This window comes from Bufo gargarizans, chromosome 3 (assembly GCF_014858855.1).
Source record: "Bufo gargarizans isolate SCDJY-AF-19 chromosome 3, ASM1485885v1, whole genome shotgun sequence".
In the NCBI taxonomy this organism is placed as follows: domain Eukaryota; kingdom Metazoa; phylum Chordata; class Amphibia; order Anura; family Bufonidae; genus Bufo; species Bufo gargarizans.
The window spans coordinates 418,548,973-418,621,061 of record NC_058082.1 but is presented as its reverse complement, the minus strand read 5'-3'; the positions used below and the strand labels follow the sequence as shown (position 1 = coordinate 418,621,061).

At 42.4% G+C, this 72,089-nt stretch overlaps 1 protein-coding gene across 1 annotated transcript; it reads left to right on the top strand.

Annotated features, from left to right (window-relative positions):
• The first annotated feature begins 26,854 nt into the window (after nucleotides 1–26,854).
• Nucleotides 26,855–64,036, top strand: LOC122933418 (uncharacterized protein C6orf132-like). Its single transcript, XM_044288396.1, has 5 exons — nucleotides 26,855–27,130; nucleotides 41,820–41,920; nucleotides 43,686–43,758; nucleotides 44,677–48,073; nucleotides 63,349–64,036. The coding sequence occupies exons 1-5, from the start codon at nucleotides 27,004–27,006 to the stop codon at nucleotides 63,440–63,442; spliced, it is 3,792 nt and encodes a 1,263-aa protein (XP_044144331.1). The 5' UTR covers nucleotides 26,855–27,003; the 3' UTR covers nucleotides 63,443–64,036.
• Nucleotides 64,037–72,089: the final 8,053 nt, after the last annotated feature.

Here is a 72,089-nt window from a genome sequence, read left to right as displayed (position 1 = left end):
TCACCCAGGATGTGAGTAAAGATGTTATTCACTTCCTGGATCTTGAGATTAAGGTGGAAGGAGGAAAAATTAAAACCTTAACCTATTTCAAGCCGACCGACCGTAATGGCTATATAGAAAGAAGCAGTTGTCACTATGAACCATGGATTTGTAACGTACCAAAAGGGCAGTTAAAACGCATTAAAAGAAATTGCACTAGTATTGATGACTATGAAAAGCAGAGTGATGTCATTGTGAATAGGTTTATAGAAAAAGGCTACGAAAAAGAAATATTATATAATCAAAGGGAGGAAGTAAAGTTTGAAAACTCCGATAGAAAGAGTAATGATCTGAGTGAACACAAAATACAGAATAAAGATAAATTCAAATTTGCATTTTCCACTACGTACTCCATTAATTGTCCCCAAATCAAGAGACTTATCTATCAAAATTGGAATGTACTAAAAAACGATTCAGTTATAGGAGACCTTATTCCCAGGGCCGGTGCTACCATAAGGCAGACCAAGCGGCCGCCTTACGCACCCTGGGGGAGGGCGGAAAAATGTGACATGGAGGGGGAGAAATGTGACATGGGGGTCTGATGGCTGACATTGGGGGCTGATGGCTGGGGATGATGTCTGACATGGGGTTCTGATCTGAGGTCTGATTAACATTGGGGTCTGATTGGGGCTGTGAGCTGAGGTCTGATTAACATTGGGGGTCTGATTGCTGGTCTGACCTGAGGTGTAATGAAAAATATTTTTTTCTTATTATCCTCCTCTAAAACTTATTCCTACTAAACCCCCGTTTATTTTTAAAAGAGCACCCACAGTTAGAAATAACATTGTATGCAGTTATGTGAAAGACGATGTCGGTATGCGAAAATTCCGTGATGCCTTTACCTGGTGCGGCTTTTGCCCATGCTGCAAAAACCGCTCCAGGGAGGAAAAGAAAAGAAGCAAAATAGAAAATATAGAGTCTACTTCCAAATCCATCTCAAAAAAAGTTAGAGGGAATATTTCATGCGAATCCATGGGTGTCATTTATGTGCTTGAGTGCCCATGTAGGCTGCAGTATGTCGGTAGAACATTGAGAAAACTGAAGGTCCGCATTGCGGAACACATTAGAAATATCAAAAAGGGTCTGGAGACCCACAGTGTTTCGATGCATTACAAAAAATTCCACCAAAAGGACCCCACTGGCCTTAAATTTTGTGGCGTGGAACTAGTGAAACGTCACTGGCGAGGGGGGAACCCGGCTACACAAATTAATAAAAGGGAGGCCGAGTGGATTTATGAACTGAACACACTGCAGCCACAGGGTCTCAATATTGAATGGGATATAAAATCTGTATGTATGGTGTAATTTATTTAAATATATGCTGTCTGGATTTTTATACAAATTTTATATGAATTTTTTAAATATTTATTATATTTATATTTTAATGATATGGAATCTTGATATGGTTTTATACAATTTCATGCAAGGAAATAATGTGTGTTATGTATTTTGAATACTTTGTATATGTTTTAAGCATGCAAATGTTTGACCTGTCACGGAACGACGGAAGTCCGTTTCTGTTCCGGGGCAAAAGGTTGCTATATATTTATGGACTTTGGCGGTGTTTGTTACCGCAGCCCCTGACGAAGCTAACAGCGAAACCCGGGTCGGGCAATCATATATGCATGTGAAAATTTGGAATATGTGAGTATAATAAAAGTTGATTACCACGAAATATAGAGGGTATTGCACCATATGTTTATGCTTCTTGTGAAGGTAATCCTGATCCGGTTTGGTGTGCACGGCTGGTGATTCAAAGGGGAGATCAAACGGCTGGCTGGAGGTGGATAGCAGGCTCACTCTATGTGAAGCACGGACCTGTGATTGACACTGCCGGCAGCTGAGTAGAAGCTCGGCTGAGTATATTTATGGTTCTTTTTTTCCAACTACTTTCATTAACTGTTAATATATAGCGCGGTTCCCGTTCCCAAACTTTCATTTTACATTGAGGAGATTGAACCCACTCCATTAAGGGCACCGCTGCTCGATCCTGTTTATTCACACCAAACATCACCTGTTATACTACTTTTATTTGGGTTCAGTTGGTGTGGATCATGGATATGGACATTTTCACTTTTCGAGACAATATGCACTTAAATGTGCAAGAAGTATTTAATGAAAAACCACGGGTACACTGTAGTAATGATATTGATGAAGTGTTCAATAACCTAGAGACACTGATGGTCAAAGAAATAAGGACCATTTGGGATGTGATTTCGTTAGAAAGATTTTTGGTGGAAGAGAAAATCCCGGAAGGTCTAAGATGGCAGCTTCCATTGAATTCTGATATGGAGACTGATTTATGTGATTGGGAAGGATTTGTAAATTCATGTGGCCTTGGTGCCATGAGGTTTATTATTGAAAGGAGAAAAAGAAAACTTACCTCCCTGTGTAATAAAATTGACGATATAAAAACTAAATTAGCACCATTTAAGGAATTACCTGAATATATTGAATTATCCCAAAAGTGTCAAAAAGAGGTTTTGAAGGTAGAGCAAGATGTAAAAAAGAAAAAACAAAGAAAGTATTTAAAGGTACTTGATGAATATAAAAATAATAAAGTGTACAAATGGAAACAAAAAAAGGAGGAAAAGACAGTTTATGTTAGTGAACCCATAAATAATGAGCACACCATACCTAAGTCTGGGAGAACCGCGATATATAATACTCAGGAACACTCTAATTCTGGTTGGGGTCAGGAACAATCTCGGGATTATAGACCGAGGTGGCAAGGTTATCGTAGGAACCAGGGATACTATAGATATGAGAGGAACGATCAATATAATGCCAATATACATCGTAGGCCTTATATCCCCTATAGACATGGGGGGAATGACCAATATAATAACAACGTATATCGTGGACCTCATACCCGATACCAACCTGGCCCCCAAGAATATTATCACTCAGGAAGACCTAGACAACAATACCGTCCGTATAATGATAATAGAGGTGGAAATGCATATGCGCAGGAGCGCAATGATAAATACCAGACAGATAATAGAGGTGGAAATACATATGTGCAGGAGCGCAATGACAGTCACCAGACAGATTATAATTACACCAGAGGAACTGGTCATAGACCAGAGGGGAAAACTTCCCCTTTAGCAAATAGGCAGTATCCAAATCAAAATACAAACATAAATGAGAAAGAAGTACTAACACACCCTAATGAAGGGAGAGGCACTAATGTTCATGCGGAAAATTTTCCTCACAAAATGGTAAAGGGAAAAACACCGCAATTGCCAGAAAAGATGGAAGAGACACCGAGAAAGAAAAAAAGAGAGGTAGGGGAAGAAGGGGGGGAAGGAGACATAATAAGTCCAGAAGCAAAGAAAGGCAGAGGGATCCTTTAGGTATCTATAATTTAAGTACTCATGTTCTGACATCTGAAGAAACATCGGTACTTAATAAGGGGCTAAAGTTTGCCCCAACATATAAAAGCAATAAATTTGAAACCTATCTGGATGTGCATCGATTTATTAGAAAGTTGAATATATGTAAATACTTGACAAAAAACCCCATAAAAACTCCTAGTGTTCAAGATACTAATATATACACTAATCTGAGAAATAAATCTACCTTTTTTCCGGACAATAAAGATAATGAGTGTATAGATGCGTTTAAACGGGGAGTATTGAAAGGATTGGACCGTCTAGATATAGGGGGTGTAAAAAAGTACAATTTAACTAAAAAAGAAAAGGAGGCCCTAAAAAGTCTAGAACAAAATAAAGAGATAATAATAAAACCGGCCGATAAGGGGGGAGGGGTAGTGGTTTTGAATAAAGTTGATTATAATATAGAAATGCAGAGAATTTTGAGCGATATCACCACATATAGAAAATTAAAATGTGATCCAATAAATGACTATAAAAAAGAACTAAAAGTCCTTTTGGATAGAGGAGTGTTGCAAAAAGTGTTAAATCAAAAGGAGTACCAATATTTAAATAACTTATATCCGAAGACTCCCACTATATATTATTTGCCTAAGGTGCACAAAAATATGGAGTGTCCCCCTGGTAGACCGATAGTCTCAGGGATTGACTCGATCACCAGTAGGTTATCGGAATATATAGACATTTTTTTACAAAAATATGTAATTTCCACACCCTCCTATTTAAGGGACACAGGACATATTTTGGATATTCTAAAAGAGTTTGATAATGTCCCTGAGAATGCCTTTCTTATGACTTTAGACGTCACCTCGTTATATACTATCATACCAAATAATATAGGTATGGATGCAGTTAAATTTTATATGGATAAGGATGACCAAATGCGTGAGGAACAAAAATTATTTATTTTGGATTGTATACAATACTGCCTTGGACATAATTATTTTTGGTATGATGACTGCCATTTCCTACAGATTTCTGGCGTGGCGATGGGTGCGAAATTCGCACCCAGTTTCGCCAATCTCTTCATGGCCTATTGGGAATACTATAATATTTGTCCCGCTATAGGAAAAGATATGGAGGGTGGCAGTCTACAACTTTGGAGAAGGTATATCGACGACTGCATTGGTATTTGGTATGGCACTGAGATGGGATTAATGAAATTCATCTCTCAGATTAATTCTAATGTGTGGAATATTCATTTCACCCAGGATGTGAGTAAAGATGTTATTCACTTCCTGGATCTTGAGATTAAGGTGGAAGGAGGAAAAATTAAAACCTTAACCTATTTCAAGCCGACCGACCGTAATGGCTATATAGAAAGAAGCAGTTGTCACTATGAACCATGGATTTGTAACGTACCAAAAGGGCAGTTAAAACGCATTAAAAGAAATTGCACTAGTATTGATGACTATGAAAAGCAGAGTGATGTCATTGTGAATAGGTTTATAGAAAAAGGCTACGAAAAAGAAATATTATATAATCAAAGGGAGGAAGTAAAGTTTGAAAACTCCGATAGAAAGAGTAATGATCTGAGTGAACACAAAATACAGAATAAAGATAAATTCAAATTTGCATTTTCCACTACGTACTCCATTAATTGTCCCCAAATCAAGAGACTTATCTATCAAAATTGGAATGTACTAAAAAACGATTCAGTTATAGGAGACCTTATTCCTACTAAACCCCCGTTTATTTTTAAAAGAGCACCCACAGTTAGAAATAACATTGTATGCAGTTATGTGAAAGACGATGTCGGTATGCGAAAATTCCGTGATGCCTTTACCTGGTGCGGCTTTTGCCCATGCTGCAAAAACCGCTCCAGGGAGGAAAAGAAAAGAAGCAAAATAGAAAATATAGAGTCTACTTCCAAATCCATCTCAAAAAAAGTTAGAGGGAATATTTCATGCGAATCCATGGGTGTCATTTATGTGCTTGAGTGCCCATGTAGGCTGCAGTATGTCGGTAGAACATTGAGAAAACTGAAGGTCCGCATTGCGGAACACATTAGAAATATCAAAAAGGGTCTGGAGACCCACAGTGTTTCGATGCATTACAAAAAATTCCACCAAAAGGACCCCACTGGCCTTAAATTTTGTGGCGTGGAACTAGTGAAACGTCACTGGCGAGGGGGGAACCCGGCTACACAAATTAATAAAAGGGAGGCCGAGTGGATTTATGAACTGAACACACTGCAGCCACAGGGTCTCAATATTGAATGGGATATAAAATCTGTATGTATGGTGTAATTTATTTAAATATATGCTGTCTGGATTTTTATACAAATTTTATATGAATTTTTTAAATATTTATTATATTTATATTTTAATGATATGGAATCTTGATATGGTTTTATACAATTTCATGCAAGGAAATAATGTGTGTTATGTATTTTGAATACTTTGTATATGTTTTAAGCATGCAAATGTTTGACCTGTCACGGAACGACGGAAGTCCGTTTCTGTTCCGGGGCAAAAGGTTGCTATATATTTATGGACTTTGGCGGTGTTTGTTACCGCAGCCCCTGACGAAGCTAACAGCGAAACCCGGGTCGGGCAATCATATATGCATGTGAAAATTTGGAATATGTGAGTATAATAAAAGTTGATTACCACGAAATATAGAGGGTATTGCACCATATGTTTATGCTTCTTGTGAAGGTAATCCTGATCCGGTTTGGTGTGCACGGCTGGTGATTCAAAGGGGAGATCAAACGGCTGGCTGGAGGTGGATAGCAGGCTCACTCTATGTGAAGCACGGACCTGTGATTGACACTGCCGGCAGCTGAGTAGAAGCTCGGCTGAGTATATTTATGGTTCTTTTTTTCCAACTACTTTCATTAACTGTTAATATATAGCGCGGTTCCCGTTCCCAAACTTTCATGATCATAAAACATGCCTAGTCAGGTTGATTACTCACCTTTACTGACATCATGTTTCCACTACTGTTTCAACATCTGCAGAACACTGTGGGATTTGTATCACCAAAATCAAACCAGAGGTAGAAGGACCTGTGAGTCTAAACATATGACCTTTACTACAACTGGGCCCGGCTAATGACATCAAGTAAGCATGTGTTATCCAAAAATCCAGAACATAGAGGTGAAAATAAAATTCTAATTTTTGCACTGTGAAGCCGCCACTTAGCAATCCCCCCTACAATATATTAACAGGATATTCCAACAGATGGCATTTCTATAGAGAATGGCTGACACATATAATAGGTTGGATCAACTTCTCAGATTCTTATCTATGTGAAGACACCTTTGTACTGCTAAACGTTGAAGCTACAGCCTCAGAAGCTAAAAGAAGGAGGAGGCAGACAGCCACGTAAGCATATGGCCAATGTGGGACTGGGACTGAACTTCAGCCTGGCTAACTTGCTGTGTGATGCTAAGAGTCAGCTTCCCACTGAACTAATACTCATGACCTACGGTAGGTCACCTATCCTAAAAGCAACCAAATGTTAAAATACCAGATAAACTACTAAAAGTCCATATTACCTCCCAAATTCTGAAAAGCCCAAGGAAGGAAAACAGCAGTGTTGCGCGTATGTGATTTTTTTTTTTTAAACTAAGCCAAGCCTCTAACTTCACCCAATACCTATCTATACGGACCCAATCCCAACAGTCCCCTTTGTGCTCCTACAGATTTGTTATGTTGCCTTTATGTCCCCATAGAGTAGCTATTCCCCTTTAGTGCTCCCTCACAACAGAATGCTCCCTTAGTGCCACCTCACAGTAGTTACTCCCCGTTAGTTCCCCTTCACAGTAGAATTCCCCTTTAGTGTCTCCAGTAGTTATAGCTCCTTAGTGCCCCACACAGTAGTTATGCCCCCTTAGTACACCCACATAATACTTATGCTCCCTTAGTGCCCCCACAAGTAATTATGCACCTTAGTGCCCCACACGGTAGTTATGCCTTCTTAGTGTCCTACACAGTAATTATGCCTTCTTAGTGCTCCGACACAGTTGTTATGCCCTCTTAGTGTATCCTTTACAGTAGTGCTGCCCCCTTAGTGCCCTCCTTACAATACATTTGCATCTGTAGTATTAATAGTAATACTTGCACCTGCTGCTGAGAAGAACACAGGCTGATGATTGGTGGAGCAGGTTGCTGAGGGCTTCCTGCATGACCGTTGCATTCAACTGTATCTACCCTAAACAAGGTGGGCCCCTATTCCTCCACCCTCTGCACACGTGGAACAGTAGACTGCACATAAAGACAGGCTGCCTACATAATCTCAACCAGCCTATGTCCATATAAAAACTGGTTATATTATTTAACAAACTACCCAGCTGATAATGTTAGATGCATTGGGTGGCTGAGGTGACTTGTAGGTACAGAGGAAGGAGAGCTGGTATCCTCTTTCAATAGGGACCAACTATCTTGAAGTCACTGCAGCGGCCCCCATAATCAATCATCCTGTAGCATCTTGTTGCTACCTGCCACTGTGTGAGCAGATATTTGCCCCCAGAATGAATTTTAATGGTGGGCCCTGGGCACCCTAGTCCGACACTGCTTGGAAGTTTTGAGGAAGAAAAAAGCGGTCGGCCCACTCCTGCACCGACTCATCTTGCTTTTGCCAGAATTGTCAGATGGGCAATCCTGCCCTGCACAGGACCTTCTCTATTTTAGTCTTTGGGAGAGGTGAAAACTAGAATGTGTGCTGGATTAGAAGTTTATGTGATTCTTTTTAACATTTACATGAGTGTTAAAAGGGACATTCCCATATTTCTCACATAAGACCATCCATCTGTACCCATGGGAATAAAGGCTGACTTTCTAAAAGTCAATAGCTGTACCAGCCATTTCCATGTGCTTGTCATTTATGTTACCTTCAGAAATTCTGTTCTTGCACATGATTATTCCAATAGGCTATTAAAGGTCCTCACTTTCAAAACATCAGCACATACATATCCAGTGACTATCATGTGATGACAATGGCTGGAAATTTCCCATCCTACCGATTGTCTAGAACTCATTTCCGACCCATTCATGTTTGGTTTGAACATTAGTGCCAAAGATAATAGCATCCAATCACAGGTTCTAATGGGCTAATATTGAACACACACTATTACTACTATATATGGTGTTTTATTTGCTACATAAATAGTCAAATCTTTTCTTTATAACTTCTTGCTACAAATTAGAAATTGTAATTTCCGAATTATCTGCTGTGGAGATGACCTAGTAATCTACCAGTGGTCAGTCCAAATCAATAACTGAATATCCTATCCAATCCACAGCACCATGTTATAGGGCAGGAGCAGCTAGACACTTATGAATTGAATCTCTGCTCTTTCTATGTTAAGGAGTCCAGTGGGCGGTCTCATGCAGTGATGGCCAGTTCGCCATGTTCGCCCGCGAACACACGCGGGCTGCCATCTTAACTCACAAGTCCGGCGGCGATGCAGAGATAAGTCCTTACCTGTGCCTGCGCCGCAAGCCGGTCTGAAACAAATGCGGTCACCGGGAGCAGGCAGTTCCTTCATTGGGATGTTCTCGGAACTGCCTGCTCCCGGTGACCACATTTGTTCCAGACCGGCTTGCGGCGCAGGCAAAGGTAAGGACTTACCTGTGCATCGCCGGACTTGTGAGTTAAGATGGCAGCCCGCATGTGGCCCAGCAGAGTTATAAGCAGTTGTGTGGTGATGCCCTGCAGACAACATATACTGTAGTATATTACACTATGGTCATTGTTTGGTTGTATAGTTTTGTCACTATATGGCTATGTTATTTAGTCTCTGTACCGGTTTTAATTTGTTAATGGAGTGTGATATTAATGAACCACAGCATGTTAGTATATATAGTGGTATTATGTGATTGGTGAAAGGCTATTTAACTGTATGTTCAGCTACCTTACATACACTTGCATTTGCTTTGTAGTCTGTAGTTTACGAGCTTCATTGTCTCTTCTCTACCCTCTGCTTAGTGAGAATCAGTTCAACTCAAAGCAGGATTGTCACAAAAGCAGTCTGAATAGACACTTCACTGATTCTACATGGGTAAGTATGCTTAAAGGGGTTGTCTCACTTCAGCAAACGGCATTTGTCATGTAGAGAAATTTAATACAAGGAACTTACTAACATATTGTGATTGTCCCTATTGTTTCATTTGCTGGCTGGATTCATTTTTCCAGCAGATTATCTACTGCTCAATTCCAGGGGTTACGTCCATCTTGTAATCCAGCAGTGGTGGCCGTGCTTGCACACTATAGGAAAAGGCCACTCTGATGGCTGGGACCGTGGGAGTGTGCATACACCAGTGCTCCTATAGTGTGTAAGCAAGGCCATCGCTGCTAGATTACAAGGTGGTCGTAACCCCTGGAAATGAGCCCTGTATAATGTGATGGAAAAATGAATCCAGCCAGCAAAGAAGGCAATATGGACAATCACTATACATAAGTGCCTTGTATTAACTTTCTCTACATGATAAATGCCGTTTGGTGAAGTGAGACAACCCCTTTAACCCCACTGCTCAATAAAGGTAAGTTTATAGAACTAATAATGATAAAAACTCTCAATTGTATAGGTATGAGCTCTGGGTATAAAATAATCTACAGTAGCCAGTGGTGAGCCCCCAATTGCACTCCTGGTTTTCGCATTAAAAATGCCAACTTCAAAGAAGATATCCACCCAAAAGTGAAATAATGCTACCTGGCTGTGGGATATGCTGCCCCTTCAGTTCTTTCTATAGGCACCTGGAGGCTGTAACTGTAGTCCAGTAAGTTGCTGCAGAGACCTGCAATGAGGTGCAGACCTTGTTATATACAGATGGACGGAGTGTTCTAGCTTCTGCATCTGCTGATCACCATTTTGTAGAACACCATGGGGGAGATTTATCATGATCTGCCTACATACGCTGGGATATGACATACTTACCAACATTTAGATTGTTAAAAATAGGGACATTGAAAACCCCACCCCTGGCACTGCCTAACCTTGCCCGGAAATGCCAATTTATGAGCAGGCACAGCAGCCCGGAGTCCGTGCGCCTCAAATGAAGTCTACACCAGCCCCTGAAGATGAAAATTGTGGCCCTTTTGCCACACACCCTTTTCAGGAAAGTGGCGAGGCCAGCGGCAAAACATCCCATTCGCAAGAAAATTTTGCACAAGCGCCGTTGAAAAAGTCACAAACATGCAGTGTGCAACTTTTCAAGCCACACAATGTGGCATATCCTAATGATAAATCTGGCCCATGCCTCTAACAAAATGAAGATCAGAAGAACACTCCACCATCCATTTAGATCTGTATATAATACAGCCTGTGGGTGGTGTGTTCTAACTTATGCAGTTCTTCAGTTTAGACCTCGGATTAAGCCCCAAGTTCAATCAGACCCCAAATCAGACTCCAAGTTCATTTAGACCTCAGATCCAACCCGAAATACATTCTGACTGTAGATCTGATCCAAGTTCACAAGTTCATTGAGACCAAAGATCTGACCCCAAGTTCATTCAGACCCCAGATCTCACCCCAAGTTTATTCAGACCCCAGATCTCACCTCAAGTTCATTCAGACCCCAGATGTTACCCCAAATTCATTTAGACCCCAGATGTGCCATATATAATTCCCATCCCATCTTCCCCTACAGGCAGACCAGATGAAAAAATACTCAACTCTCTTCCTGTGCTCTGGGCACTGTCAGCACTGCGCTCCTGTTCAGGTGCCCGCGCAGCACTGTGTCAGGTCATAGTGTGCTGCTACGTGCACTACATCCTGAAGCCTTAAACTGTCTGGACCTAGAGCAGAATGAGCATCTGGGGAAGAGAACCAGGGAGCGGTGAGTAATGCCAGTGGACCTATATTCAAGCTCCCTTGGCCTCTTGTACTAATGAGCACTTACATAATGAAAATGCTTATTAGCTAAATTATACATTTTTTCCTGGCCCTGGAGCTCATATTCTGTGCTCTTGATAGGCCCCCTACATCCTCAGTGGGCTCGGGCTGCTATCCCATGCTAGCTGTGCCTCTGAAAATAGCCGATAAAAACACAACACACTGTTGATTGCTGAGTTGCTTGGCAAATCAGTGTGGGGCAACTGGGCAGCAAATGCCTGTCAATATTGTTATAGTTATAGTGTTAGGAAATTAATAATGCTCCATAATATGGAGTATATGGGTTAAAATATTCTTAATATTAGTATATTCTTAAAATATTGCCTAGTGTCCTTAACCAATTGTATGCTGCCCTACGTAAGTGCAAAATAAAGTAGTGTGAGATAACCTTAGCCAAACAGTGGAGCTGTTCAGAACAAGATTTTAGCAAAATGCCTGTGTCAATTAAAGAAGGCGACCCAGCGTTTTGCTCAGGGTATCTCTCGTTGGTTTATGCTGCTCTTATGGCAGCAGAAAACGGGTGCTAGATTATTTTTAAAAACAAGATCAGGGAAACCACAAGGGAAACACATTATGTATGTCTTTCTTGCAGCACATAAAAGATGCTCTTCAGTTTGTTGTCTTACCTCTTAGGGTACTTTCACACTTGCGTTGTTTGATTCCGGCAGGCAGTTCCGTTGCCTGAACTGACTGCCTGATCAGGCAAACTGTATGCAAACGGATGTCATTATTTCTGACTGATCAGGCATTTTTCTGACTGATCAGGATCCTGATCAGTCAGAAAAATGCCTGATCAGTCAGAAAAATGCATTGCAATACCGGATCCGTTTTTCCAGTGTCATCAGGCAAAACGGATCCGTTTTTTTCATTTTTTTCATTTTTAAAGGTCTGCGCATGCGCAGACCGGAATGACGGATCCGGCATTCCGGTATTTTGAATGCCGGATCCGGCACTAATACATTCCTATGGAAAAAAATGCCGGATCCGGCATTCAGGCAAGTCTTCAGTTTTTTTTCGCCGGAGATAAAACCGTAGCATGCTACGGTTTTCTCTTTTGCCTGATCAGTCAAAACGACTGAACTGAAGACATCCTGATGCAAACTGAACAGATTACTCTCCATTCAGAATGCATGGGGATATGCCTGATCAGTTCTTTTCCGGTATAGAGCCCCTGTGACGGAACTCTATGCCGGAAAAGAAAAACGCAAGTGTGAAAGTACCCTTAGGCAACCACAGGAATCTGATTTCCCTTTAGCTGCCCTTTTCTGTTTGCTGATTGCTCCAGCCTTCAACATAAGCAATTCAGCTACAGAAAGTACATTTGGGATTTGAAGATAATGTAATTCTCTACTATCTGAGCCTCTGTTCCTTCAGACTGGACATTTAGCCATGTTTCTAGTGGCCTGTGTGTCAAGCCAACACGTCACACACAAAAAGCACAACTTGGTATCTGCTATACCTGTGGACTACACAATTGGCACAGACGTCTATAGCTAACCATATATCCAGAAGAGTCTGCGAATACTGTGACACAGTGAAGGGTATGGTCTGGGAGGACAGGTATTTTCCTCCCAGTGTGTGCTGCTGGGCTGATCTGCAGCCAGGTGGGGTCAAACACCAGACTGGAATTTAAGTGCCGGTCCGGGTATTGACAACACCTAGCTGTCCTTAAAAGACAGCTGGGCTGTTGTTATTGCCTTGTTTGTGAATAAACACTGAAGTTTTGTTTTACTAACTTTTTTTGCCTCTGTTCTGCGTCCGCTTACTCTGCCTATCAGAGCAAATCCCCACAATTGGTGGCTTGGAGCGGGCAAACGCAGTGAGGCTGGCCTGAAGGCTGAAAAGTTTTAGTTTTTTCCGGGCACGGGTATATGTCCTATATCAAGCCGCCAAGGTTATGACCTGTGTCCGCTGAAAAAATGGAGGCAGTCATGAAAGCCCTCATGGAGGCTAACTTGCAGCAGCAGGAGGCTAACAAGCAGCAACAGGAAACCAACCACCTGCTATTACAGCATGTGATGGCGTTACAAGCAGCAGGAGCGTCTCAGAATGTCCATGATGGCCGGACGACGTCGAGACCTATCTGGCGGTATTCGAAAAGGTGGTCGTGAGGGAGAAGTTACCCCGAGATCAGTGGGTTGAGGTCGTTGCTCCATTCCTGGCGTCTGGACCCCAGCAGGTGTTTTTTCGACTTACCAGATGGTCAAGCAGCCGACTACCCGACCGTAAAGGGTGAGATTCTGGCAAGACTGGGGCTGAATGTATTGGTTTGGGACCAGTGGGTGCATCAGTAGGAATTTAACCAGGCTGAACCCGCTAGACTGCAGTATTATGATCTGCTACACCGGTTGCAAAAATGGCTGCAGCCTGACTTACTGAGTCCCACTGCTATGCTAGACTGTCAGTTGGCTGATGTGTTCTGGAGGGCTTTGCCGTACCCTCTCCAGCACTGGATTGGCCAGCTGTCCCCTGGTAATGCCCTAGAGATGGTCGACCTGGTAGAGCGCTATGAGGCCACCAGAAATCTACAGGGGGGTTCTTTTGGGAGGGGGCCAGTTAAACCCTGGAAATCTCCATCCTCGAGCAGGCGGCTACTGCCAGCAAAACCCACTGGTACTGACGCTGGACAGTAAGTTCCTGGCCAGGTGGCAGGGGCCTTACGAGGTACTCGAGAAAGTTGGAGAGGTAAATTACAAGGTACACCAACCAGGGCGGCAAAAGCCGGAGCAGGTTTACCATGTTAATTTACCCAAACCTTGGAAAGATAGGGTGACCTGTACTGAAGACAGCCCGCAGCCGAGTTTTCTAGCGGAAGAGGTTCCGGCCCCTCTGTCTGATGTAAGGGAAGCGGTTGTCACAGTAAAAATTGCTGACAGCCTCTCTTCTAAACAGGCTCAGGAGGCCAGGGAGCTCATTAGTCGGAACGCGGATGTGTTCTCGGACCTCCCTGGAGGCACTTCCGCAATCCAGCATGACATTGTCACTGAGCCTCAGGCAAAAGTCCGGTTAAATCCAGGTAGTGCAGCTAATGCTGTGGCTAGACGTCATCGAGGAGTCAAAAAGTGAATTGGCCAGTCTGATAGTCTTACTGATAAGAATGTGGCTTAAATAAGTGTTTCTGACCTCTTAGTAAGGCCTCATGCACACGGCCGTTGTTTGGGTCTGCATCCGAGCCGCCGTTTTGGTGTGCTGTCCACATCTGTAGCTCCGTTCTGCGGCCCAGTTAAAAAAATATAACATGTCCTATTCTTGTCAGCGCTTTGCGGACAAGAATAGGCATTATATTGCCGGCGCCTGTTCCGCAAATTGCGGAAAGCAACACGGGCGGCTTCAGTTTCTTGCGGATCTGCGGTTTGCAGACCGCAAAAAATGGAACGTTTGTGTGCATGAGGCCTAAATTTGAGATAAGGGTTATTAGATGACCTGCACAAAGTTAAAGTGAAGGTAGTATTCACACAGCTAGAAAACAGTTAACCCTTTGTGACAGAATCCCTGTCAATGACAATGAAACTGTACTGAAAACTATACTAAGTGATTATGTACTAAATGCCTGGAAGAATGTCTTTTCTTTTATTCTTCCTATTCAAATGTTAAAATTGTGATATTTTTTAAATTGAAAAAAACCTAATAAAAAGATTTTTACAAGAACAGCAATATTTTTAATAAAGACCATTTAAAAAAAAAAATTTTAGCCCAAAATGAGCAAAATGCAATCATAAAAATTTTTCCTCCAAAGGTGTACATCGCCTTTAACTGAAAGTGTGTCTGCAGACTATCAGTTTCTATTTCTCTGGAGTCCCCTCATCCAGCAGAGCAGCTCAGTCTGTAGCCCTGTTCTTTGAATTCTTGACAGCTCATAAATACTCATTACATCAATTTCACACTGATATGACTATGGCTTAAATAAGTGTTTATGAGCTTCAGGATATCACACACAGATAAGGGATTCACATGAGCCGTTGGATAATGGGATTAAATGTAAACACAGAACCTGCTGTTCTGCAATTACACAGATTATACTGTTAAGCCTCATGCACATGGCCGTTGCCGGCCGTGGCCTGTATTGCAGCCAGCAAACACGAGGACACCGGCTGTGTGCTCAATGCATCACGGATGTGGACCCATTCACTTGAATGGGTCTGCAATCCGGAGCTGTAGAGCGGAACAGAGGCACGGAACCCCACAGAAGCATTACGGAGCGCTTCCGTGGTGTTTCTCTCCGTGCCTCCGCACCGAAAATAAATAGAATTTGTTCTATTTTTTTGAGGTGCGGCTGGATCACGGACCCATTCAAGTTGAATGGGTATGGATCCGTTGCGGCAGCTGCACGGATGGCGCCCGTGTATTGGAGACCGCAAAATGAGGTCCCCAGTGCACAGAGCGGCAAACAACGTCCGTGTGCAAGAGGCTTTATACTGGGTAAATGCTGGGAAAATTTTTAGCCCACAATAAGTAGAATAAAATAATAGAAATGCACCAAAAGTTGTCCATAGCCTTCAAGTCTTCAAAACTGCTAAAATAAGTAGATAGGTGAAGGGTAAAGTGTCACCGCCAGACATCTGAGAAGCTCTGACAGACGTTCTTCAGAACCTCATGCTTGAGGTTCTTTTGTTTTGCTTTTCTTTTTGTCATGTCGTTTCCCTCTCTCAGTTGTCATCTAGTTGCACTGATTGCATCCCTTTAAATCCCCTCCCATACTGCATCACTTTGCGGTTTATACAACTTCCTGGAGTGTGTGCATGCTGGATGCTACAACTGATGCTTCTACAGATAAGTCTGTTCATTTATTTGTGTTTTCCTGTTTGCTTGATCCTAGGTGACCCTGACTCCCTCCGTATTAAGTGTAGGGAGTCGGTGGTCGTGTCCCCTCACTATTATAGGGTGTTCAGGTGTCATACAGTCGAGGAACGAGAGTATGCAATTATCTACCATAGAGATTTTTGCATAGGCTGAGCAGTAAGGGAGAGAGCTAGGGCTGTTACAGGGCTTACCCTTTGGTTCCTTAGTTTTGGATCAAGTCAGTCGGATCTTCATTTGTGTCTTCTAGTTTTCTGTAACACCTTCCGTGACATAAAGCTGGTTAAACATACAGTACAGACCAAAAGTTTAGACACATCTTCTCATTCAAAGAGTTTTCTTTATTTTCATGACTATGAAAATTGTAGATTCACACTGAAGGCATCAAAACTATGAATTAACATGTGTGGAATTATACACATAACAAAAAAGTGTGAAACAACTGAAAATATGTCATATTCTAGGTTCTTCAAAGTAGCCACCTTTTGCTTTGATTACTGCTTTGCACACTCTTGGCATTCTCTTGATGAGCTTCAAGAGGTAGTCACCTGAAATGGTCTTCCAACAGTCTTGAAGGAGTTCCCAGAGATGCTTAGCACTTGTTGGCCTTTTTGCCTTTACTCAGCTCACCCCAAACCATCTTGATTGGGTTCAGGTCCGATGACTGTGTAGGCCAGGTCATCTGGCGCAGCACCCCATCACTCTCCTTCATGGTCAAATAGCCCTTACACAGCCTGGAGATGTGTTTGGGGTCATTGTCCTGTTGAAAAATAAATGATGGTTCAACTAAACGCAAACCGGATGGAATAGCATGCCGCTGCAAGATGCTGTGGTAGCCATGCTGGTTCAGTATGCCTTCAATTTTGAATAAATCCCCAACAGTGTCACCAGCAAAGCACCCCCACACCATCACACCTCCTCCTCCATTCTTCACGGTGGGAACCAGGCATGTAGAGTCCATCCGTTCACCTTTTCTGCGTCGCACAAAGACACGGTGGTTGGAACCAAAGATCTCAAATTTGGACTCATCAGACCAAAGCACAGATTTCCACTGGTCTAATGTCCATTCCTTGTGTTCTTTAGCCCAAACAAGTCTCGTCTGCTTGTTGCCTGTCCTTAGCAGTGGTTTCCTAGCAGATATTCTACCATGAAGGCCTGATTCACACAGTCTCCTCTTAACAGTTGTTCTAGAGATGTCTCTGCTGCTAGAACTCTGTGTGGCATTGACCTGGTCTCTAATCTGAGCTGCTGTTAACCTGCGATTTCTGAGGCTGGTGACTCGGATGAACTTATCCTCCGCAGCAGAGGTGACTCTTGGTCTTCCTTTCCTGGGGCTGTCCGCATGTGAGACAGTTTCTTTGTAGCGCTTGATGGTTTTTGTGACTGCTCTTAGGGACACTTTCAAAGTTTTCCCAATTTTTCGGACTGACTGACCTTCATTTCTTAAAGTAATGATGGCCACTCGTTTTTCTTTACTTAGAATTTCTATTATGGCAAGAAAAAAGCAGCTAACAGTCTATTCAGTAGGACTATCAGCTGTGTATCCACCTGACTTCTCCACAACGCAACTGATGGTCCCAACCCCATTTATAAGGCAAGAAATCCCACTTATTAAACCTGACAGGGCACACCTGTGAAGTGAAAACCATTTCAGATGACTACCTCTTGAAGCTCATCAAGAGAATGCCAAGAGTGTGGAAATCAGTAATCAAAGCAAAATGTAGCTACTTTGAAGAACCTAGAATATGACATATTTTCAGTTGTTTCACACTTTTTTATTATGCATATAATTCCATATGTGTTAATTTATAGTTTTGATGCCCTCAGTGTGAATCTACAATTTTCATAGTCAGGAAAATAAAGAAAACTCTTTGAATGAGAAGGTGTGTCCAAACTTTTGGTCTGTACTGTATGTCATTGGGTACTCATGCTTCTTTCATGACTGAGGAAGGGAAGTCATAATGACAGCTCTAGTGGTGTCCTGGTTGGACTCTAGAGCCATCCCTCATAGCACCGGGGAGGGAATGAGAAGAGTTCAGTACATAGAGCCTGCATGGACCTTGAGATCATGACACCAGGGGTATTAAAACTTCTCCACGGTACCCACCGAGGAATGTTTAAACAACTTTACCCTCACCTATATACCTCTCATCGGCTTTGAGCAGTCAAAACTGTTTACATACTTTCTTTAAACTGTCAAGCATGTTACATTTATATACTTTTTCTCACTGCTTTCTGTGGGAACTTGCTTAGGAACCTAATGATTAATCTATTTAGTAAAAAAAAAAAAGTCAGACAAGGTTGTCCCGTGCTAGAGAAAACAGTTGTTAGCACTGTTTCCTTGCAGCACTGGATTCCAGGATTGTATCTGACCCAGGGCATCATCAGCATAGACTTTGTATATTCTCCTTATGTTTGCATGGGTTTCCTCCTGGGATTCGCTTTCTTCCCATATGACCAAAAACATACTTATAGTGTTTTTGGCTTCTTATGACATTGGACATTTCCGTAGATTGTGACACCTTAGGAGACAGGGTGTAATGGCAATGGTGACAATATTTGTCTACTTCTGTGAAATGTCTTGTTTGCTATACACGCAATAGGAAATAAAAATACAAAGTCTAAGGACATCAGCCCATGGAAAGATCCATGTTTGAAAAAATTACCTGTAGGCAATATAACAACAGGCTGTCTTCTGGAATGGATTTATATTACATAATCAGTATTAGGCCTCTTTAACACAAGTTTTTTACCTCAGTTTTCCTTCAGATTGCTTTAGTGTTTTCTGAAGATCTGTTAAGTTCTTGCATTTTTTCTGCTGGGATGCAATCAGATTTTGCTGCGTTTTTTATGTGTGCAAAGAAAAACTTGTTAGTGATAATGTTCCCGATGTTTGGCCAGTGCAATTGCGTCTTTACTTACACTAGTTAATGTAACGCTGCGACTGTGGACTCACTGTGCCTACTGAATGAGTTTGGCTTGGGGCTTCTCCTGAGGGCAATGACAAGATGGACCCTTGGTTTTCATCCTTTCACCCCCGTAAGGGGATCTGGACTTTGCTGCAGGTTCCACCAAGCCACTACCCTTAGGAGCAGTCTCTGTTTAGAGTCTGCTGACCCAGGTGGGTCAAGAGACACCAGTGCAAGGCACCAAGGGAATAGGCAATAGCATGGAAAGTGGACAAGCCGAGGTCAGGAGAGACAGGGTTTGTGCAGTCCTGTGCTGAGCTATGGCAGTCAGGTCATAGCTCAGCACAGGCATCACAGGGTCAATAGGGTGATCAGGCAGAGGTCAGGACAGGCAGCACAGGGTCAATCCACTAAACAGCCAGAGCTTGGACAAGAGAGGTCAGAACCACACAATAGTACACCTTGGCAGGATAGGCAAGCTAGGAACCCATAACTGTGACACCTTCCAATAAGGAAAGACGCCTTATATACTTCAGGGAACGCTGCCATTGGTTGGGGATAGCTTAGCCTGTACACGCACTGCTCCTTTAATGGTCAGGAAGAGCATGTGTTATAGGGAGCGAGAACCAGGAGGCAGGCGGAGAAGGCTACTAGGGGTACGTCATCTGTTGGCCATGCCCACTGGAAGAAAAGAGATAACAGCATCACAGCTAGTATAATAAAAGGGCAATTTTATCTGTCTATTCGGCGCTGCATTCATTTTTCTTTATAAAGCTTGTTCCCTTAGTAACAGCCATTAGTGTATTAATAGGTTAAATAAGGTTCTGAAAATAAGACACATCTAAAGAGTTATACATTGTGTCTAATTAGCATACACTGAGAGGCACGTCTGAATACAAGATATCAATTCTCAATCTTATGGGTACAATATATACAATGAATGCAGGATATCAGAATTTCTAGGTCTCCGACTTTCTGTACCTTCAGTTAAAATAAAAAGGACAAGCCCAACGTCCTGCTCATTACTTATGAGTTATTATACTTAGGCCTCATGCACATGGCCGTGGTGTGTTTTGCGGTCCGCAAATCGCGGATCCGCAAAACACGGATGGCGTCCGTGCGCATTCCACAATTTGCAATTTCCAGACTCATTCAACCTGAATGGGTCTGTGATCCGTCTGCACCGCAAAAAAGTAGAGCATGCACTACTTTTTGGCGGTGTGGAGGCACGGAGAGAAACCTCACAGAAGCACTACGGAGTTCAGTGCCTCCATTCCACACCGGACCTTCCGGATAGCGGACCCATTCAAGTGAAAAAACATCTGGGGCCCGTATATTGCAGACCCACACTGTTTGTGATCAGCAATACGGGCACGGCCGACACACAGTGGTGTGCATGAGGCCTTAGTAACATAGTTTAGAGAAAGCTGGTCATAAATATGACACAGTTTAACCCCTAGAGGACATGGTGATCTTCCATTTTTGTTTTTTAATTTTTTACTCCCTGCCTTCTCAGAGCCATCATTTTTTTTTTTCTACTCGTATAGAGGTATGAGGGGTTGTTTTTTCCTGGACAAGTTGCACTTTCTAATGGCACCATTTTATATTGCATCTGATGTAGTTGGAAGGCGGAAAAACGTTCCAAATGAGGTAGAATTGGAAAGAAAATGCAATTGCCCCACAGTTTCATGTGTTTTGTTTTTATGGTGGTCCCTATGCAGTAAAACTGACCTGTTACCTTTATTCTCTGGGTCAGTTCAATTACAGAACTTGGGAGAAACATTTTTTTTTACTTTGCATTGTCATATTCTGACCAGTGTTCCCTCTAAGCCTTGGCAGCTGCTGAGCGGGGTCGGCTCAGAGCTGGGCACAGCGCCATCAAAGGTGGGCGATAGGAAAACCTAAGATAATTGTCACTTCAAAGAGCATACAAACCTTAGCGCCATCCCATACAATACAGTATAACCCCTGCACCATCCCGTACAATATACAGTATAGTCCTCTCTGTGATCACTGGACATTGGTCTCCATATAAAAACCATACAGGGAAAAAAAAATCTTTGATCCAGAGAACTTACATAGAAAAACTAATAACCAAGAGGCTAAACAAAACCCAGTTTCTGACCCTTATGTTAAAACATAACTTTCATTTTATTGCTCTAATACCTAAACACCTAAAGGAAAAAAATAATTTAAAAAAGCTGCTGTTTCTCTAGATGACCTTATGTTGATAGTAGTGGTAATAGAGTCTCAAGGGTCTATAAAAGCATCTACACTATTTTTACAAATCATTGAGACTCTATTAACACTACTATCAACATAAGGTCATCTAGAGAAACAGTAGGTTTTATTTTTTTCCTTTCTCTTTAGGTGTTAAAATAGAACTTTAATTAGATTGCTCTAACACCTAAACACCTAAAGGGGGAAAAAAGAAAGACTGTGCTGGGCTGGCGGCGCTGCTGTTGCTGTGGGCTGTGGCAGGGCCGGGGTGAAAAGGGGAGAAAAATACGTTATAAAAAAGTCTGATAAATACCAGTGTGAATGAAGGACTGTTAAAAGGGGTTAATAACTACTGAAGGCCCTTCACAGTAGTTATTAACCCCTTTAAGCAGTCCCCCAGTCACAGTATTTATTAACCACTTCAGCAGTCCCCCATTCACAGTATTTATTAACCACTTCAGCAGTCCCCCATTCACAGTATTTATTAACCACTTCAGCAGTCCCCCATTCACAGTATTTATTAACCACTTCAGCAGTCCCCCATTCACAGTATTTATTAACCCCTTCAGCAGTCCCCCCTTCACTGAAGAGGGGACTAGTGAAAGGGGTTAATAAATACTGTGAATGGGGGACTGCTGAAGTGGTTAATAAATACTGTGAATGGGGGGACTGCTGAAGTGGTTAATAAATACTGTGACTGGGGGACTGCTTAAAGGGGTTAATAACTACTGTGAAGGGCCTTCAGTAGTTATTAACCCCTTTTAACAGTCCTTGATTCACACTGGTATTTATCAGACTTTTTTATAACTTATTTTTCTCCCCTTTTCACCCCCGGCCCTGCCACAGCCCACAGCAACAGCAGCGCCGCCAGCCCAGCACGGCCACTACCTCAGCGAACTCTGTGCCCACGCTCCTCAGAGTTCCCTTCCTTCTCCCACGAATCCTGCAGCGCCAATAAGTGTGCGAACAGCGGTGTGTGTGTGACGTCTGACGTTAAAGAACACAGTGACGACTGACGTTATGTAGGCGGCGCCCCGCTGTGCTGAGCCGCACAAGACTACGAGGAGGACGTCGGCGCCGTAACGCACATAAGTCTGACGAGTGACGACAAGAGCTGGCATTTTGCCAGCAGCGTTAGGGAACTAGGCTGAGTGAGCGGGCATTATAAAATTGTGAACGGGGCCACAATAATTGCTGCGCGGCCGCCCACCCGCGCAGCTTAGAGGGAACACTGATTCTGACCCCCATTACTTTTTCCAAAAACGTTCCATAAACTGATTGCTTCGCCCATAAACTGAATTACCACTGCAGAGAGTTACATTGTGTTCCTATGGAGCCTTGCCTCTGTGGATAGAAATTGAAAAGTTATGGGGGTCAGAATATTGTGATGCAAAGAAAAAAATAAAATTCAAAAGTTTTTATTTTTTTCAGTATTAAAACACAAGAAAAACTATATAAATGTGGTACTGCTGCAATCATACTGACCCAGAGAATGAAGGTTAACAGGTCAGTTTTACTGCCTAGAGAAGGGTACTTTCACACTACCGTTTTTGTTTTCCGGTATGGAGTTCCGTCCTCGAGGCTCAATACCGGGAAAAAACTGATCAGTTTTATCCTAATGCATTCTGATTGGAGAGCAATCTGTTCAGGATGCATCAGTTCAGTCCCTCTTACGATTTTTGGCTGGAGAAAATACCACAGCATGCTGCAGTTTTCTCTCCGGCCAAAAATCCTGAACACTTGCCGGAATGCCGGATCCGGCATGAATTTCCATTGAAATGCATTAATGGCGGATCCGGCACCAAGTGTTCCTGCAAAACGGATCCGGTTTTGCGGTCTGCGCATGCGCATACCTTTAAAAATGAGAAAAAAATTAATACCGGATCTGTTTTTCTGGATGACAACCAGAAAGACGAATCCGGTATTGCAGTGCACTTGTGAGACGGATCCGGTGACGGAACTGCCTTCTGAAATCCTCTGCTGCAAGTGTGAAAGTCCCTGAACACAGTAAAGATGAAACCCTTAAAACTATGGCGCAATGGCGTTTTTTCCAATTCCATCAAATTTTGAATTTCTTCCCAGCTTCCTACTACATCGTATGCAATATTAAATAGTGCTATTAGAAAGTTCAACTTGTCCCGCAAAACACAAGCCTTCATACAGCGATGTGAATGGAACAATACAAATGTTATGGCTCCGGGACGGCAGGGAATATAAAAATGAAAACTTAAAAATGAAAACTCGCCATATTTTCAAAGGATTAAACCGATTCCAATTTATGTTTATGGAAGAGGTTTAAGATGCCTCTCCGAGTGACTGAGTAGCCTAATGTTGGGTGCCATGAAAAGAATAGACTACTGGGGAATCCTGAAGAGTTTGACACTGGACCCTGAAGTTTTTGGAGCTTCCATCTTCTGTTCCCACATATACAATGCTCAATACTGTAGTCATGTGACTGATTGCTAAAATGCTAGCGGAAGGAGTAAACATCCGGGTCCACTGCTGAGACAGCAAAGGGATGATGGAGGGTGTAGTGGACAATGTTTTCAGCCCAGGGAAGGGTGTAGTAGGCGCACTCTGACTCTGTTGTGGTTGCAGCTCTTCTACACCCACAACCAAGAAGCTTGAATTGTATTAAATGGAGAATGAAGTGAAAATTTCCGAAAAGCTGACAAGTAAACTATACCCTATAGGACACTAGATGAGGTTTACACAATTAAATGACATTTTTTTGGATCCCACACAACCCCTTTAAGCCACTTTTACATAGTCAAAATTTTGCATCAGGATTTGTAAATCAAAACCAGGAGTGGAACATGAACTGGTAATAAGTATAATGGAAAGATTTACATCCGTCTTGTATTTGTGACCCACTTACAAATACAAATGCAAAATATTGGTCAAAGAATTGGCACGTGAAAGTGAGCTTACTGCTGTTATAAAAAACTAAATAATGAAATAGGTAATTAAATAAAAAAAATAAAAAAAGAAAGTAAAAAAAAAAAAAATAGAAAACCTAAACCCCGCCATTTCCACAAAGCTCCCTCTAGCCCAATTACCCAAAATTGGACAGGAAATACATCAAAGTTAAAGGGGTTATCCAACCCCTATAATTCCTCCCCAAATGCCCGGGCCCCTCACACAGATTGTACTTACCTCGCTCCCCGGCACCCTCCTTCTCCCCGTCACTCGGATGAAAACATCCGGCGACGGGGGGAATGGGTGTTTAAGCCCATAGGAGGCCAAGACGATAAGGAGCCTAGGGAGGCTTGTCCCTGACGTGGTCAGATATTGGTGCACCCAGAACCACCACCCCCCCCCCCCCCTCCCCGCCGGTCCCTGGATGTTTTCATCCGCACGACGGGGAGATGCAGCGGCGGCCATCTGGAGCGAAGTGGGTGCCGGGCCACGCGGTAAGTACAATCTGTGCGAGGGGTCGGGGCATTTGGATAACCCCTTTAACAGTAGATGATGAAAAGCACAAGAATGCTATGGTCTTACTATTTTTATTAATATTAACAAAACCTTTCAATTGTAGTAAAGGTAAGTTTCTGGGTTGCTCTCTAGATCGGCAGAGTCCAAGTAAGGACGGATTCCATTCATCTTAATAGGGCCTCATAAGATGCGGACCGCTTACCGTTGTGCTGTCTGCATCCGTAAGTCCGTTCCGCAGCCCTGCAAAAAAAAAATAGAACATGTCCTATTCTGGTCAGTTTTGCAGACAAGAATAGGACATTTCTGCAGGAGAAAAAAATGGTGTCGGGCTATTGTTCGATATCCGTGTTTTGCAGACCGGAAAAAACAGATATGGTCGTATGCAGTAGCCATAAGCCTCATGCACACAACCGTATCTGTTCTGCGGTCCGCAAATCACAGATGCCGTCCATGTGCGTCCCGCTTTTCCCTGTTCCACACATCCCTCCCTATGTTAAAAACTACTATTCTTGTCCTCAAAACGGAAATATGGATGCAGACAAAACACAGTATGCTGCCTGCAATTTTTGCTGCTTCATTGAAATTAATGGGTCCGCACCTGATCTGCAAAAAATGAGGCCTAAGGGCTCGTGTACATGACCATATGTATTTTGCTGTCTGCAAAACATAGATCCACAAAAAAAACATGACATCTGTGTTGCATGTTCTATGTCGGACCTGTCGGACATACGAAAACGGCATGCACACCAAGTCATTTCATTTTGTTTTGTGTTTTTTTTTGCGAGACTTCACATAATAATTTCAGAAATTGATTTGTACTGTAAAAAACATTTCCAGAACTTGGGTTCTTGGAACTGAACCTGAGTTTGGGAAATGTTTTTTTATTTCAAATTAAAATTAATTTATGAAGTTATTACGCAAAGTCTCCTGAGACTTCGTGGAGTAATAACTTTGGCTCATTGGAGCCAATACATTCTAATACTGTACGGAGCTCCTGCGAAGTTTTATGCGAATAACGTAATTCTTAGATAACCCGAACCTTGTATGACGAACTTGAAACACAAGTTTGCTCAACACTAATCCCTAGCTATCTGACATATATTACCCTGTGGATTATGATTATGGGAAAAACCCCTTTAAATGCCTTGCAGCCAGATTCCCCCTTTAATAAGGCTACTTTCACACTATTGGCACGGACCTCACCCAACGGATCAGCCTGCCGGATCCGTCCTGCGCTAGTGACCGTGTGCCTCCGGACTGCCGCTCCGTCCTCAGTGACTATAATGGGGACAGGGTTCCGGTGAGGCACGGCGAGATGCTGCCGGAATAAAACTACAACATTTATTCCGGCAGCCTCTCGTCGTGCGTGGCCGTGCCTCACCGGAACCCCGCCCCCGCTATAGTCAGTCCGGAGGCACGCAGTAACTAGCGGCAGGACGGATCCGACAGGCTGTTCACACGACGAAACAGCCTGCCGGAGGTCCGTGCCGCTAGTGTGAAAATAGCCTAACACACCCTTTGCTCCAATAAAAAAATAAAAATTATGGATTCTTTACTTTGGAACTACCTTCCAAATCCAGCAATCTTGACGCAAACGGATGCATTTGTGAAACGGATCCGGATCCGCATTGCAATACAAATGCATTGCAATACCAGATCTGTTTTTCCGGTTGTCATCTGGAAAAACTGATCCGGTATTTATTTTTTTCCTGATTTTTAAAGGTCTGTGCATGCGCAGACCACAAACCGGATCCTTTTTGTCAGAACGGAAATGAATGCTGGATCCGGCATTCCGGCAAGTGTTCAGGATATTTGGCCGGAGAGAAAACTGCAGCATTCTTCGTAAGAAGAACTGAACTGATGCATCCTGAACGGATTGCTCTCCATTCAGAATGTATTAGGATAAAACGGATAAGGTTTTTTTCCCGGTATTGAGCCCCTGTGACCGAACTCAATACTGGAAAAGAAAAACGCTAGTGTGAAAGTAGCCTACCTTTCCCCAAATCTAGCACATTACTGGAATAGCAGAGCATGGTGTCCTTCTGTCTGCTGAAGGAAAAGCTGGGTGATCAGCCCTGTAGATGAATGTGAGCTGGGAATTAATGTTTAACCCTCTGGTGGCAGAGAGGTTAGATCTGGGCTGAGCCCTGCAGGAGAAGGTGGCGCCAGGTGAGAACAGGAATGTGACTAGTGCGGTTTATGAGGAGGGTGGGGTCAGGTACAGGCAAATCATGTCCTCGACCAACAGGAACGAGCTATTTACCTGCTGGAAAGGTGGCTGCGAGCTTCATTTCCTCCTGCCTGCGCCCTACAGGGACTGACTGTGCCTGCTGAGGAGACATGACCTGCTGAGGACACTCTCTCCACCATGAAGAAGGGGACTCTCAACAAGCTGTTTGGGAAGAAGAACGTAAACAACAACTCTCTGTACGCCGATACCCCACCCTGGATACTGCCTCAGGAGACTGGCAAGAAGGCGCCCGCCGACTACCACGGTTAGTGCTGGGCATAGCCCCTCAAGGAGCCGCGCAGGTCTCTGTCATTTCACCTGTTGGTCTCCAGCTGTCAGAGAACTACGACCCCCAGCGTGGGCCAGAACGCTTGGGAGTTCTGCTTTCACAACAACTGGCGAGCCGCAGACCAGTGAAGGAAAGGCTATGTGCCTGGGCTGGTTCTGAGGTAAACTGGTGGTGTAGAGGTTTAACCCTTTCTGGTCAGGATTGTGTAGAATATTGTCTTACATTGGGGGTCACACAGATTTACCAGATTTTTAGATATTAATTTATCAGTGTTTTTATGGAATTTTTCTTGCTTATTGTGAAAAAGTTGCATTTGAAATAAATATTTTTTCCGATGCACACAAGCTTCCATTTGCTGTTAGCCGCTGTATCGCCATGCCCGGGTGATACTGGGATTTCGCTGGTTGGTTATGTTCAGTGATGTCATCTTATTACATCATGTTGCTGATCGGATCGTACATTTGTCACTGGAATTTATTTGGAAGGTTGGTCGTATACAACCCAGGCTTGTGCCCTCGGGTGGGCTGTGTGAAGTGGCGCCGATGGGCTTAAAGGGGGTTATCCCACGAAAAGTATTTATCAGCTATCCACCGGATATATGTATTTACGGCAGCAGAGAAGTGGACTGGCATGCACACTACCCCGTTTCTCAGGTTAAGGGGGGCCCAACATCAGATGCCCTGCAAGAAGATATTTATCAACTATCCGGTGGATAAGCGATCAAGGCCCGTGTGTTGGCCGCATCTTCCAAACCGTCGGCGACTCGTTGCATCGTAGTGATTTGTGGCACAGTGAGTTCCTGCTGATGGTGGGTCTAGTGTACTGTCCTCGGAGGATGGGACGGAGCAGTTGTAATTACACTGCGCTGCCGATACGAAGGAGACGACGCGCAGGTAAACAAGGAAGAGGAGGCGACGCTTACTAGTGTTGCGATCCTTTCAAACAGTGGATCGATGGGGTTGCTGGGAGTCACTGTCCCGCCAATCTATCCTGAAGATCTGTCGTTAATATTAAGCCACTGCACAACCCCTTTAATTTGGGTATCCTAGAAAGTAAGCGGACCTGAGCCTAAAGTTGGCCATAGCGGTTAGAGGAACCCTCATTCAGCTGCCGGTTTCCACCCCCCCGTTTGCCCGAACATCTGGGAGAATGAAATAAGCCACTGCCATGACATTAACATAGAACATGCCTGACCCCTGCCATCAGGGGAGATTCAGGAGGCCCTATACTCATTAGATGGTTGGCCAGTTTGGGCGACGTTCATCTAAGTCGTGAGATTTATCAGCACTGGTGGAAAGGAAAACTGGTTTAGTTGCCCATAGCAACCAATAGGATTCCATCTTTTTTCATTTTCCAAAGGAGCTCTGAAAATTGAAAGGTGGAATCTGATTGGTTGCTATGGGCAACTGGGCTAGTTTTCCTTTCCACCAGTTTTGGTAAATGTCCACCTATAATGCTCTTGTCAGGCCAACATCTAAGTGATAGTCCAATGTAAAGGGATGGTTATAAATATAATTAGCTATGGCAGGGGCACATAATTTAACCCCATGTTTGCTAATAATGTGCAGAGCAAACTGTATCCTACCTCACAGGATTAACAAAACCTACAGAAGTTTGATTGCCCGAGCATGTTCCCAACGTCAAAGCTTAGGACTATGCGTCACAAAGGACAGCGTGCCAGTTACTTAAACCTATACAAATATGATGGGCCATCCTGATTCACAGCCGGGCAGCATTCCTACAGTGCAAAGGGCTGACGCTCCAAAACGCGTCAGTATTATTCATCAAGGTGTTTTTACTTCTACATACTGGGAGATACAAGGACAACCAGGAATGTTCAAGACCATCCCTTCAGTGATGTAATGTGCACGTACACTGCTCAAGAGCAAAACTTATGAAACTGACAAATACATACCATGCCAGCCACCTGAGTCAGATCCCGAGAGGTCAGTCACTGAGGACATTCCACGTACTCTGGGTGAAGTCATAGGATAAAAGCCATACTCGCCTCGTCTGTCCACCATGTAGTCTAATGAATAGATCTGCTCATCAGAAGTAATTTTCTCTCACAAAAGGCTAAATCTAGCTGACCACATGTGGCAGGAGTAATCGTCCCACCTCCTTCCATAACAGTATGGTGACCAAGTTCTTCAGGGACTACAGCTTTTGTGGTACAAATCATGTACTACAGAGACTATTCCAAAGAAGTCCTGCAAACAAAGGGGTTTTCCAGGAATATCTGATGGCCCAGTGTATTGGACAATGTTTAATAGGCTGCAGCGCTTGCTGGCCCCTTCTTTCTACTCTTCATCAGACCCCCACAGCGGGCACTTATTGATGGACTATCTTAAGGAAAGATGGTCAATTGATATTCCCCTTTCCTTTGGAGAATGATTTGTATGGATTATGGGATTACTGAACAGTCACAAAAATATGCCGTATTTATTAAAGTGGTTGTTCCGTTTCCGATATTCAGATCTGTGGGGCACACGGATAATTGCTTCTTCCTTAAGGCTCTATTCACACGTCTGCAATTTTGTTCCACATTTTGCGGAACGGAATTGCGGACCTATTAATTTCTATGGGGCAGCACGATGTGCTGCCCGGGTCCGCAATTCTGTTCCCGAAAATTGCGGTCAAGAATAAGCATATTCTATTAGTGCTGGCGATGTGCGGTCCGCAAAATGCGGAACGCACATTGCCGTGTCCATGTTTTGTGGATCCGCAAAACACATTATGGATGTGTGAATGGACCCTAAGGATAGGTCATCAGTATCAGAAAACGAACAAACCCCTTTAAGGGGGTTTCCTTAGGACAGGTCATCAATATCAGATCAGTCTTCATGAACTATACGGCTCCACGGTGTAGTGTCCGGACCTGGTTACTGCAGCACTTCTGTTCAAGTGAATTAGTTTTTTTCTAAATAGAAAATGGTTGTATGGGCTCATGCACACAAACGTATTTTCTTTCCGCGGACCGTATGCGGAACCATTCTCTTCAATAGGGCTGTAGAAAATACAGAAGTTACTCTGTGTGCTTTCCGTTCCGCAATAAAGTAGTGCATGTCTTATTATTGTCCACAAATCATGGTCCGAGGCCTCATTGAAGTCAATGGGTCCACAAAAAATACGGAACACATCCGTATTTTGCGGATCCATACTGTAGAAATGCTATGCCCAGCTCATATTGCTTATCTGTTTGGTGATCAATATGTTACTGTTTCTGTATACGATCCGCAGAAAATGGATCAAATACGGAAACCATACGGATATGTTTTGTGCACTAACTGAACGGAAGTGGACTTAAATCAGAGAGAAAAAACCTCAGATACGGAACAACGGATCAGTGAAGAAAAAAATAAAAAAAAAACTTTCGCTTTGTCCCCATTCATTGTCAATGGAAACCGAACGGAATGCTCCAAAATGCATTCTGTTCCGTTTAGTTGCGTTCCCAGACCGGAGAGCAAACCGCAACATGTTGTATTTTGCTTTCCGTCCTGGGAATGCAAGTCAATGGGGACAGATCCGTTTTCTGTAACGCAATAGAAAACGGATCCGTCCTCCATTAACTTTCAATTGATTTCATGACGGATCCGTCTTGGGTATGTTACAGATAATACAACCGGATCCGTTCATAACGGATGCAGGCGGTTGTATTATCAGTAACGGAAGCGTTTTTGCTGAACCCTGACGGATCCAGTAAAAACGCTAGTGTGAAACTATGTAGCCTGATACGGAATTAATCGGGGTTATTTCAGTGAAAAACTGATTGTTTGGCACACAAGTTTAATCATTATTTATTTTTATTTTTTATGCGATGGCTTTGAGTGCTTTCGTTTTTCCGTCTGGATTGCATCTGTTGTTCACGTATGTGAAGAATAACGCAGCCTCTCCAGACAACCATCAGTAATTGGCATTGCATCCGGATGCCTCTTTTTATGTGGCACCTTTTATCTCTATCGGGCAGGGGCTGCGTAAAAAGCAGATAATAGAACATGCTGTCTGGTGTTTTGTTTTCCTGAACGCAATTCTGATCAGTGAAGAACAATGCTCATGTGCATATACCCATTGAAATGAATGGGTCAGGATAAACTCCAGACGCTGTCCGTTCGCAAAGCACAGCGAATCCAGATGTAGAACTCGCTGATGTGAAGTTGGCCTAAGGATCCATTCACACTGAATCAATGCTGATTTTGACATACAGTGCAGGTTTTCAATGTACTTTGTTTTGACACCCTTGGTGCATTTCATTCACCCTTTGCTCAAGTCCCCTTAGAATTATTATTTTATTTTTTTCTTCTAAATCCACATTCAAAACGCCAACAGTTTACTTATTGACTTTTAATAGGAAAAAAACTTGACCATGTGCATATAGTGTAAAAATTGTAGTGTGTGTGGTTTTTTTGTTTATCTTTTTTTTTGTTACAAAATGGAAACATAGGAGGTCATTTATCAACACTGTTGGAAAGGAAAACTGGCTTAGTTGCCTCTAGCAACCAATCAGATTCCACCTTTATTTTTCAATGCAATGGCCCAATCTTATATGAAGGATGGCCTTATGCCTATCCCATGCATGCTTAAACTCCACTGTATTTGCAGCTACCACTTCTGCAGGAAGGCTATTCCATGCATCCACTACTCTCTCAGTAAGGCCTCTTTCACACTTGCATTGTCCGGATCCGGCGTGTACTCCACTTGCTGGAATTACACGCCGGATCCGGAAAAACGCAAGTGTACTGAAAGCATTTGAAGACGGATCCAGTCTTCAAAATGCTTTCAGTGTTACTATGGCAGCCAGGACGCTATTAAAGTCCTGGTTGCCATAGTAGGAGCGGGGGGGAGCGGTATACTTGCCATCCGTGCGGCTCCCGGGGCGCTCCAGAGTGACGTCAGAGCGCCCCATGCGCATGGATGACTTGCCATGCGATCACATCATCCATGCGCCTGGGGCACCCTGACGTCACTCTGGAGCGCCCCGGGAGCCGCACGGATGGTAAGTATACTGCTCCCCGCTCCCCGCTACACTTTACCATGGCTGCCGGGACTTTAGCGTCCCGGCAGCCATGGTAACCACTCTAAAAAAGCTAAACGTCGGATCACAATGCAATGCGCCGAAACGACGTTTAGCTTAAGGCCGGATCCGGATCAATGCCTTTCATGGGCATTCGTTCCGGATCCGGCCTTGCGGCAAGTCCTCAGTTTTTTTGGCCGGAGCAAAAAGCGCAGCATGCTTCGGTATTTTCTCCGGCCAAAAAACGTTCCATTCTGGAACTGAAGACATCCTGATGCATCCTGAACGGATTTCTCTCCATTCAGAATGCATTAGGATAAAACTGATCAGGATTCTTCCGGCATAGAGCCCCGACGACGGAACTCTATGCCGGAAGACAATAACGCAGGTGTGAAAGAGCCCTAAAGTAATACTTACTGATATTACTTTTAAACCTTTTGCCCCTCTAATTTAAAACTATGTCCTCTTGATTCCTTTTATGTATTTAAAATGTATTTCATAAGGTCACATAAAGTCTTTGGTGCAGAACCACTTGAAGGGTCCATATGAAATCTGCGCTAAAAGCTGAACGAAAAACTGCATCAAAATCGGGTCGGAATAATAGTCTCTACTCAAAATATGCATAATTCTGCTTTCACACTGGATGGTGGGCCTTTTTTTTTTTTTTTTTTTTTTTCTTTAGATAGTTTTCTCTGATTCCATGGGATAACGTGACCTTGCTACCTACAATAAAGAGGATCATAGGTCGGTTAAGTGGCAGCGATCATGTGATTGATCATTGTCACTTACTGTCATGGAGCGCTGTAGACCATGATAAACCAGCTCTGACTTCTGTATGGGAAGTCCAGCTTTTGTCGACACCTGTGGCTGCTTTTCCAGTACACCTGCAAACTCACTATCGCCAGTTAAAAAGCACCTCTACCTAAGGGTACTTTTTTTTTATTTTCTGGCATAGAGTTCCGTCCTAGGGGCTCTATACCGGAAAATAACTGATCAGTTTTATCCTAATGCATTCTGAATGGAGCGAAATCCGTTTAGGATGCATCAGGATGTCTTCAGTTCAGTCATTTTGACTGATCAGGCAAAAGAGAAAACCGCAGCATGCTACGGTCTTATCTCCTGCGAAAAAAACTGAAGACTTACCTGAATGCCAGATCCGGCATTTTTCCCCATAGGAATGTATTCGTGCCGGATCCGACACTCAAAATGCATGACAAGCGGAGAGACAGATCCGTTCTCGCAATGCATTTGTGAGACAGATCCGCATCCGGCTGCATCTCACAAATTCTTTGTCAGATCCAGATCGGCGGATCTGGCGGGCAGTTCCGACGATCACACTGCCGCATTTTCACACTGTCAGTATTTCATATCATTATTTGTAACGGTACTTTCACAATAGCGTTTTTCTTTTCCGGCATAGAGTTCCGTCACAGGGGCTCTATACTGGAAAAGAACTGATCAGGCATATCCCCATGCAACTCTGACTGGAGAGAAATCCATTCAGGATGCATAAGGATGTCTTCAGTTCAGTCTTTTTGACTGATCAGGCAAAAGATAAAGGCCTCATGCACACGACCGTTGTGTTGATCCGCATTCGAGCCGCAGTTTTTGCGGCTCGGGTGCAGACCCTTTCACTTCAATGGGGCCGCAAAAGATGCGGACAGCACTCCGTGTGCTGTCTGCATCCGTTGCTCCGTTCCGAGGCCCAGCAAAAAAAATATAGCATGTCCTATTCTTGTCCGTTTTGCAGACAAGAATAGGCATGTCTACAATGGGCTGCCCGTTGCGTTCTGCAAATTGCGGAAGGCACATGGGCTGCTTCCGTTTTTTGCGGATCCGCAATTTGCAGACCGCAAAAAAATGAACGGTCATGTTCATGAGGCCTTAGCGTGAATAGGATATCACACTCTCCCTGCTGCTTTGTGCACACAGCGAATCCTCAAAACGTGTGCCTTCCAAGAGTTGCAAAACGGAACAGGCGTCCCATTGTAGAAATGCCTATTCTTGTCCGTAAAACGGACAAGAATAGGACATGTTATATTTATTTATTTTTTTGCGGGGCTACGTGACGGAACAACGGATGCGGACAGCACATGGAGTGCTGTCCACATATTTTGCGGCCCCATTGAAGTGCGGCTCGGATGCTGACCAGAACAACTGTCGTGTGCATAAGGCCTTACACTGCTGGGGCTCTGATCAGAAACTGCCACTGCACCACCAATGAGAAGGAGAGGACCCTGTGACCACAGCCACAGGGGATTAATACTGGGGGGGCTTGGGTGGGGGGTGCACTGCGCCATCAAGGAAGATAACTCGCCCATCAATTCATATACAGGAGGCGGGTGCTGGCTGCAGAATCCTATAGCTGCACCCGACCTCTATGACAAGTAGCTGCCATCCGCGGCAGTTAACCCCTCAGGTGCGGCATGGGTTAACTGCCGCGGATGGCAGCTACTTGTCATAGAGGTCGGGTGCGGCTATAGGATTCTGCAGCCAGCACCCGCCTCCTGTTGAATTTGAATGAGTTAGTTAACATCATTGGTGGCACAGTGACCACAGCCCATCCCCCTCCTCTTTTCTCTCCCCTCATTGGTGGCAGCGGCAGCAGGGGGGAGGGAGAGACTACTTCCTCCTCCCCTGTGCTGCTGAGGGAACACGGAGAGCGCTGATAGCAGCGTTAACCTTGTTCCCTATACGTTATCAGCAAAACAGATACCGATAACTTTGAAAATCCTGAATATCGGCCGATAATATCGGTAAAACCGATCATCGGTTAATCCCTAATCCATAATACAGGCCTGAGCCCTGAACTACTAGTGGAGCCTACTCAGAGATCAGGTATACACAGCCGTTGCTCCGCCATTTCGTGCATTGGGGACCGCAGTTTGCACGTGCACCATTCGTGCGGCTGCTGCGATCGGTCAAGACCCATTCTGCTTGAATAGGTCCGGAATCCGTCTACACCGCAAAAAAATAGAACGAGTTCAGTTTTTTTGCGGTGTGGAGGCACAAAGAGAAACCCGACGGAAGCCCTCTGTAGTGGTTCCGTTCCTTCGTTCCGCAACACACCTTCTGGATTGCAGACCCATTTGAGTGAATGGGTCCGCATCCATGATGCGGCGAACACACGGCTGGTATCTATGTATTGCGGACCCACTGTTTGCGGCCTGCAATACAGTCCATGGCTGGCAACTGCTGTGTGTATGAGGCCTTAGGGTGCATTTACACGCCTGTAAAGCGGATCCGCAAAACACGGATACTGGCCATGTGCATTCAGCGTTTTGTGCACTGCACATGCCCACTGCTATATAGGAAATGACTATTCTCGTCTGAATAGGATATGCTCTATATTTTTGCAGGTGCCATGTTATGGACATACAGATGCGGACAGCACATGGTGTGCTATCTTCATCTTTTGCAACCCCATTGATATGAACGGGTCTGCATCCATTCTGCAAAATTGCGGAACAGACCCAGAATTATTGTCGTGTGATTACACCCTTAGGCCTCTTGCACATGAGCGTTAGGGATTCTGTTCAGAAAAAAACCGGATGGTTTTGCACGCAAATTCAGTCAGTTTTGTCTGCGGTTTGTTTTCAGTATTTCATTTTTATTTATTTTTTCACGCGGGTTCTGTGGAGCCAGGGCCACTGGAAAAATGGACAATATAGAACATGCTGCAATTTCTCTTGAATGCAGAAGTGATGATTTAAAAAAATGTGTGGCTGAGGATTCAGTCCAAGTGCTATGCGTTTGCTTCATGCATCGCACACAGACGGAAAACTTGTCCTTAAAGGAAACCTGTCACCGGGATTTTGTGCATAGAGCTGAGGACATGGGTTGCTAGATGGCCGCTAGCACATCCGCAATACCCAGTCCCCATAGCTCTGTGTGCTTTTATTGTGTCAAAAAAACGATTTGATATAAATGCAAATTAACCTGAGATGAGTCCTGTCCCTGACTAATCTCGCATACAGGACTCGTCTCAGGTTAATTTGCATATGTATCAAATAGTTTCTATTTTACACAATAAAAGCACACAGAGCTATGGGGACTGGGTATTGCGGATGTGCTAGCAGCCCATGTCCTCAGATCTATGCACAAAATCCCGGTGACAGGTTCCTTTTAAGCAGTCTTGTCTGATTTCATGATATTGGTGCCTTATCCTCAGTGGGGTGGGGGGGGGGGGGGGGGTCCAACTCTCACCAATCAGCTGGTTGACTGAACCACAGTCCTTTTGCGAGCACTGCATCCTCTCCAGCGTTTACTTCACACTGTCGGTGGTGTACTTTATGCCCATTCAGTTGAGTGGCAGAGTAAGGCTACTTTCACACTCCCGTTTGGTGCAGATCGGCCATGGATAATACAAACGTCTGCATCCGTTCAGAACGGATCTGTTTGTAATATCTTTAACATAGCTCGTGCTCCGTACAGTATTAGGACGAAGTTTTTATGTGAATCAATGTTTTATGCGAATATTTGCAATATATTGTATGTACACCAAAATAGAGCCCTTTAAAATACCACTCGTCCCCAATGCACATGTGGCGTCTGAGACTGATTGAGACCCATTCAACTCAAATGTGTTTGATCCGGCTACACCGCAAAACGGATTCTATTCTGTTCTATTTTTTTGCTGTGCGGATGCACGGACAGAAACACCACAGAAGCGCTCCGTAGTGCTTCCATGCCACCACAGCTCTGGATTGCAGACCTATTCAATGGGTCCGCATCCATGATGCAGGGAGCACGCAGGCAGTGCGCGCATATTGCGGACCCGCTGTTTGCGGACCATAATACGGCCATGGCTGTGTGCAGGAGGCCTAACTGCCTTCATTCCCTTTGTGTTTCTGTTGTGGCTTGGCATCTTGGAGGTTCAGACAGCTGTTTTTTGCATGTTCCGGTGCTGCACATTCTGTACAATATCATCCGAGGATTTGGGTACAATGGGGCAGATTTAGGCTACTTTAACAATTGCGTTTTTGCTGGATCCAGCAGGGTTCAGCAAAAAATGCTTCCGTTACTGAAAATACAACTGTCTGCATCCGTTATAAACGACCCGGTTGTATTATCTTTAACATAGGCAATGACGCTGTGAACACCATTGAAAGTCAATAGGAGAGGGATCTGTTTTCTATTGTGTCTGAGAAAATTGATCCGTCCCCATTGACTTGCATTGTGGATCATGCCGGATCTGTTTTGCTCCGCATCCCATGACTGAAAGAAAACCACAGCTTGGAAATGCAACCTTCGTTTAGGAGCTTTCTGTTCTGTTCAGTTCAGTTTTGTCCCCATTGACAATGAATGAGGACAAAACGGAAGCGTTTTTCTCTGATATTGAGATCCTATGACTGATCTCAATACCGGAAAATGGAAACGCAAATGTTAAAGTAGCCTTACTAATAGGCCTCATGCACACGACTGTGCCTTTTTTGCAGTCCGCAGATCTGCAAAAAAATTGAAGCCGCCTGTGTGCTTTCCGCAATCTGCGGAACGGAACAGGCGGCCCATTGTAGAAATGCATGCAAATTTAGTATTCTGGCACATGGACCTTTTGTTAAATTTGGAGTATCGTAAGTCCTGTGCGCCAAAAAATGTGAAAGTGTCTGTACACCAAAAATGCTGTGTAGTCTACATTTCTGTAGTTTTGCTTCAAAAATGCACCAAAATTTTGGAGCAGAGAGGTGCATTTAGGCCTTGCCGGTCTTTGGATAAAACAGATTAAGGCTACATACACACAACAGTTGTTTTTTGTGGTACACATATAGCGGATCCGTGTTCCTGTTTTTTTACATCCACATCCGTTTGTCCGCACATTTTGTACGTTGTGTGTTTTTTTTTTTTTTTTTGTGCTTTTTCTCAGGCCTTTGTGTGAGCACAACTATGTCTGACACCTCTACCTGATTGCCTGAAAGCAGGGCTTCGGCACAGTGCTGTACTCGGTTTCAGAATCTTTCTGGCGGTTGGTTCTGTGCGGAATTGATTCTATAGTCTGCTCTGAAATAACTAATGAAAGTTTCAGCCTGTAGGCGTTTCTATCTACACCCTTCATGAGCCATTCTCTCGGAGGCGTTGGCCAACTGGCATTTTATATGAAACCTCAAAACTAGTGAATCCTTGGTTGCAGCCACACCCTTTATCATAAATTCTCTGCCGGATGACTTCTGACATGCATAACCGGCTGTCTGAAGTGGCTTTGTGTGCATGAAACACGTGCAAGCTGTTTATATAACCGTGTTTATGCTCGGGCTTAGTATAGTTGTCTATATCGGGAAGGAACACTAAACACAGCATTTGCGTGCACACACAGCTCCGAAGTGCGTCCCTTCATCGCCTTCTTTCCCTTTGTCAGATTTTGTCTTATTTTATATATTTTCTAGTTTTAATTGCATAGAAAAATCCAGTGTCCCTCTGTAAGACAACTGTCTGAAGCAGGTGCCCCCCCCCCCCCCCCCCCCTGTCTGCAGAAGGACAACAAAAGCCCTGCTCCTTTGATAAGTCCCACACGTCCGTTGCTCACCTTCAGGAGATGGAACAGATCAGCAAGGGCTTCACCCTTGTGTTTAAGATAATGTCGAGATCATACAGGAAATGCTGCAGATTGAGAGATTATTAGAAGCAAGAATATTTAGTTTATTTTATGATTTATTTGTGTTTTTTGTTCCCCCCCCTTAAAGGGATTATCCAAGACATATAAAAATGACTGAGCACCTGAAGAGGTTTTTTTTAAAACCAAAAAGCACTCCTCTGCTGTTCCAGCACTATTACTCCTGTACCCACTACTTCATGACACTCCAGGAACCACTGGCAGCCAATGGTCTCAGCAGAACATATGCATGTACTGTATGGCCGCTGAGCCTCAGCATAATATATGGCAGAACTGAAACGCGTCACAGGATTTGGTCTGGATAAGGCGTGGTCTTTTGGTGATATTTCACTCTCCTTGGGGGGGGGTGGTGGTGGTGTGTGTGTGTGTGTGTGTGTGTGTGTGTGTGTGTGTAAAAAAAAATAAAAAAAAAAAAATAAAAACACATCACATCAAAAGTTTTGATTTGGTGGCGGACTTAGTGCTGAGACACCCACCGATCTCTAAAGATGGCGCTGCTGAGGACCGGCCCTGTAGAAAGGCCCCAATTTTTTTTCCCATCAGCGAGGAGGGGACAGCAATGTGCCCGAGCACTTCTAACTCTTCATTTTAGCGATCAGGGTCTCGATGCTCTGACTCCCATTTATCAAAACCTTTTTATAGGTCCATATGACACACCCAAAAGTTTTTTTTTTTTTTTTTTTTTTTAAAGTAAAGGTGCACTTTAAGTACATGGGTCCGAACTGCAAAGGTTGTGTCCTCTTTAAGCTACATGCACACGACATGCGATGTAATTTTTATTTTATTTTTTTAACGGTCATCACACGTCCATTGGGTAGTGTATGGAGGTATTCACACAGCAGTTGTTTTTTTTTTTCACTGACAGTCCAAAACTGACGTAAAAAAAATAGAACATGTTCTATCGTGTCCATTTTTCACTGATGGACTGCCCCTATACAATTGAATGGGTCCATTTTTTTTCACTGTTGTGTACATGTAGCCTTAAAGGGGACCTTTTCATCAGTTTTGACATAGGCTAATTATGGTATTGCCTTGTAGGGCGGCCTCTGAGGGGATAAACATGGTCATTGAACACAATCTTTATTGGCTACTCCACTGAAGGAACATCTACTTTGACTATGTGGAAGTTACAGCTTGGACTCTAGGGTGAGGCACTGGGGAATGTACATGCACTGCATTCCTTTAAACAGACCATACGATGTGTTAGTCTGAACGTTGCAAATGACGGCTGACTTTTATGATCTGTAGAAAATATTTGTTTTTCGAAGCTGAATAAAAATGTCAAGCATTTCTGCTAGACTGACATCGTGGAGCCGATGGCTGGGCCATGCATTAGCTGCACGTAGAGCGTGCCATCTCAAGACGCAGATGTGGTGCAATTGAAGTGGGCTTGATCCAAAAGGCTGAGAAAGATTGATATGATTTGACAGTAGATAAGTAAGTGTGAAGTGCTGGGGAGTGTGGTAATCAACTAGAAAGAGAAGTGGAAGAGGAGCTGTGACCTTCAAGTGAAGGCTAAGGCCCAGACAATATCATGAGCATCTGTGTCACAAACTTCTGGTGGATCTGCTTTAACTCCAGTCAGTCTTGATGACCTCTGGCTGTCAAACTGTTCAGAAAGGTAAAGCTAGAAGGTCTACTTTTAGGGTAGGGTATTGCACTACAAATGGCTAGCATAAGCCAAGAAGAAGTTGTGTGAAGGATTAGAACTGAAGCTTCAGTAACCATAAGCTCTGCACATGTTACCTTTTTTTCCTATGTTCTTTTGAAATATATGAATTTACAGTAATAGAGGGGTGTCCTTGGCCAGAGAGGAATGCTAATCTTAACAGTAGTTCTTACTCTGGACTCCCTAGCTTAGGCTACGTTCACATCTCCAGTACAGGTTTCTGGCATAGAACAGCATTCACCGGATTTGGCATTTCCAGATTCAACAGACCACCACTGGATCTGTATTTGACTATAATGGGATCCGGAGGTGAGGCGTACACTTTCCGGCACAGAGCGTTTTGTTCCAGTGCACTTTGGGTTACCTATGGCATGCTTTTCATACGCCAGTCTTACCAAAAGTCCTCTTATTTCTTACAAAAGCAGGTTCAGTGCTGCCCAATGTTTATGATTGTAATCAGTGGACAATGGTGACCACTGCCCCAAGAGCATTCTCTTTTGCACTTGCGCTGAAAGCATTCAGCGCATGTGCAGCTTCCTGTATTTGTGTATGAGAGGAGCATGTGACCTCCACCATGGACGCGGAAGCTGCCAGTGTTCACTGTTTACAGTCAAATTCCATGGGCAGTCACTGAACTACGGTGCTCGGGTGAGAAATTAGGGGGTTTGCGGTTTCCTGTGCTAGTGCCCACAAGGTTGTAGCATTTTACAGATTCTTTTAGGAACTGGCCAACCTCTTTAAAGAGGACCTTTCACTAGTTTAAAAACTAACTATATCAGTGGGCAGAGCGGCGCCCAGGGGTCCCCCTGCACTTACTAGTATGTCTGGGCGCCGCTCTGTTCGCCCGGTATAGGCTCCGGTGTCTGCAGCTCCCTCTGTTGTAGTGGGCGGAGTTTTTGTATTAGGGTTGTCCCTTGCTGCAGCGCTGGCCAATCGTAGCGCACAGCTCATAGCCTGGGACTCCCAGGCTATGAGCTGTGCGCTACGATTGGCCAGCGCTGCAGCAAGGGACAACCCTAATACAAAAACTCCGCCCACTACAACAGAGGGAGCTGCAGACACCGGGTGAACGAAGCGGCGCCCAGATATACTAGTAAGTGCAGGGGGACCCCTGGGCGCCGCTCTGCCCACTGATATAGTTAGTTTTTAGTTTTTGAACTAGTGAAAGGTCCTCTAAGTCAGATTTTAGAGAATGAGATAAAACAAGTCTTTGTATTTGCTTACATGTTGTCATCCATGCATCAGATTACCACTGCTGCAATCTCTGGCTGCACCGTAAAATCACCTTGAAAAGTATTTTCTTTAGCATATACATTGATATATTTGAAGCCAAAACTTTTTTGTTCTAATCTTTTTTTTCTCTTTTTATAATTTCTAGATGTTCATAATTCATTTGCATTCCTTGATGACTCTGGCACTGCAACTTTGAAATCGCGGCCAGGTCCCCGGGTTAGACCCACGCTTAATTTTTCTACTAGTGTAAGTATCTTTCTACAGTATATTTTCTTTTTTGGTGGATTTTATTTTTGCGGAACAAACTGATCGGACATGGAAAGAAAATATGTTCGTGTGCATGAGCTCTTAATCATATTTTCCATTTCTTCTGGTTTGTCACAAAATGTGAGTGCGAGCTTCTTGACAGCTTGAAGACCGGGCAAGTTTTCCTTGCAAAATAATATTAACAAAGACAGGTGCACTCTGCAGTCTTCCTAAACCCTGATGTTAAAATTGAGAGATTAGACAATATATCCTACTTGGAGTACATGTCTGAGCCCGAGCACCGCGCCGAGGTTTCTCAAGTAGCTCGGGACCTAACACTCGCCTGTGCCGTATGGGCAATACCAGGGGCCAGTGGGCAAATTACAGGAGTGTGAGGTCCACAGTAGGATATGTTGGCTAATCTCTCAATTTTAACATCAGTTTGCGGGTTTAGGAAGACCGCAGAGTGCACCCGTCTTTGTTAACCAATATAGCAAAATAATAGTATTATCACATCCACATAGTTGCTATCTTGTGTAGGATGTTTATTGTGATACTTGTGGTCTGATGCGGGCATCCTCCACTGTATGCATTTTTGCTAGGGATCGCCATTAGCAACGGGCCACAAGTGCAGGATTTGCTCCCCCCTGTATATACAAGTTTTCCTTGCACCCAAGAGTCTCAAGCTCTTCCTCACCACTGATTTCTGCTGCTAGAGATCAGTGTCAGACAGGAAGTGATATTTGAGCAACAGCTTTGTGGATGCCCAAATTTCACCTTATTAAAATGTTTATTCATATTAGACCTCTATGGCAGTCATGCTCAACCTGCGGCCCTCCAGCTGTTGAAAAACGACAACTCTCAGCATGCCTGAACAGTCTACAGCAGGCATGTCCAAACTGCGGCACTCCAGCTGTTGCAAAACTTCAACTCCCAGCATGCCTGGATAGCTTACAGCTATTAGGGCATGCTGGGAGTTGTAGTTTTGCAACAGCTGGAGGGCCGCAGTTTGGACATGCCTGGTCTACAGCCATCAGCCTTCAGCAGGGCATTGTGGGAGTTGTAGTTTTACAACAGCTGGAGGGCCACAGGTCTGATTGTCTGACTTCTCCTCTTGATTAACCAAATATGAATGAAGCGGCATTGGAAGCTGATCTGTGATTTATATGTAAATGGACACGCTGCTATGTGATGGAAGAAAAGGGAGAACCACCATAGCCTCCATAAGGTTTTAAAAATGAAAGTCACTGGTGGGTGAAAAGCCCAAATTTCAATACATTTGAAAAAAAAATAGAAATAAGCATTTTAGTAGGTCACGCGCTGGTTTACCCCCACCTGGCAAAAACCTTGTTGCTGCACTATATTGGGATAGCTGTAATGTGCTGCTTTCTTTGCTCTCAATCTGAGGGTGCAGAAATTTTGGACCCTGTTTGGGATTGTGATGGAAACTTTACCCCCATTTTAGCAGATCCTGGTCTCCAGGAACTGTAAGGACCGAATGGTCTTCATCATTATAGGGTGAGTGATGGTCTTCCACATACTGGCTTCAGAAAACTAGAAGTGCATAGTTGTCAATGATGACCTTACGCAGGTTATTATTTTCTGTGATGCAACCCTGAAAGTTGTATGTCTTGCAAATTGTTTTGGCACAATGGTGTATTTATTACTTGCTTTACAAATGACAGATTAGTGGACAATGTAAAACTTAGTTAATGATGTGTAACGTGTCCCTGGGCCTGAATTTATTTTATTTTAATCATTTCAGAACACAGAGTCACAAGTGTTAGCTGTACCAACACCTTCGGTTCCAAAAGGGTTCATTGACAATGCCTCTATAGGTATGTTTTTTTTTTGTTTTTTTTTCTGTTTCTCTCTCTCTCTATGTAAAGCCTCATACACGTGACCGTATTTTATGTCTGATCCATATTTTTTCCAAATTACTCACGGACTCCTCTCTTTCTAGGAGTCCACAAAATATACAGACTGCACATGGATGTCATCCATGTGCTGTCTGCATCTGTTTGTCCGTTCTGAAAATGATAGAATATGTCCTATTGTCCATATTACGGACAAGAATAGTCATATCTGGTGATGGAAATAGGAAAAATGCAGATTGCACCCAGAAGGTATCCATATTTTGTGGACCGCAATATGGGTACGGCCGCGTGCAGGAGGCCTAACTCCTACTATGTGTACTACACAAGGTTTGGAATGGTGCAGAGCAGAAAAGTATGTCTAATGTTATTAAAGTGACATTAAATGTACAATTATTGAATTTAAAAGGAATGTGTCATCACAAAGTAACCTATTGTTTTAATGTTATCGACATTGAAATAAATGATAAACAGATAATCGCCAAAAAGTCTTACATTACTGTCTATCTATCCATATGATATAAAAGTTCACCTTCTCCCTGCACAGAAACCTATTCATAGGCCAGAGCATGCATAAAACACTCTCCATAGAAATCAAGGAGTTATATCCAGTCTACATATGAGCATGCTGCTTATGCAAGATGGTTGCCCCATAATCCCATAAACAGAAATTACAATTAAAAAGTCAATAATCAGAAAATGGCAGATTGGAAAACAATAGCACATTTTTAACTTAAGAAATATAGGTGACAAAATACTTTTAAATAGTACTAATACAGTTTGATTGCATTTCATTTTTCATTGCTTCCTGCTTTCAGATTATAATTTAGATTTTTGTGTTTTCTATATGCTGTTCATTAAAGTATTTATTTTGGTTTCTAGGCAATGGCTCAAAGCTGAATGGAAACTACAGAATGTACAGTTCTGTTGGAGATCTTCATTTAACTAATTATTATGGTGATTATCATGAGGAGATCCCTGCACCACCAAATATGCCACCACCACCTCCTCCAACAATGGCGCCACCACCACCACCACCACAAAGTCCTCCTTCGTCAGCTATTTCATCTCCATCCTCTCCAAGTCCTCCAGACTTTATACCTCCCACTCCAAATTCTTCTGCATCTGTGCCACCTTTCTTTTTGCCAACAGATCAGTCTGCAATATCAACAACTGAACCACATTCAGCAAATAATGTTGCTAAATGGAAATCTGAAACAGGTCTTAATGCAGTGTCAAAAGACTTACCCATGACTTTACCCAATAGATTCACCTTAAATCCTGCTGCTTTACAATATAACCAAGGGCAGACCAACATTGATGGGGACCCCCGATCCACTTTGCCAAAGTCCTTTAAAATACCTCCTCCAGCTCCAACCAGAATATCGTCAATGCAGTTGCAAGAACCTCAAAATCATAGTTATACCAAAGATGCTCCTCCATCTCCACTAGCATCTACCTTTAATCCAAGTTTTCAAGCTAGACTTTTTGCATCAAACCAAGGGCAGCAATCTCTCAATGATACTTTGAGTAAGAGAAAATCCATGCTCATAATGGAAGATCTTACAGATGTCTTAGAAAATTCTGATCATAGAATAGAAAAATCAATGAATATGATGGACACAGTAGGCTCTAGAGCAGATGACCCAAACATTCTTCATAATCCTCATGTGAAATTAAACAAGGAAATTAAGAATGACAATGCTATAAATGACATGAAAGCTGAAACTGCATCAATATTTAAGGAGAATCAGCCAAAACAGCCCTACAAACTTAATAACAGAATAAGCGAATTAACATATGTTACAGCAAAAGGTGAGGAAGGGCAAAAATATTCCCAAAATGGTACTGAACGTAATACTTTGACCTTTACCAAACATGGATACACACAGGAGATACAGAAAACTTCAAAGCCTACTGTAAAAATAATTTCGCTAAAACCTGTAAGTGACCTTTTATCAAATTCAAATAGGTCTCAACATAACTCTCTGACAAGAAAGGAGATGGATATATTTCCTCAGGTGTTGGCTAGAATAGATAATGAAGTTAAAACACAACCAGCAGGGAGTTTAGAAAATGCAGTGGAGCAGCCTCCCATACCACCCTCGATGGCTCCACCACCACCTCCAATGGCCCCACCACCACCACCTCCATTACCAATGACTATTCCACCAAATCAGAAATTGATGACCCCTCTTCCACTGCCTGTGCAAAACAGTACACCACCAAAGAGTTCACCTATCCTTAACTCTACAGCTCCACCACCTGCTCCTCCTCTTGATCCTGCACCAGTAGTACGTATGCCTTCACCACTTCTTTCTCCAAAGCCCAAAAACTTTTCTGTCACTCCAAAACCCCCATCACTTGTTCCTCCACCACCACCTCCAAAAGCACCACCAGCACCTCCACCTTTACCAAGCTCTGTTGGTCTGTCTGGTTCAGTACCTTTGCAGGAAGCTTTGCAAGCAAAACAGCAGACCCTTAAACAGATTCCAAAGACTATAGAGATTAGATCTGCTCAGACAAATTCTCCTCAAAGTGTTGATGATGAGCAAAAAATCAGAGTTGGAAAGATAAAGGGTGAACTGGAAGCGTTATTCTCTCCAAAAAAAGATGAAAAGGGGCAGCCGCCTAAAAATTCACGTCTAGGTCTGGAGTTAAACAAGAATTCCAGTGGAAATTTTTCACAGTCAAAAGGAGGTGAAAATAATTTGGTGAACTCATTAATGTTGAAAGTGCCTCTTTTACCTGCTAAATTTGAGAGAGATGAAAGTGACGCAGACAATTCTGAATGGTTGCCTAAAAGTAAAAGTAATATTCACATTCCTGATCCAGATTATTTACCAGCAAGCCCCATTCACAAAACAGAGAAGCCTGCATATTCAGACGTACAGAGCAAAATTCCGAAGGCAACTCTTGAGAGATCTGTTCCTTCACCGCCAGTAGCTTCCACTCAAAAAGACACACGTATAGATGTGTTGAATAGCTCCATTCCAACCTACAAACCGCATCGTGATATTAAATTATCAACTGAAAATAGTACCTTAAATGAACTGCCAGTAGTAATTGCAAAACCAGATACAGATATCAGCCTAAACCTGGAAAGTGTTCATCAATCTACTAAAATAGCTAATCCAGGACCCCCTGTGAAGCAAGCACTTCCCATGTCTACAGCTGAAAGTCCGAATAAGCAACCTGTCAATGGAGGACAGGTTGAAGGAGGTTCTCCAATGGCTTTACTAATGGCAGCACAGAAGCGAGCACAGAAAGTAAATTCTGTAGAAAAGAGAAATCTTCCCAAAATTTCTGTTACAAATGGGCTCATTACAAGTTCATCTCCCTCTCCAGCTAGTGAGAGGAAGGCAAGTACATTTCTTGTTGTTCCCAATAAAGAAAATGTAGGACAACTTGCTGAGGAGGAAGTTACCAGCTTTACATTTAACTCTGTCAATAAATTAGGCTCTTCAATTCCATCAGTCTGGAGAGAGGAAAAGCTCCAGTCTTCTGATATAAGACATTCTGAGAACTCGAGTGATAACTACAGTGTACCATATGTTCATAAGTCATCTGACCTACTGCTTTCTACCACCGACAGGCAGGAAGAATATTTAAAGCCAAAATCGACATTTGATAATCATGCTTCTTACACTGTGCCAATTTCAACTGAATCCCCTTCTTTTAATATTTCCAGTTTTCCTTCACCTATTCCTTTCCAAAAGATGGATAGTGAAATTGAATATGGAATAATACCACCTCCAGCAGAGTTCATGAATAGTCCAGTAGAATCACGTAGTAACTTGCTTAGCATGGAGCAAAAAGACAGATCATATCATTCTGATCGCAGAACAAGTCTTCAGTCGGATTTACTTCCAAATTATGATCGAAATAATTCCGTTCAGCCTTTTGCTTCTCTGTCAACCACAAGCAGCAGTGGCTTCAATAGTTACTCCAGTGACTATTATAGCAGTGGACCCAACAGAGAGCCACAGAGGAGCTCCCTAATTAAGAAACGACTGTACATGCCTGAACCAGAGAGTTCAAGGAACTATGGGTTAAATACAAGCTCCATAAGGTCTTCTGCTATGCCTATGTCTTACATGCATTCACAGTTTAGCTCTAGTATGGTTCCAGATCCACGACGATCCAACACTACATCAAGATACCTTCCTCAAGGAAGGAGACTCTCTACTGAAAATATTAGCCGAATGGGACCATCTATGACTGATATGAAGTACAGATCTCCAAACTTTGATAACCTTATGGGAAAATCATCAACTAGGTAAGTGTGCTTGTCTCACATGATTTACGATGACCTATAACAGGCTAATATCACATCTTGCGCCTTTTATTAGATCTGAAGATCTTGAGTAAAATGAATTATTTTAGGGAAAAAAAAGCCGAAGCCGAAATAGTTATGAACATAAAATCTGGAGGGGACCTCAACGGCAATAGTTCAGTTCTCCAGCAGCGCTAACCCAGGTGAAATAAAGCATTACATGAGACCAACTCTCCCCACCGACTAATTAATGGTGATCCATTGGACTCCCTCCTATTGAAAGGGTGTCTCCTCTGAGACAATGGGGGCATATCGCTATAATATGCCCCCATTGTCTCATGGGTGCGGGTCCCACCGCTGGGACCCATACCTATATCGAGAACGGAGCCGGCCAAAATGGTGGCTGGAGGACTCCGGTCCGGCCACCACCAAGCGCTTTCCCCTTAGAAGTCAATAGGAGTGCACATCACATGACCGGCCACCACTCCCATTCACTTTTATGGGCCCTATGGAAATGGCCAAGCCAGCGTCTGACTATCTTCGGCGGCCCCATAGAAATAGTCAGGCGCTAGGTGAAATAAAAAATATATAAAAAAAAAAAAAAAAAAAGTCAGCCATTGGGGGGGGGGGATTTATGAAAACTGGTGTAAAGGAAAACTGGCTTAGTTGCCCATAGCAACCTATCAGATTGCTCCTTTTTATTTTTCCAAAGCAGTTCTGAAAAATAAAAGGTTGAATCTGGTTGCTATGGGCAACGTCAGCCAGTTTTCCTTTTCACCAGTTTTGATCTCCCCCAATGGTTCAATATATATATATATATATATATATATATATATATATATTTTTATTTTTATTTTCATCCCACAAAGAATTTTATGTATACATTTTTTATTTTTTATTTTTTTTAAACAAATATGATAAATTGGTTAAAAAAAAAAAAAGCTACGGTACTTTTCTTGCAAAAAACAAGCCTTTGTATGGTTATGTAAATGGGAGGAAAAAGACTAAAGTAAATAATGAAAATTGTTCAGGGCGCCAACGGGTTAATCTTTCAGTGAATAACCTTGCATTATGTTCTCGTAATCTACAATCTAACCCTGAAAAGAAACGCCACCTTTGTAGACTGTTGCTGGCATTGCATCAGATGGTGAACACAGTTGGTGACACTCTGTGGATGAAGCATATAGTCTCCTCAGATATTGGTGGCATGTTTGTGCCAGTCACTTCCCATCATCAGGAGTCGCTGGCTGACTAGGAGAGCAGGGCTGACCCCAGACAGAGTGACAACAAATCAGTCGCTGTACAGCACCTATGGGTGTATTTTTAGTGCCGTCAAAAATGTTGTCTGACTACATTTTGGGTGTGTTCCTTACCTTGCATCACTTCTATAACTGTGTAGAATAGTTGGGATCTTCCTGGTTCGGCGCTGGAGAGCTGTGCTGTGACCGCTCGCGTACCCCTGCTACTCACTCTCCCTGATTTAATAAATGTGGTACATCAACAAATGATGATCTGCCTCTGCTATGAACAGTAAATCTGTCCAGCCAAACCGCACATGTTTCTTGGCACTTTTGATAGTGATGGGAGAAGTAAAGTCGCTGATTTTAGTGCAGATTCCATACACCAGAAAACTCGCACAAATCATTTAATTGCCCCCGCGTAGCTACATTTCTACTTTAAAAGGGTTTTTCCAAGATTTTAATACTGATAACCTATCCTGAAGATAGGTGATCAGTATCTGATCGGTGGGACACCCAGGGACCCCTGCTAGTCAGCTGTTTGAGAAGATTTGAGAATGGGATATGAGCTGAATTTTCCTCTGCAATTGATTGACTGCTTTACGTCTAGTTGATAAAAATGTGTCCTGTGGTGTTTGTATGGGCAGACGGGCGCATGGCTTCTTACTAGATGGTATTTGAAGCAGGATGATGAGAAAATGGCACTCCACCGATGCCAAGATAGGACAGCCCCAGGTGCAAAGGGCCAGCAGAGTATTCAGAGATGACATCAAGGAGTCCTTATTGTTGGGGTCTTCTAACTACTCATTTTGGTGGTCGATATGGCCTCTTCAGGTTACTTAGACATGCATATTATTAGATATTCAACATAAAAATATGAGACTAACCCCCGGATGTGGTTCCTGTCATCTATAGATATATACTCAGATGCACATCAAAAACACTCTCGTGGTTCTACTAGCAAAGATGTGTTCACAGGGCTCCTGTAGCATTCATGTCTCTGCTGTCTGTATCTGGGGCTATCCTATAACTCTAGGAACATCGCAAGGATAGTCCCAGCCCTGGTCTTTATCGGCCTCAATTTACTAAGCACCGGGCTTTTGTTCAAGGTCTTGACACATCAGTATGTTGACTTGAGTCTATTTTGTATTATCCCCTTCAGTGTAAGGTCCATAGATTAGGAATCCACAACCTTTGACACTCCAGCTGTTCTGAAACTACAACTCCCAGAATCCCCCTTTCAGGAGTTACAAGAACAGCCAAGCAAGTGTGCACGGTGGGAGTTTTTAGTTTCACAGCAGCTGAAGGTTGCTGACCCCGGCCATAGATGAATTACCATTTGATCAAACCAATGTACAGGTTGGTGAAACTTGGGTTGAAACGTTGTACCCATAGGGGTGCCTTAACAAGTTCTCTGGTCCTCATGTTATTTACAGGTTGCTTGGCAACATTGACATGTGGGTTTAGCTTGTGGCCGGTGATTGGTCCGCTGTTTTCCTGTTGATGGTCACCTAGCAACACTTTGATCATCAATTGAAAGCATACGGAGTATATAGAAAAACCCTTCCTGCTCATCGTGTATTTCAGCTTTGCATATAGTATATCATACACTTATCAATACATACTAAAACATGCCGTAATTGTATTTGTGCACGACCTGTTGCATTTGACAATTCCGGCATGTTGTCTTTTGTGTAACCCGAAGAATGGGCCTGAAATGCCTTTTGAGCACCACCACAATGAATGACTTCTCTATTTTTCGTCTCCGAATTCTCTGCTGGTCATTTCCACCTGGAGCTGTCCAATTTTAGGATTCAATGTAATGATATTTTCCCATTTTGCTTCCACTACTTATTCTTCAGCGAGGCGAGCGTTGGATGCTAAGGTTGTCCATGCAGCAACAACACATGGACTCGGACACTGGTTGTGTCACATTTACCTATAGTTGTGCCTTTGTTAGCTTAACCCCTTCAGGACCCTGCAATTTTTCACCTTAACCGCCTCCCGACCGCCTAATGCAGGGATGCGTCCTGCGGGCGGCCGGGTTATTCCTCCTTGACGCGCCGGCGCGTCATCTCACGAGACGCGAGATTTCCTGTGAACGTGCGCTCACAGGATCGCGAGGAAGACGAATTGATCTACAGCCTGCCAGAGGCGATCATTCGCTGGCAGGCTCTAGATGTGGTGTGTGTGTGTTGTGTGTTATTTTTTTTTTTACCCTAAAAAAAGTATAAGACGCTGTTTTGTTAACAGCGTCTAATATACATGCTACCTGGTCCGCTGGTGGTTGATCCTAGCAAAAGGGACCACCAGAGGACACAGGCAGCTCTGTAAGTAGCACCAATTACCACACTACCCCTATTTTTTTAATTTTTTTTTTTTTTTATCACAAAGTCTCATATTCCACTAACTTGTGACAAAAAAATAAAATCTTACATGAACTCGCCATACCACTCACGGAATCAAAATGCGTAAAAATGCCCTGTGAAATCCTAAAGGTACTCATTGGAATTTGGGCCCCTTTGCGCATCTTAGCTGCAAAAAAGTGTCGCACATGTGGTATATATATCTCAGTAAATTGACAACTTTGTATAAAAAAATGTAAAAAGTTGTCTCTGTAAAAGATATTTCTCTCACCCTTTTAGGATTTCACAGGGCATTTTTTACGCATTTGGATTCCAAACTACTTCTCACGCTTTAGGTCCCCTAAAATGCCACGGCAGTTTAAATACCCCACAAGTGACCCCATTTTGGAAAGAAGACACCCCAAGGTATTTCGTGAGGGGCATGGCGAGTTCATGTAAAATTTTATTTTTTGTCACAAGTTAGTGGAATATGAGACTTTGTAAGAAAAAGAAAATTAAATTTACGCTAACTTGTGACAAAAAATAAAAACTTCCATGAACTCACTATGCCCATCAGCGAATACCTTAGGGTGTCTACCTTCCGAAATAGGGTCATTTGTGGGGTGTTTCTACTGTCTGGGCATTGTAGAACCTCAGTGCATACATTTAATTTTTTTGCACCATAGTTTGTAAACGCTATAACTTTTACCCAAACCAATAAATATACACTTATTTCATTTTTTTTAATTAAAGACATGTAGAACAATAAGTTTAGAGAAATTTATATAGAAATGGAGTTTTATTTGAAAAATTTTACAACAAAGTGAAAAATTTCATATTTTTTTTTTGTTTCAAAAATTTTGGTCAATTTCGATTTAATAACAGAAAAAGTAAAAATGTCAGCAGCAAGGAAATGCCACCAAATGAAAGCTCTATTAGTGAGAAGAAAAGGAGGTAAAATGAATTTGGGTGGTAAGTTGTATGACCGAGCAATAAATCGTAAGTAGTGTAGTGCAGAATTGTAAAAAGTGGTCTGGTCATTAAGGGGGTTTAAGCTAGGGGGGCTGAAGTGGTTAAGGACCAGCCATTTTTTTTGCAAATCCGTGTCACTTTGTGGTGATAACTTTAAACCACTTTTACTTATCCAAGCCATTCTGAGATTTTCTCGTCACATATTGTACTTTATGACCGCGGTAAATTTGAGTGTGTGTGTGTATGTGTGTATATATATATATATATATATATATATATATATATATATATATATATATATATATATATATATAAAAAATTTTTTTTTTTTTTATAAAGAAAATACTAAATTTGCCCAAAATTTTGAAAAATTCACAATTTTCAAAATTTCTAATTCTCTGCTTTTAAAACAGATAGGGATACCTCCTAAAACAGTTATTTCCCATATGTCTACTTGTAAATAATATATAATATTTTTTTTTTTTGGGATGTTAGAATGTTTAGAAGCAAATCCTTGAGATTTTTCAGAAAATTTCCAAAACCTACCTTTTAGGGACCAGTTCAGGTCTGAAGTCACTTTGTGAGGCTTACATAATAGAAACCACCCATAGAGACTACACCCCTTTTTAAGGTATTCAAAACTGATTTTACAAACTTTCTTAACCCTTTTAGTTGTGCCACAAATTTCAGAATATCACTTTTTTGGCAGATTTTCCATTTTAATAAAAATTATTTTTTTTCCTAGCAACAAAGCAAGGGTTAACAGCCAAACAAAACTCAATATTTACTGCCCTGTTTCTGTAGTTTACAGAAACACCCCATATGTGGCACATGCCAGGGCGCAGAAGGAAAGGAACGCCATATGGTTTTCGGAGGGCAGATTTCACTGGCATAATTTTAAGTTGCCATATCACATTTGAAGACCCCCCTGATGCATCCCTAGAGTAGAAACTATGATATAAGGTGGTAGATTTGTTGGTACTATTTTAGAATACATATGGTGTTGTTTTTTTTTTTTTTTGTTGTTTTTTGGTTGCTCTATATCACACTTTTTGTGAGGCAAGGTAACAAAAAATAGCTGTTTTGCACAGTTTATTTTTTGTTACTTACAATGTTCATTTGATCATGTGGTATTTTTATAGAGCAGGCTGTTACGGACGTGACAATACCAAATATGACTACTTTTTTGGTTTTGTTTGTTTTACATAATAAAGAATTTATAAAATAAAATGGTGTCTCCATATTCTGAAAGCCATAGTTTTATTTTTTGGGTGACTGTTTTTATGTAGGGTATCCATTTTTATTTTTCAGTATGAGATGACTGGTACTATTTTAGGGTGCATATGACTTTTTGATCGCTTGGTATTACACTTTTTGTGACAAATTGCTTTTTTGACACACTTTTCTTCCCTATTTTTTAAAATTTTACTTTATTTTCGGAAAAGGATGTTTGTGTATATACGGTAATTTTTTATTTTATTTTTTTTCAAACTTTTTGCGATATAAATTTTTTTTTACTACTTTTTTTCACTTTGTCCCACTCTTGGACTTCAACTTTTGGGGGGTCTGATCCCTTTACAATGCATCACATTGCTTTTATGTATTGTAATGCATTTGCTTTACAGCCTGCTTTCTGGGAGATCCAGGGGGCTGGATCTCACAGGCTGTTACGGAAGGCATTGGACTGCCTTCCCTGCCATTGGGTCCCTGTCACAGCAGCACGGGGACCCGATGGTCACCCCGTACCTGGCACGATCCCACATGTGCCGCGGTCAGATCAGACAGTGCAAGGGTTAATGAGCCGGCATCAGTGTCTTCACTGATGCCGGAGCATACAGCAGGGGTCAGGCTATCGGTGACTGCCGGACCCCTGCTGCTGATCGGGCGGGCGCAGCTCCTGCACCCACCCAATCAGCATGACGTACATGTTCGTCATGGGTCCTTAAGGGGTTAATAAGGTGAGCATCTCACTTCCTTGTGCTAGTTTCACACATACTGCACCTCTCCTGCTTCCCCTTCTCCTCCTTCTCTGATAACAGTACTGTAATGGGCTGGGTACATGTGTCCATAACATGACCAGGACTAGTTTTTATCCACTAGATGAAGGGCTGGGTTCACATGACGTTTTTATCATCTGCATTGGCCTGCTTTCACATAATCGGTGTTTGATCAGCGATTTCAATCAGTGACTGTGAGCCTAAACCAGGAGTAGTGGCTACACAGAGATGAGGTATAATGGAAAGATTTGCACCTGGTTTTGACCCACAATCACCGATGAAACCCTGACTGTGTGACCTAACAGTTCAGTTTCTCAAGTGAATGGAGCAAGTACTATTAGTTACACTACACCGACACTCCAGAGGAGACTACATAGTGTAATGATCAGGAAGTAGCGCTCACATGGAGCGCCACATTCTCTACAAACATCTGATCGGCAGGGGTGCCCAGGGTGGATTTGATTTAAATCAAACCGATTTAAATCATGATTTAAATCACTAGTCAGTAAGGCTTGATTTAAATCATAGTTTTTTACATAAAGATTCCTATTTGGACAATTTTTCTGTTGTACTTAGGAAGGAGAAAAATATTAATTACCTTAATAATAAGAATTTAAATAGGATTTATTCAACTGAAACAATAACATTACAGCATGTTATTTGCTTAAACATCCATGTTTGTTGCAGTGTTTGCATTTTGCACGCATGCCTGCCTTACCGATAGGTAAAGGAACTTCATTAAAATATTGCCAAACTGGGTCTCTTTTACGGCCTGCTGCCATTATAGTTTTTTCCTCCAAGGAAAGAATGTGATAAACCTCAGGTCATACACACAAAAAGATCCAAAGACTTGTCTGTCTGTGGCTGTGCAGTACTGTGCTCAGAAAGTTTCACTTTCATTTTGTAGTACTCCTTGTCTGCTTGCCTTTTCCTCCTTACACTTAGTTTCACTTTCTTCTTGTGCAGATCTATTCCACTCCAAACAATCAGAAAAATATTTTTTATATTCTATTCACTGAACTTTAAACTTAGCACTGAAGGGGTTGATTCTGTATTCATAGGTTTGTAGAAGTTAGGATTAAGATCTTTTTCTCAACTCTTTTCATGTTATAAATTCAGTTTTGAGAACTCCAAAATTAAACCAAGCATCTGTGATAATATCTTGTAGGCAGAGAAACTACCCAGTAATCTTACAAAAACCTCTGGAAGAGCATGAGATTGTGAATGGATTAATGTAATTTAACATATACAGTCTTATTCTACATAATTAAAAAAGTAATCTTTATTTCATAATGAAATAAGCTTTGGATGGAAATATATTTTCCTCAAAAAGCATTTTATATAAAAAAATCTGATTTAAATAAAAAAAAATCCAATTTTATTTTTTATAATATATATATATATATATATATATATATATATATATATATATATATATATACAGGTCCTTCTCAAAAAATTAGCATATTGTGATAAAGTTCATTATTTTCTGTAATGTACTGATAAACATTAGACTTTCATATATTTTAGATTCATTACACACTAACTGAAGTAGTTCAAGCCTTTTATTGTTTTAATATTGATGATTTTGGCATACAGCTCATGAAAACCCAAATTTCCTATCTCAAAAAATTAGCATATTTAATCCGACCAATAAAAGAAAAGTGTTTTTAATACAAAAAAAGTCAACCTTCAAATAATGATGTTCAGTTATGCACTCAATACTTGGTCGGGAATCCTTTTGCAGAAATCACTGCTTCAATGCGGCGTGAAGGCACTGCTGAGGTGTTATGGAGGCCCAGGATGCTTCGATAGCGGCCTTAAGCTCATCCAGAGTGTTGGGTCTTGCGTCTCTCAACTTTCTCTTCCCAATATCCCACAGATTCTCTATGGGGTTCAGGTCAGGAGAGTTGGCAGGCCAATTGAGCACAGTAATACCATGGTCAGTAAACCATTTACCAGTGGTTTTGGCACTGTGAGCAGGTGCCAGGTCGTGCTGAAAAATGAAATCTTCATCTCCATAAAGCTTTTCAGCAGATGGAAGCATGAAGTGCTCCAAAATCTCCTGATAGCTATCTGCATTGACCCTGCCCTTGATAAAACACAGTGGACCAACACCAGCAGCTGACATGGCACCCCAGACCATCACTGACTGTGGGTACTTGACGCTGGACTTCAGGCATTTTGGCATTTCCCTCTCCCCAGTCTTCCTCCAGACTCTGGCACCTTGATTTCCAAATGACATGCAACAGTCCAGTGCTGCTTCTCTGTAGCCCAGGTCAGGCTCTTCTGCCGCTGTTTCTGGTTCAAAAGTGGCTTGACCTGGAGAATGCGGCACCTGTAGCCCATTTCCTGCACACGCCTGTACACGGTGGCTCTGGATGTTTCTACTCCAGACTCAGTCCACTGCTTCCGCAGGTCCCCCAAGGTCTGGAATCGGTCCTTCTCCACAATCTTCCTCAGGGTCCGGTCACCTCTTCTCGTTGTGCAGCGTTTTCTGCCACACTTTTTCCTTCCCACAGACTTCCCACTGGGGTGCCTTGATACAGCACTCTGGGAACAGCCTATTCGTTCAGAAATTTCTTTCTGAGTCTTACCCTCTTGCTTGAGGGTGTCAATGATGGCCTTCTGGACAGCAGTCAGGTCGGCAGTCTTACCCATGATTGCGGTTTTGAGTAATGAACCAGGCTGGGAGTTTTTAAAAGCCTCAGGAATTTTTGCAGGTGTTTAGAGTTAATTAGTTGATTCAGATGATTAGGTTAATAGCTCGTTTAGAGAACCTTTTCATGATATGCTAATTTTTTGAGATAGGAATTTGGGGTTTTCATGAGCTGTATGCCAAAATCATCAATATTAAAACAATAAAAGGCTTGAACTACTTCAGTTGGTGTGTAATGAATCTAAAATATATGAAAGTCTAATGTTTATCAGTACATTACAGAAAATAATGAACTTTATCACAATATGCTAATATTTTGAGAAGGACCTGTGTATGTATATGTGTATATGTATATATATATATATATATATATATATATATATATATATATATATATATATATATATATATATTTTTTTTTTATTTATTTTTTTTAAACTGTTTGAGAATGGTTTGGTTTGAGGAACATGACAAAGTTAAAAATTATCAATAGTGTGAACAGTCTGGCACTAATCTTTGGGGTGTGCTTGGAAAGAAATGTGCAGTGCATGGAATCCTCCCCTTGCAACTTACAAAACTTAAAGGTGTTAGCTAGGATAATTAATCTCAGACTAGCCCTAAAATGGCTTTTTTTTTATATATACACTCTGGGGGGTGCCAGATGTCAAACCCCCACCAATCCAATATTGATGACCTATCCTGATGATAGGTCATCAATATATATGGCAGGACAACTCCTTTCCATAATCACCAGTTAATATCACATTCAAGCTTAGGATGTGAGCTTTCAGATGGCCCCAAAAAGTTTTACTTCCTTGTTCTGTGGGTGAGCTGCAAGTGTGAGTGACATTTAATATAGCTGGTTTCTGTCTGCGGTTGTGATCTCCACCTCCATTCTCAATAGCGAACCCAGAAGTAGAATACTTGACCACCTTTACCAATGAGTATACGCCAGCCAGCCTTGGCATTAAAACCACACAGGTGAAGTGTATAACCTTGGTTATCTTGTTATATTGGCATCTTTTGAATGAGTAAGAAGTAGATGTGTTGGAAACTGAAAAATGGTCCATCGCCATTTTTCTATTTCGAGCGACTGATGAATTAGGGTTAGGAACATGGGCACCCAATGCTAATTGATTTGCATGGAGAGTGAAGGCTATACTCTCTGGACGGGTTCCAAAGAAGAGCTACTATATCGCAAATTACTGTATGTGCAACTTGCCTTGCTGTACATGGGACTGTTTATCCAAGAACTGATCATAATGATCACGTTAAACCTTGTCCACTTCTAAAAGTCCCCACAATAGTTGGCATATGAGTTTCGGAACTGAGCAATGAAAGAAGGTGACCTAGTCTTCTCATGCTACACCCTTGTGCAATTTCTTGTGCAATTTTTTTATTCATTTTTTTTTATATCCTGTAGATGACTGGATCCATGTGTGTAGCTTACATGGGGAAGAGATGGCATAAGGGTGTAGCATGGGAAGAGGGCAAGCTTGTAAATTTACCGTGATGCTCTTAGCAATTTTGTTCTAAGAACTCTTGGGCCCTGGTATTCATTTAGATATTACATCACCTACCTAAACGGTGTTGGATATTACTCACACCCCATAATTGCAATGGTATTCTCTAATGGCAGTGGCCTCTTTCAGAACCCCCCCACACTACAAAAACTGTTTGAGAATGGTTTGAGGAACATGACAAAGTTAAAAATTATCAATAGTGTGAACAGTCTGGCACTAATCTTTGGGGTGTGCTTGGAAAGAAATGTGCAGTGCATGGAATCCTCCCCTTGCAACTTACAAAACTTAAAGGTGTTGGCTAGGATAATTAATCTCAGACTAGCCCTAAAATGGCTTAAAAAATAAATAAAAATCTTACTTACTTCATATGCACCAGAATGACCCAGTACATACAGGTGCTGAAAACTTACTGTGAACATAAGCCTATTCAATGACCATATGGGCTGGGAGGTGTTTTGCCTTTCATTTTGCTTTCTATGCATTTTTGGGTTAAGCATAGTAGTGAACACATAAGCTTGAATGATGTGGTTTTGACTAGGGCTAGTTGCACACTAGTGTTAAAATCTTCAGGCAGAGGGACAGCCTGCCGGAGTTCGTGTCCAGCATAGCTGGATACTGCTTTTCCTTGTAGGAGCCCTTTTGACTATAAAGGAACCCAGTGGTGATCTGGCCTGTTTTCTGGCACGGGTGCTGGGATTCGGACAATGAGTAGGACCGTGGTACAGTTACACAGGCGCTAAAATATGCAATGGGTCCGGATATGGGTATAATAGTCTATAGTTTTGTTTGTGACGCCAATTGCAGCTTGCGCAGGTACTGTTGCAGGGCCCTTTAAGATGTAATAACTCGCGCACCAGGTGAGGAATGCCAGAGTGGGGGTAGTGTCTCTGTCAACGGTGTCTCCTACCTGGGTACAGCTGGACTCCTGGATCCTGGCTCACTTACAATAAATGAGTGTGTTGCTAGTAGGAGTAATTGAGGAATAAATGAGACTTGTAATATAATTCAACTTGTCTTTACTGGATGCAGCATAAATCCATCCGAGATAAGTCTTTCAGGTCCCAGCACGTATTGGCAATATGTGGCAGGGATCAATATCTCTTCTGCTTCTTATCATATGCCTGGAGAATCTGGCAGGTATTTATATCTTCTGCTTGGTATGGGCCTGACTAGCTGAGGAGGAATTTGGCTTCTCCTGGTCTCTGGATATGTACTCATAGCTATGCTCACAGGGAATGCTCTTCCAGGAGGACTGGAGATGCTGCTTGCTTGTCAACCAGCTGAGTCTGGGAATGTTCTCTGGTCTCAACCGAGGCAAGGTCCTGGCTTGGGATCCCTGTAATTGGGAGCGCCTACTAACACAGTCTTCCCCAAGCAGGGGTAGCTGGTATACTCACTCTAACTTCCTTCTCCTCCCCATAAGACTGGACATGGGACCGGCCTACATCCGCTCACAGAGGGGGGGGGGGGGGGGGGGGGATAAACTGGAATGAACTATTCCAGTCTAGCAATACTAAACTGGCTAAGGTCCTGCTACATACTGCTGCCACCTGTTGGTGCACATGGAAATTACAGCATAATACATGAAACAGGCCTAGAAAATACATATAATAACAGTAATGACAATATAATTACACTTAACATGTGGTAGCAGGGAAAAAGTTTGGTACATACTTTGGAATGTTACATGTGTACACAAGTGCAAAACTGTAAATTATGGACAAGGGCAATTTTTTTTTTTTTTTTTTTTTTTTTTTAAAGTTCCTTAGGCCGTAACATAATTTTCCTGATGAATTAGCTACCATATATGGAGACTTGTTTTTTGTGGGAAGAGTTGAACTTTTTAATGACTCTTATCATTTTTTGCAAAACTGTAAAAAAAATATATATGTGTGGAGTGGAAAAAAAACCTAAATCCAGCAATTGTTCAGTGTTTTTACACTGTTGAAGTCTGTATGATTACAACAATGCCAAATGTATATGGTATACATTTTATTTTTTTTTTTAAAGGGCATAATTCAAAATATCTTTAAAAAAAAACTGAAAACATTTTCTAAACAATTTAATTGTGTTGTCACTAATCTGCACCTATTTTATTTTTAAGCCTTTTTTTTTCTTTTCTTTTTTTTTTTTTTTTTTTTTTTAGAACCGGCATGATCCTATTTAATGCCGTATTTTTGTTGGAGTATAGATTACAAAACAGTGAAGTCCCCTGGCCACCATGACAACCAGTTGGCACCCTGTAGGGGGGGTGATTTGTAGGACAGAAGGAGCGCTTAGACATCCCTCTGTCTAATCACTCTGCCATCGCTATAGATCGTTCTAACCCAATTAACCATGCCATGTTTTATGCTCCATGTTAGGTATATATAAGCACAACACACATTCTTGTTCAGTCCCCACTTGTAATGGCTCTAATAACCTATTCTGTGCCGTGGCATTAGAAGGTAGTTAGATCCCCTCTGTGCACCAAGAAATGTTTTCAAGCACTGATGGGTTAAAACAATTTGGATTTACACCTTACGCTATATGTTCAGACATTCTTGCTTTTTTATTTGGTTTCCTAATTGAACATCTGCTGTATTTTAGGTTGTGCTTTGTGCACGGCATTTGAAAAGGGGAAATACAGCATATGGGCTAGCTGCTCTACATCGCTAGAACCAGATGTGCATACTTGGCTCCTCCCAAAACCCCAAATGTAGAAACCATTTTGTTTTCGCCAAGTATGTCCTAATTTTTGGTTTTAAAAATGCCAAGCAAATGTCCTCTCCTAGCTCCAAACTGCGTAGGTCTATCTTAGTAAAGTATTAGTACATTTTTTTTTCAATAACTTCGACGAAACCTAGATAATCGTTGCTAAAAGCCAGTGAGAAAGGTATTAAATCCATGTTTTCCTTGGGCTTGTGCCCTCCTGTTATCAACAAGTGGTGCACCCCAATCCTTATCGACAATCTTGCAGGCTCTTTTCATTGTCCTTTTGGGGTATCCTCTGTTCATACATTCTCTTTTGTGTTTCGTCAGCGTGCCGTCTGCATGTTCTCCCATGGTGGTGTGGTGTTCCCTGCTACCTTCTTTTGATACAATGGGGTCTAGACGCTGTGAAATATGTAATCCCCTTTTAAGATCAAACTAGAAGGATCACTGTTACTTGTACAAAAGATCGTATGTGTTGTCATTTAAGTATTATATGACCGCAGGTACCAAAGCCACGTTACTTGACCACACAACAAAAATATTGTCTGTGGCACTCCCTCCAACACACACTTTCAGAGTGGTTTAATGCAGTAGGAATATTGTCCCTTCAACCAGACCATTATTGAGTTTGCAAGGAATAGTGGACAGGTATCTGGTGGGTAAATGTTGATTATGGGAAAACTCTTAAGATTTAAAGGGGTTGTTTTGAACCCCACTACAGTTGGAGTTAAATGGCAGAATCTTCTTTGCCTAATGAACCTCCTCACTGGTGCTCTGTTCAAGTGTTGAAGGTAACATCCATGTTGTTTCTGGTCCCTTGTGGACTGAAAGTGTGGCGTCTCATCTGTCTTCATGTATAAGGCCTTATTCACATGTCAGTGATTTCCATCAGTGATTGTGAGTCAAAGATGATCTGCAGTTCTGCACCTGTTCTTTGTTTAGACCCACTTCTGGTTTTGGCCCAAATTACTGATGGAAATCACTGGCCAAACACTGGCTGTGTGAATAAGGCCCAAAACTGAAGCTATTCATTGACCTCAGCGGTGATCTGTCCATATGCGGCACTTGACTGTTGAGGCCAGTAGACAGATGCCGTGGTCCACATGATAACTGATGAGGTGTTGCACTTCTGTCCCACAGGGGATTAGAAGAGGGAATTTTATATCCTCTGCATTGGTGACTAGGTAAGGCTACTTTCACACTAGCGTTCGGGCGGATCCGTTCTGAACGGATCCGCTCATAATAATGCAGACGGAGGCTCCGTTCAGAACGGATCCGTCTGCATTATATTAGCAAAAAAAAGCTAAGTGTGAAAATAGCCTGGGACGGATCCGTCCAGACTTTCAATGTAAAGTCAATGGGGGACGGATCCGCTTGAAGATTGAGCCACATTGTGGCATCTTCAAACGGATCCGTCCCCATTGACTTACATTGAAAGTCTGGACGGATCCGCACGGATCCGCACGCCTCCGAACGGCCAGGCGGACACCCGAACGCTGCAAGCAGCGTTCAGCTGTCCGCCTGTCCGTGCGGAGGCGAGCGGAGCGGAGGCTGAACGCCGCCAGACTGATGCAGTCTGAGCGGATCCGCCTCCATTCAGACTGCATCAGGGCTGGACGGCTGCGTTCGGGTCCGCTCGTGAGCTCCTTCAAACGGAGCTCACGAACGGAAACCCGAACGCTAGTGTGAAAGTAGCCTTAGCTATTTCGGCCGCGTAACTCCTATTGCAGCGAGGGTGGGACACCCCCCTTTAATGCTAAACTTCTACAAGAGACTGCAGTAGCTGAGTGTTGCACACATAAAGGTATAATATTGTGTTCTACTAAATGGCTCTTTTCTGCTTTCTCCAGGTCACAAGGTAAAAACCAGCAAGGCTTGACATTCACTGTGAGACCAGGTACCAGGCAGCCAATTTCTCAAATGTATCAAGGTGGCTACATGTGAGTGTGCATATTCCTAAATGCCAAGTTCCTGTCATGTTGCCTACAAACAGTCTCATGAAGCCGCTTCTAAGCTCCGATTCAGTGTCGTAAAAGTTACTACTGTATATAGCCTTTGTAAGCAAAATTTTTTTTTTAAGCTACTTTATTCCACAGTAGAGAAGATGTTGAAGGGTATTCTTCTATAACATTTTTTAAAAATGTTTTATCATGTTTTTCCTTTGAGTTGCTATGTCTCTTATTTTACATGTTAATTTTATGTGCCTTTCTCAATTTCATTTTTTTTATTTTTTCCTCTTAAATGTCTTGTATGCTTTGTTGTATAAATATATACATACTTATAAAAAGAATGACCCCTGTATAAAGATGATGTACATACAAATGAGAGGAGAGGGGATTCCTATGACGAACCCTACAAAAAGCACTTTTTGTTGTATATTCAGTGTATATTTATATGTGTCCTTTTTATGTACCTTCATTTATATGTTCGTGTTACAACAGAAGAGAAGTGTCTGGATTTGCTTTTAAAGAGGATGCACAAAGCTTTTGCATGCTATTTCCTCAGTTATTATACAGCAATAAACTATTTTATGCCAAATGTGTTTTACTTTTCTGACTTTGCGGTGACCTTTTTTGCTGGATGCCTTTTTAAAATTTCTGTTGCTTGTCACTGTCTCCTTGACAACAGACTGTTAAAAAAAATAAAAAAAATTACATTTTGTAGTTTGTTGCCAAAGAGACTAGAAGAAGGTTAGATGAAAGTTATAGGGGTTGTCCCACAGAGGACATTTATCGCCTATCTACAGGACAGATGATAAATGATTGCTGGGACCCTCAAAATCAACAGAAAGAGGGAACAAGAGTCTATGCACAACCACAGGAGGAATTTGAATGGAGTGGTGGCCGCGCATGTGCCCTGCTGTTCTATTCCAAGTCTGCAGGGCCAATGCAAACGGCCAAGCTCAGAAGTTGTGCAGGGAGGAGAAACGGGGTGCTTGTGGCTCCCACCAATTCTATTTATCTTGTTTTCCATTCTGCTTATTTTAGCCTAGTAAGGAAGTAAGCAAGTGTTGAATAATTCTAGTGCCACTGAACTTGTACACAAAGTTGGTTCTATGCTTTTCATAGCCGTTTTGGTCATTCTAGGTATTCTTGGCTAACATGTTCACAGATATCTACCCTATATACAGTACATGGCACTTATCCCAGGAAATGGAAAAGTTGAAATCTATTCCTCCTGGCTACATTTACCTTCAAATGTAGCGTACTTGAGAAACTGACTCCTCTTTGTGCTTGGTGTGTAATAGAAATCGAAAGAAGGGCTACCTTGAGGTCCCTTTTTAATTTAAATATTTTAATACTTTTATTGGCATATACTGGAGGGTATATGTAGATGACTGAAGTAATTCACAGTTCCAACAAAGCCAAAACCATGAACAGAGTTGTGGAGTTCTGGTGCTTGGAAAACCAGGTCGATAGTGTGGGTGCCTTCAGTCCTTGGGCTACTTTCACCCTGCAGTGAATGGTCTTTGAAAGGCATTCCTCGCAACGACCACCTTTCTTTGGACCACTCACGGCCAAAATGAACCAAACTCACTGCATCATAGATCAGACCACACATGATCATGTGAAAGCAGCCTAAGGATAGGTCATCAATAAGTAAGTCCTGGAAAACATCTTTAATGAAACTCCTACATCGAAGAAATGCAACTGGTGTTCAAGAGGTTTGGGTTTTAAAATGCAATATCTGGCCAACATGCTTTCAAAAGATCATAAAGAAGCCCAGTTGTGGTACCACCACAAAAATAGGGCCAAATACATGGTTCACCAGAGTTGCCAGAATAAAATGGAAATGATGAGCAGCGGTAAAAACCCTACCTTTTTAAACATGTCTTCTATGTGAGTGATTTAAACAGAAAGCCATCACAATCTCACATTAAATCGGGTGATATTGGTTGTCCAATATTCATCTGCTCCCCGAACACATAATTTCCCATGCTTTCAGGGTATGTTCACCCGGCTAAAATCTGCCACTGATTTAGCAGCTGAAAATACATTTTCTACTGCTCAATCCACATTCAAAACCCACCAACAGTTTCTCTATTGAATTTAATGTTAAAAATTACACCTTGTGCACACAGTGTACAATGGTAAAAATAATAATAATCAGTTGCTGATTTGTAAAATGCCTGAGAAGTGGCATGTTACTTCTTGGAAGCAGATTTGTGGGTTTCATATATGTCGATGAGGAAGCGGAGAAACCTCAACCAAATACTCTTCTCATACTCTTATAAAAACTCCCCTAAAGCCTCCACTCAACTACCGGTTTTCAGCTAGTAATCGGTCACAGATTTTTCTGCCGCTGATTTTGCCATGTGAACTTTGCCTTGTAGTATGAAATGCAACTGACTCAATTGAGGTCTGCAGTTTCTCAGGTATCATGGTTATTATATCAAAGATACTTCGGAAAGAAACCTCGGGCCAGAGGGAGGAAATGCATATATGAAGGGTCAAAACTACTAGGAACTAAATGTCCCCCTTATACTTCATGAAGAAATTTGAGGAAAGAAGGAGATGAAGCTAAAAATGAAGTTAAGAAATGGGGTAAAACTGTCACTTTGCGGAAAGAGCCCATCAGATTTACAATCTCAGATGGCAGGTGTTGGAGACTGTAGACTATAAGGATAATGAGGATGAAAATAGAAGATTGTTACCATTGAGAAACATATTGAATAGTGAAGCTAAATTCACTCCTCCCAAAAGGATAAAACGAGATGTGTAACTTTTCAAGCATTTTTGTAGGTGTTTATTTGATTGCTTTTGTGATTTAAAGGGATGATCTAGGAATTGATAATGATGACCTATCCCCAGGCAGGGGTCTGAGTCCCGGCACCCCCACGATCAACTGTTTCAGAAAGCCGCCGAGCTCAGCGTAAATTGTATAATGGCAGTGCTTGTTCAAGACCAAGAAAAATCCACCTTCTAAGATGCAAAAGGTGGAATCTTTTATTGTGCGTTTAAAATCCAATGCAAGACATCACAGGTTACAGTAACACGTTTCAGACCGCAAGTAAATCAGGGTCCTTCATCATGACCATTTTGGAAGCTGGATTTTTCTTGGTCTTGAATATTCACAGCAATCAAGTCCGGAGGTTGCCATCCGTGCTCAAGGCAGGTGGACGGTGGGTGAGAGCTGGTTTACCGTCTGTTTCATAATGGCAGTGCTTGGTATTGCAGCTCAGCATTGTAATTGGGCTGAGCTGCAACTAGGCCATTTCAGTGATGTCACATGGACTAGGAAGACACCACTGCGCTCACAGACGTTGGACCCCCCGCCTTTTATGATATTGATGACCTATCCAGAAGATAGGTTATCAATATAAATTCCCGGATAACTCCTTTTAAAAGTTTTTTTTATAGCGATGAAAATAATTTTAGTGAAAAGTATTTTATTACAGATTTTGATATTCTGATATAAGATCCATTATTATGTATTCTCCTATAAATACCCTTCCTTCTCTTTAACCCTCATGCATGAGTAAGGGGGCAGAGTCCCCCGAAATGTCATATAGCAGAGAGATTGGAGTTATGTTGGATGCAGGGTTCCTCATGTTTTGTATTGGTGGAGTATGGGACAAATTTGTGCAGAGGCGCACGCCTCTGATATATTTGGTGCATCTTCCACCTGTGTTTAAATCTACGGTATCCTCCTGGTGTGAAGAAAGAGAAATGTTTTCTGAAAGGTGGCGTGAAGTGGGAAATGTTGCATATTTTGCCCCTGAAATGGCATGTGTCAGGATCGGGGACTTAAATTCAGGAGGGGACCCTGCAGGGTCACACTGGAGCTCCTCCTGTCAGCACTCCTTCCTAGACGAATCAATCTTACCTGCCACCACTTGTCAGATCAGTCAGACGAGACTCCTTTGCATTAAGTAACACCTAAGTGCTCTCTACAGCTGCTATCATTCACAGTTTTACTAAATCAATTTAGGCAATGCTTCTTCTAAGGTCATGGAATCTTTAGAACACAAGAAGGCTCTTATTAAAGTGAAGTTTTTATATCAAAAAAGGAAAGTGTGTACAAACAATGTGGTTATCATAGAAAATATAACAAATATACAGACATATAAACAGTGCAAAATAACAGTTTGTAAAATAAAAGGGATAAAACAGAACTTAATATGTTATGCGGCGGTTAAGTCCGGTTGCCTTGGGAAGCAGAAATATTGGTCAGTCCATCAAGCTAGTGATCCCCCCCAAAAAATGACAGTTTGCTTTCCTCCCTGCATGTGTTACAAAGGGTCAGTATCATCACCCCCCCACACACACACACACTTGTGATGTCAGAGGAGGCCAGGGAGTATGGTAACGACCTTTTATGACCACTTGCTGAAAACAAAGTCTGGCTCAAAGTCTTTATATTAATATATTTTTTTTAGGTATTCACCTTAGCAATTTCATATTACCTCCATCCACTCTGTCGAATATCCCGCACACGTGCGTACCAAACGTGGCAGAGGTAATGGCATAATAGATGGAGTGATACGATTGCTCCCTGTTACTGAGTTGGGATCAATTTGACTTTGATACCGTAGAAGCATATACATGGTCTGAGTTCTCAGGAGGAAGCATGTGGCTCAAATATGGATTTTTCTACTTATTTCTTTGATGTATATTGCAAGATGGGGGTGTGACCTGGCTGGAAAGGACACTAGCCTTTTCCTGACCCCTCTAACGGTTCTGGTCTGTATAATGCTGGTATCTGACATCTTCACACTTTATGATAGGGCTCTGGTTTCTATGAAGTTGTTCCATCTTACTGATTTTTATTGCTACAATCTCTGGCCTGGAAGGACATGGAAGAGGTGATGACCCTACAGGAATGTAAAGGGAGTGGTTACCTACTCCTAACAATAATTTTAATATCTGGATCCCTCTACCACTACAGCGTGCAAATAAACGTGCAAACTATTTATGCCACAAAAGTGTTATAAATAGGTTAGTAAATGTTTCCTATAGTATTATTAGGGCCTGCTAGTGGGAGGCTGAATGATAGAGGGGCCATTTGTCTCCTAGTTGTTTTGACAGGTTCTCAGACTTTCTCATTGGATATCTGGGGGTCAGCAACTTTTGCAATCTTTTACACTTGTGGCCAGATCTCTGCAGCTCGGAGTGTAAAGCTATTTACACTGTGTTACAGGTACAGTATGCGTGTGTCACTGAAAAGAGTTAATAGTGGAGAAAATTCTAAAACTATCCTCCTCAAACAGAGAACCAAACATAGATCCAATTGCAGAAATGATATGTACAGATGCTGTGAGCTTGAGAAATGGCTCTCATTGTTTGAACACTGTTTCTATGTGGATTAGGACTGATATTCTGCTGTTTGGCCACAAGATGCCGCTGTTTCTTAAACACAGCTAATAGACTGCAAATATTTGAATATTCAAAGAAGGTGGAGTTTAAAACTTGCTAGAAGAAGCAGCAGCCATCTTAGGAGCTAGCTGAGACTGAGGAGCTGTGTGTGAACAGAGAATCTGATGGATCCATGAGTGAGATGACCCATCAGTGACCAAGGCTGCAGCTGAGTGAAGCTGATCCTTGTCCAAGACCCAGATCCTGTCAAGGAAAAGGAGGATTGTTTCCAGGAAGGCTAATAAGAGCTAAGGAACAAAGCTGCATACCCTGAGGGACCTCATGTTTGCTGGAGAGACTGGTTGTTTGGTTCTGAGTTATCAGTGGATAAAGAGCAGACCCGTGTCGGTAAGAACGTGCACGCACCTCACTGCAGTGTTGGTGCATAGAGACTGAGACCAGGTCTGTAGTTAGCTAGTTAGGGTCCATTCACACGTCCGTTGTTTCTTTCCTGATCTGTTCCGTTTTTTGCGGAACAGATCTGGACCCATTCATTTTAAATGGGTCCTGAAAAAAATCGGACAGCACAATGTCCAGATTTTTTTTTTTCAGGACCCATTGAAAATGAATGGGTCCAGATCTGTTCCACAAAAAACAGAACAGATCAGGAAAGAAACAACAGACGTGTGAATGGACCCTTAGGGTCCCTGCTTTGTGTCAGGCCTAAAGTGTTGTTACTGGTACTACAAAGACTCCATTACTTAAAGGGACATTGCACATTTGAGAGCTGATAACCCCCTACAAACTCAATCCCGTTCAGCATTTTGCTCAGGAGTAATAGTCAGGCACGTGCTACCGGACTAGTTATGGGAGGGGAAATACTATAGAGCACGGTAAGATCGTAAACTGTTGTGTTGCACCGCAGGCTAGGCCGTACTAAGCACCCAAACAATTGTTTGTGTTTGCTCCAGGGTAATAATAGCTACTTTTAATTGTATTTTTCTTTTTTTTTTTTACTTTTTTTTTAAACTATTAGACACCTTAGAGGCCTAGTGCATGGGATCTTTTGATACCCTCTCCTATTCACCCTAATAGACCCCTATTAGGGTGAATAGGATTTTTCACTCTCCATTCTGAGCTATGCCTTGTGCATAGCTCAGTAAGGAGAAAGCCATGGCATGCCTGGAGCGCTTTAGCAGCATTCTGGCTGCCATGGCAACTGATCGGAGCCCCACAATATCACTGATTGGAAGGCAGAGGGAGTCACATCCCTCATCCTTCACTTACAGGTGCCGCGATCAGCGTTGACCACGGCACCTGAGATGTTAAATAACAGGGGCGGCGTGATCGCTGTACAGGCCCGCTCCATACATCCAAAAATAAATGGTCAATCAGGTGAGACAATCAGAGCCTCCCCGATGTACTGCTCAATACTTACAAAAAAAGTGTGATTTGCCGCTCCATACATCCCCTGAGGCATTATGACATAACTGTACTTCATAATGTGCAAAAGGGTTAAATAACCTTTTAAAATTAACATTAGCTATGTCTTCACTCAGGAAGAATCTATTTAGTTCCTTTCTTCCTTATTAATAAATTACTTAATGTAAATGCATACTGTGTATCATGCACACTGTGCATCTGTTGACACACAGCTGATGATGACTACATTGGGTGTGTGTGTTTGTTAATAGGCAGAGTTATTTCTTTTCTGAAACTTATAATCCAAATATGACATGCACAAACATGATAATGCTTAGTTAATGCTTAGTAACTGAAAACACATTGTATATAACATGTCTGCCATTACATCAATAATGTTAACATTTATTGAAATGACTAACTGGAGAACACTAAGTTCCCTAGACATATTAAGCAAAAATGGGCAACAAGAGGGGGAGAGGCGCTCATAGGGTGATAGGCAGGTTAGAAGGGGGTCGTTTAGGATGATTAAGCTCAACTTATAAGATTGGTTGTGCCTACATATGCACATAGTGTACACAGGTGGTAGTCTGAGGTCGGTGCTGCCAGTGTCGTCTAATACTCGCTTGGAAGGGTTGCCAGCCCCTGAGAGTTAAACGGTAGTATTGGAAAGGGTGGGGCCCGCGTGGAGATCCACACCGCTACTCACAGCGCGAGTCCCGCCGCACTGTACAGTTCTTTACTCCCTTTGCAGCCCCTACCAAAGTACTTTAACGGTCACTGGCAACAGCATGAATATTATTCTGGTCATCAGTCTATTTATTTATATTTATATTATACTAGCAGAAGAACCCGGCTTTGCATGGGTATATTTCATCTATTTCATTTTATGTTTCCGTGTGTCATAAAAAGATATCAACATTTTCAGTGAGCTCTACATTACCCCCCCTTTTAACAGTGACCTCCCCTTTAACAGTGACCTCCACAGTGTACGTCACTTTAAAGAGGACCTTTCACTAGAATAAAAAATCTAAACTAACTATACAGACATGGAGAGCGGCACCCAGGCGCCGCTTCGTTCTCCCAGTATAGCCTCTGGTATCTTCATATGTTAGGCTCCAACCAGTTGAACCTGCCGGCGTCTCATTCTCCCATGCTGTAGCGCTGGCCAATCGCAGTGCTCAGCTCATAGCCTGAGAGAAAAAAAAGCATCTCGGGCTATGAGCTGAGCGCTGCGATTGGCAAGCGCTACAGCATGGGAGAAGGAGACGCCGGCAGGTTCCACTGGGTGGAGCCTAACATATAAAGATACCGGAGGCTATACCGGGAGAACGGAGCGGCGCCCAGGTATAACAGTAAGTGCAGCGAGATCCCTGGGTGCCGCTCTCCATGTCTGTATAGTTAGTTTAGATTTTTTATTATAGTGAAAGGTCCTCTTTAACAGTGAACTCCACAATGCCCGCCCCTTTAACATTGACCACCCCTTTAATAGTGACATTCACAGTGCCCGCCCCTTTAACAGTGACTTCCACAGTGCCAGCCCCTTTAACAGTGAACTCCACAGTGCCCGCCCCTTTAACCACCCCCCCCCCCCCTTAGCTTAAACACCCTTAATGACCAGACCACTTTTTACAATTCTGCACTACACTACTTTCACCGTTTATTGCTCGGTCATGCAACTTACCACCCAAATTAATTTTACCTCCTTTTCTTCTCACTAATAGAGCTTTCATTTGGTGGTATTTCATTGCTGCTGACATTTTTACTTTTTTTGTTATTCATCCATATATAAATTTTTCGCTAAATTTATTGTTCTACATGTCTTTGATAAAAAAAATGTTTGGGTGAAAAAAAAATGGTTTGGGTAAAAGTTA

What these genes read in the sequence shown, in the direction of transcription:
- LOC122933418 (XM_044288396.1), top strand. Translation starts at nt 27,004, where the DNA reads ATGAAGAAGGGGACTCTCAACAAGCTGTTTGGGAAGAAGAACGTAAAC. An exon ending in GGCGCCCGCCGACTACCACG is followed by an intron (nt 27,131 to 41,819) that starts GTTAGTGCTGGG and finishes TATAATTTCTAG; the next exon opens with ATGTTCATAATTCATTTGCA. An exon ending in ATGGGAAAATCATCAACTAG is followed by an intron (nt 48,074 to 63,348) that starts GTAAGTGTGCTT and finishes TGCTTTCTCCAG; the next exon opens with GTCACAAGGTAAAAACCAGC.